The sequence below is a fragment of the Nuphar pumila genome, chromosome 4 (genome assembly GCF_984573655.1).
Source record: "Nuphar pumila chromosome 4, dmNupPumi1.hap1.1, whole genome shotgun sequence".
Taxonomy (NCBI): domain Eukaryota; kingdom Viridiplantae; phylum Streptophyta; class Magnoliopsida; order Nymphaeales; family Nymphaeaceae; genus Nuphar; species Nuphar pumila.
In genome coordinates, this window is record NC_143252.1 from 32,672,088 (window position 1) to 32,744,176 (window position 72,089).

A 72,089-nucleotide genomic window follows, 5' to 3' on the forward strand; every position below is an offset into this window, starting at 1 on the left:
TGAAGTCTATCATCACTTTGGAAGAAGAATATTTCAATATAATAGTGATTGTGACTGAAAAATAAATTTCCTCAGAGAATATTGAATGGGCCCTGAAATATTTACTGTTGTAAAATGATAATCTACATATCACTAAACTAGATGCTTAGTTGTAACTGAAAAAAAGATCTTTAACAAAAAATGGAATAAAGAAACACAAGGGACATTTTTACAGGGAAGAGTTGTTCTCAGAGAACAATCAACACTGAAGGGTCTATTACTTAGTGGAAGTGAAGGATGAAGAAAGAAAAACCACACAGAACTTGAGAAGCTCAAATAGTTAATAGGGCCTCGATAACAACTTTTGCAGCATCACCAATAGCAAGAGCAATAACAGCTTGTGCTTTTGTGACTGGTTTATCGGGTTGAAATAATCTTGTATAACCTATGTTTAGACAACAAAAAGAGAGTCAAAGTGTATTTTCTAGTGTTTGAATGAAGCATTTACTTACATATAAATATTGAATGAATATTTTCATACCAAAAGCAAGTGTTGTTATCCCTTGTTCTCCAGCAGATATATCAGCCATAAGAGCAAGCCAAGCATCTGGACTTATTCTATCTATGTCAATGAAACCAGAATGTTGATAAAGGGTCTGAAAGCAAGTAACGCAAAGCTTAAGTTTTCTACCTCCATAAAAATCTGAGCTACTAAAATAACTAGATATTGAATAAGAATAACCTTTTTATCAACTTCTGGGAGCTGACGTTTCTCAACCGCCATCTTCCAACTCACCAAGTCCTGATGTGAAAGAGGGTTGTAATGCATTTTTGGGTGGAAGGAAAAAGTTAGGAAGCAAAAGACACATCAGTTTATGCAATAAAGAAAAAAGAAGACTGTTATATCATCTAGCCTATTTTATGAACTTCAGGTGCATATTACAAGAAATGCACATTGACAAGGACCATATCTATGAGATACCAAGTAAGCTACCTGTTAGGGAAAAATAAAAAATTATCTTGCTCCCCTTCACACGAAAGTTTGCTTGAGATAAGTCCTGCTTCTGCCAAGCCTGTATTGTGCATTATCAGTTAGGTGACCATGTCATATACATAAAAATAAAAACTATGAAATTTCAACAAGCCCAGTGGAACTTCCTTGAAGCCTAGAAGCAAATCTTATTGATCACCTTGAAATGATGTAAAGTCAAGGTCCTAAGGAGCAATATCATCAAACACAAGGTCTGTAACATTTTCAATATACATAGCTGGATACACCTTTGATATTGAATTCCTGAATATGGAGAGCAGTTACTATGCAACTGAACAAAAAAGCATCAACAAGAAATGTTATTAATGTGATTTTCTGATGCTTTTGATGCCCCATTTTAAATTATTTTATACCAAAAAAGGCTTCAAAAACTAAACCAAATGTCCTCAAATAAAAACACAATTTATTTGTTCAAATTGTAATAAACAAATTTTTTCAATTTTAGCAACTTCATAGCTAAATAAGAGAAAATTTGTATATCTCAATGAATGGACAAAAAGAAAACATATGCACCCTTCACATAACCGTATCAAACACCACAAAAGGCCACCAACCACTCAAATTTGGGCATTTCATCATTCTTTCAGCTTCATCACATGCCATAAATTAAAAACCCCAACAAAAGATAAGTCAACACCATCTTCATTTTCCTACAGTAATACAAAAAAAAAAACAATACATTAATTCACAAGAAATCAATGCTACTTAATTCACCACAAAATCCACAGAGAAAAGCAATAGAAACAAATGGTCCAGCAAAATCAAAATGTGTGACGCATTACACCCATAATATTTAATAAAAAAACTAGGGGAACTTCCACAACATACCTTCGTTGAGAATGATGGTGAAAAGCTGATGGTAGACAGAGCCCCTTGAAATGTTCTGCTACAAAAATAAAAATCCACAAAAAAAAACCATCAAAATCAAAACAGGCGAACCATTATACCCACAATATTGAATGAAAAAAAAGAGGAAAAAAATAGAGGAACTTCGAAAGAAGATGGTGAGAAGCGTGTGACAGGCAGATCCCCCTGGAACATCTGGTGATGGAGCGACGTTGCAAAAAAAAATCCGCAAAGAAAAAACAGAAAAAAAAATCTACCAAAATGGAAAAGGGTGACTCATTATAATCATAGTATTGAATGAGAAAAGAAACCAAAGTTTTCGTAACACACCTTCATGAATCTCCCACACACCCAGATAATAATAATAATAAAAGAGGCTAAAAGGGAGAAGATAGAAACGAAGAAAGGAAGCCCTTGTTCTAAACAACTCACTCAATAAGAAAACATGAACTCTTTTCTTTCTTCAAGCTGAAGACCAAATGAAATGGTGCAAGCGCTAGCACCCGGCTCTGGCCAACTGCGGACAAGGGGAAGGGGAGGAGGCGTCACGGTGGCAGTGAAAGAACAAAATGAAATGGGGGGGAGAGAAGGCTCGATTAGGGCTTTTACGGGGGAAAGGGGGAGAGAGTTCTCATATTTTCTTCTATTATTCGTGATTAATGAAAATATCCTTGATTGGTAGCTTAGAAACTCCAACGAAAGCAATCAATACGACCATTCATTGTCTAGTAGATTCAGTCACTTCCTTTTGCACATGTATTTGTGAATGTAAGTAGTGTTTATAATTAAAATTATTTTGAAATTAAAGGTTATGATAATGTATTGTGCATATTTATTTGTAGTTATGCTTAATTCGTGATTCTATTATTTTTTATTATTGTTATGACAAAATTATACTTGTAAATGCTAGGTGTTTAATATGGGAGATGCTATAATCAGTGAAGTACAAAAAGTGCATGCTAACCAAGTAGATAAATACAATGGAGTACACCCCAAATAGACTATTTATTTGACTGCATGTTAGATCAGGCTAGAATAACTAAAATGAAATATTCTGGGAGTTTGAAAGACAAGGCAATGAGGATCGTGGGTAGGAAAATGAGGATAAAGTTTGGGTTTGAATTCATATTAGAAAAAATAAAAAACAAATTAAAGCATATGAAACCCGACTAATAATAATGTGACTAAATATTGAACATTTATGGGTCTGGATGAGACCCATAAAAGAAGATGCATATGGCTGATACAGAAATATAGATTGAATGTGTGAGAAAAAACCCATCATGCACTACAAGAAAAATGTTAATTAGCGACAGAAATTTGCAACAAATTATTTTCGTCGCAAATTTGCGACAAATTAGCTAGAGAAAACTAGTCGTCCCTAAAATTGGAATTAGCGACAGAAATATTTTGTCGCTAATTATCGACGAAAACATTATATCTCAAAATCCATCACAACTTAGTGATGGATGAGCGACAGATTTTTTCTGTAGCTACTTAGCGATCCAGCATCCATAACAAACGACCATAAGGACACTGTAGATCATTGCAGTGTATGGCACATAAACACATTGTGAAAGAATTACATTCAAAGAATTACATAAACACAATGTGAAACAAAACTAATCATTACATTCAAGGAAGAATTAGCAGCACTAGCTCTCAAGCCCAGTGAAGGCGATAGCTCTTAAGAAGGCATTTGGAATTGTCATCATTGACACATGTACACACGAACAAAATCACACTCGTAGTACAAATAATTCAAATGTAAACAAAGAATCTAACACCAAGCTTAAAACGAAACTAGAATCCAAAAACAAATGCACCTAATTGACAATTATCATAAAAAATTGCATAGAGTCAGAGAACACAAAGAAAGAGAGAGAGAGAGGGTCGGCCCTTCTCTGGCCGTAAGGGCGTCTCTGAGGTCCTTTTCCAGCTTGAGCCATAAAGAGAGAGAGACCTACAGCCTAGGTTAGGCCAGAGGGAAGCCCAGAGAGGATGCCAAAAGGAAGCTTGGAGAGAACAACGAAGGGATGCTCACAGAGGCACTGAAGAAAGGCTTGTCGGAGGAAGGCTCGTTGAGGAGTTGAGAGAGAGAGAGAGGAGGAGGAAAAGGGTTAGGGAAAAGGAATGATTGGAGGGTGTTGCAGGGGGGTATTACTCCCCGCCCATTTTTTTTAGAGCATTCCCCCCATCTTGTTCTCGGCATAACAGGGGGATGGAACGGCGAATCACTGTTCCATAGATGTTTGTTTGTGACGGCATTTCGTGCTTCCACGGTGTCCCACATGGCGCACGTTCAAACACCACCTATTGAACTTTTGGTTAGGGCTGGTAAACGAGCCCAACGAACCGAACAGGGCATGTTCAGGCTCGACTTGTTTACCAGTGGATTGAGCTTGTGGCTTGGCTCATGTTCGTTTTTAGCAGAGCCAAGCTTGAGCTCGACTCCACTCATCCCTGAATGAGACAAGACAAACATGAGTTGACTTGTGTAAAAACATTCCATGCTATTTATACATGGAATATATATATATATATAATGCATTATTCTTTTTATATATGTATTACACTTAAAATACATATTATACATAAAAATATATGTTTTTATCTATACTAGCTCTCCCAAGCTGAGCAGAACCGAACACCCAGTGTTCGTGCTCAAGTCATTTAAGCTAAATGAGCTGCTTGTGGCTCGGCTCGCCAGCTATACCAACCGATCACGAATGTGTTCATGACAAACTGAGCCGAGTGGAGCTGCTCAGTTCATTTACTAGCCCTACTTGGGTGTAGCCACAAACCAAAGAGTACAACATTGGGTTTAATACAACAAATTGAAATCTAGAATTTAGAAAGTTTATGGATCGTTTGGGTGTACTCACTAGCCTGGACAAATTGGATAAAATTGGGATATTTGTATACTGTATATTGTGTCTTAGCAATTTTCCAACTTATCTCATTTATGTCGATATCGGTCGCATCCAATCATTTCATTTAAACGCTAAGCTTCAAAATTCTACATTTTCAAATTTCAAATCACATGTTTGGATATGCCTTCGAATCTGAGAGGAAAAACAGCAAAAAAAAAAATTCCTGCCGGTTCAAATTTTTGTAAATTCCAACATAGGATATAAAGTTTAAAATGGAAAACAAAAACCTCAAAATTATAAAATTTATAGCAAATATTTAAAAAATATATGAAAGTGGATCTTTATATAATTTCTAGAGTCCATTTTTTCTTAGAACATGTTTCCTTTTTTTGAAATCCTTTTATCCTTTTTCTATTATGAACCATATATGGATAATCATAACCTATGTCAACGGACTTGGCAAAACGGCCCTTGCATGGGTGCCGCACCTAGTGTGGCAAACAGGAGAGAGAAAAAAGCAAAATGCCCCCCATTGAAACCCTCAACTTTTTCTCCCTAATCTCGCTCCCCAAACCCTCGTCTTCCCCTTTCGCTCTCGTACTCTCTTTCATCTTCCCTCTCTCTCTTATCTTCTCCCCTCTAAATTTCCCTCTCTCTAGGTTCCCCTCTTCAACATTTATCTGGTTTGAAAAACGAGAGGAAAAACCAGAGAGAGTGTGAAATAAGGATAGGGGGAAACCAGAGAGAGGGGAAGAAACGAAACGAGAGAGAAGAAAGAAGAAGGAGAAGAAGAAATGGAGGCAGTGGAGAGAGGAGGAGGAGGAGGGGGATGTGTACCTGGCTTCCTCTCTTCCTCTTCTTCAGTCTATGCTGGAGGGAGAAACAAGGCAGCATCACTACGATGGTCAGCAATGCCTCCACTGCCACCACATACGAGAGCACCTCTCTCTCTCACACACACTCTCTCTCTCTCTCATAACACCTGGCGCAAACCAGGTGTTATGATAAGGTCTGAATGGACCCAAGTCTTATTGGGGTCCATTTAGACCTGAGCTAGATTCGAATCCAGATCTGTTTCTCTCTTTCTCCAGATCCCGATTAGTTTCAACCATAGTCACCTGTACTGTTAAAGGTAATTTCTCATAGAGATTTTGAAAAATGGATAAATCTCGAGAATATCTCAGTAATATATAAATAATTAAATAAAAATTTAAAAAAAATAAGTAAAAATACTGAAAATAGAAAAATGAAAGAAAACTAAAATAAAAACCTTAAAATAGACAAGATAAATTGATAAATAAAGTAACTAAGTTAGCTTTTACACTACAAGAAAAATGTTAATTAGTGATGGACATTTACGATAGAAATAATCTGTCGCAAAGTTGCAACAGATTAGCTAGAGAAAACTAATCGTATGTAAAATTGAATTTAGTTATAGAATTCGCGACAAAAAATTTTCGTTGCACAATCCGTCGCTACTTAGCGACAGATTAACTATGGAAAAATCTTGTCTCAAAATATGTCCAAATTAAGCACATATTAGCGATAGAAATTTTTTTTTTACTAATCTGTCGCAAATTAGCGACCAATTTCGTGACAAAAATTTTCGTTGCTAAGTTGCGACGGATTGTGCGACGAAAATTTTTCATCGCTAATTTGCGATATGAAAAAGCCCATTTAGGGCACAATCTCTTTCTCCCGCCCCTGCTTCTCCCCCCACTCGGTGAATGTGAGGTGCCTTCATTGTCGTTGTCGTCATCGCGGAAGGTGGTCGATCAGATCGTGAAGATCTTCGCGATCGATCCGGAGTTGCATGACCACAAGGAGCTCGGCGCCTGCTCCGTTGAGTGTGAGGTGCATGTCGCCCAAGAGTGGTTCGTCTCTCTCTCTCTCTCTCTCTCTCTCTCTCTCTCTCTCTCCTCCTCCTCCTCCTCCTCCTGCGGCATGTGCAGGAAGCATCATCTCAGGTATGTTCTTATGTTCATCTATTGTTACATATAGTTAGACTATTTCTTGATTGTGTTCCATAGAAAATAGTTTTGTTGTAATTTTGAACCCTTTTTATGCAGAAATCAAGTGAATGATATCAGATGTGCTGCATTTTTGGAGAGCCCACACAAAACACCATTTGAGCGTATGTGGAGGCTTCAATGGGTGCAAAAGTATATACAGAAGTTTTTCCTCATGGTTGTTGATAATGAATAGGGTTTGATGTTTGTATCCCCATGTGCTAGGTTTTTTTTAATAGAAAGCTGGGGTTAAGCCGACCCTTACCAGTTATAGAATCTTATACAACATTTGTGAAGAATGGTTGTGTGTTGTTTCACCAAAATAAATTTTTTTTTGTATTTTCCTTTTTTCTTTGTTTCTTACTTTTTGGAATAGCCCTACATTGACTGATAATGTTGGCAACCGACTGAGCTTCATGGTAATTTCTCCACCTATATGCAGCATATATCTTCTCAAGGTTTTGTTCTTTTCTTTTTCATTGTGTGTGTGTGCATTTTTATAGTGGTTCACTATTTCATGGCTTTAGTAAACTCATATGGGTGTTTCACTACTAAGGGTGGGCCACTAGTCAAAACTCCTTTTAGATACTCAGGCTTGACTCAATAACAGCTCAACTGGAGTCTTCTTATTTAGTAATTGAGCAGAGTTTTAACCCCTTTAGTTTTGACTTCCAAGCTCATGCCTGGCCTAGGTTTGTTAAGGACCCAGTAATGTATACTTGTTGAGCAGCCATTAGAAAAAGTAAAATCTATGTAGGGTTGTCTTTTGGTTGGGTCTCACCCAATGATACCTGATAATTCCTCTAGAAAAAAAATTGACCCAATAGCATTGGCAACCCACCAAGTGGGCCTATTGGGTTGGACTCTTGGTAATTGGTATTTGAGTGTTAAGCAGACTCATATCTAGTTTGGGGTTTATAAACCAGTATGTGACCAAAGAACCCTCAAAGACCTGGAAATTTTACAAGTAAATTATTAAAAACCTACTGAGCTAGATCAAGCTCGAGCATGGTGCAACCTGTACCAAATGGAGCTCTATTGGTTCAACATCTTGCTATTTATTAATTTGAGCATGGTGCAACCTGTACCAAATGGAGTCTGTAAGTACTTCTAGACTTATTTCTTTTGTCTTGTCTTCTTTATGCATTGTGGAATATGTACTCATTTCCACATTCAAAGTGTAATAGGATAAATTTGTGCAAACACTTATTAGCAGAATGTAGTATGTATTTCTCCAGGCTGAGACATTTATTTAAAATCAATAATATGTCAGTTCACATGTTACCAAGAATTTTTTCTTTTGGTACTTCTTAATTGTTTATGGTATTTTACTTGTGACTAAATATTTTTGTCATTTGTGAATTTTCACACCATGTTTATGGTGATCCTTCTCTACTCTAAATAGATTGCTTTTATAAAGAGATTGTACAGGTGGACATATCCAAGGACCATGCATCAAAATAAGCTTTTGAATTGTGATAATCTTCTTCGGCTTTGCATATGCAAGTGTAATGAAGAAAATACAGGTAACCAATTTTCATAGTCTAGTTGTTTGAAGTAGTTTAAAACCCTTTTTTATTTTATTAAATGGTGAATTTAACACTCCAAGGTTAGCTTACTTAAGATTAAATGCAACTCATGTACTGGGCCCACTGCCAACTAAAAGTGCAAATCCATTTACATACAACAATGCTTTTTAGGTCCATGAAACCTGTCATATACTTTCCTTCTCAATTTTCTTGTGAGCAATTCCATAAAACATGGAAGATTTATATCTTTTTCAGGTGCTTTCATGTGCATTTTAGTTCATCAGTTGTTGATCATGTAAATGATTCTCTGCTAGATATGATTGAGACAATTATGTTTTCAGTCACAGCTTTTTCAGTGTTCATTTTTTTACTTTCAACTTATGTTTGGATTTTTCTAGTGACTCCTTATAGATTCACATGAATTCTTGAGAAGAAATTTTTAACTTTACATGAATTCTTCCATAATCATCTGTAGAGAGCTCCAAAAAGTGCAGAATTTCATAGTCATCTGTTATTTCGATGGTGTATAATGTTTTTTTTTTAGGTAGAAGGTTTAGATTTGGTGCAATTGGAGATAAGAAGGTCATTGTGGTCATGACAGGATTGAGCACGGTAATGTATTTTTTTGCAATTTGTATTTGACAGGAAATATAAAATTCTACTACTATGATACCATAGCTTTTCTTTTACAGCTTAATGCAGGCATAACTACCCAACTATTACTGAGTTTATTTAGAATTGAAGGGGTTGTGCATTTTGGGATAGCATGCAATGCAAATCCAAGCCCTCAAATAGGAGACGTAATCATTCCTGAGTCTTGGGCTCATACCGGTCTTTGGAATTGGCAGGTATGACTTTTTCCACTGAAAAATAATATATTCAGGGCAATATATATTTGTGTGAAATAAAAATTATCATAAAGCTAATATTTTAACAATTTCCCAAAAGAAAAGTTTGATTTTCGCATCTAGCACAAAGCGTCCCTGTTTTAATTTTGTGAATAGATGAAATTGCTCTTTTTTCTTTTTTTCAATTAAATTCAAAATATTTCAAACCTTAACGTGATTTATATCTGATTCAACAAGGCCTAAAGCAAGTTAAAAAAATTTAACCAACCAAATTTTCATTAACATGAATTCTTCCAATTACATGTTTATTATTATTTCAACAACATAAAGATTGAAATTATGTTACAGCTAAGCTTGTTACAAATAAAGCATTCTTTCCAGAAGACTCTGAACTTTAACAACTATTGCACATATTCAAGTTCTACTAGCTCACCACTACAAGAAATCTATGGATTAGTGACAACCTCAATCCGACGTCAATCCGTCGCTAAATAGTTTAGCGACGGATTAGCATCGACTTAGCAACGGATAATTTTCATCACAAAATTATAGTCGTTAATTAGCGACAAAAACTATTTGTCATAAATTTCGTCGCTAATTTGCGACAAATTAGCGAATGCCATGATTTGTTGCAAGGTCGTTGTTAATATACGAAGATTTTGGTTTGGTGACAGATTAAAATCTGTCGCTATTGTAGTGATGGACTTAGCGACGAATTAAAATCCGTCGCAAAAAACATTGGTTGATTCACTTTTGCGATGGATTAATATTCGTCCCTTATCCGTCGCTAATCCATCGCAAACAATAAAAAAAATTAAAAAAATTTGTTTAAAACATAAATATCGAGAAAAAATTCTCGTGATACAATTTATATTTTTTTTGTATAAAAAACAAAGTACACATAAAAAATACATATAAAAAACAACTAAAACAATTTATCGATCCACTATAATCCTCGCCAAGTTCTAATTATTTACAAGTGAACATTTACAAAGAGTTTCTTTTGAAACAACAAGAAGGTATAATAAATTCAACACATGAATCTAATCATTGTCAAGATTCTATGTGTCATCTTCTTCATTGTCTCGATATGCCCCTTCAGCTCCTCTATGCTGATTATCTCCAACATCCGACAAGAGAAAAGAAAGGTTAGTATTGATAAACAAAATATAATGAAATAAATTATATGCAATGCACCTAAGTTAAGGCAATCAAAGTAACATGAAATCTAACGACATGTAATACATCACATGAAACTCTCATACCTGAGAGGCACCTGCGGACGAAGTTCCCCTGTCTCAAAAAAAGTTGCACAACTCATTACGGACAACGTCAGAAATTGTTTCATGTAAATAGTCATGCATTGTGTCCTTAACAAGCTGGCGTACACCATCCCAAGAATTAGGCGGGTCTGTCGGATGCTTGGAGCTGACGCTGGCGAGAGAACTCTGTGAACCGTGACTGAAGGAGATAACGACTGGTGAGGTGTTCATATTACTCTCAAACCCGAACACACAACCCTTTTTGGGTTCACCTGTTGCAGTCACCCATGTTGCAGGATCAAAAGGTGGATGTTGAGTGGAGTCATCGCCATATTGCTCTACCATCTGTTGCTCATATGACTCCTACAAAGTAATGATTACAGTATGAATTAATAATTAAGAATTATAATTTTTATGATAACTTGTATATTACAATGTTTATTAATACAATAAATATATATCGTTATTGTTCTCACTTTCTTTGATACGAACTCTCCCGAGGTCTTACGTTTATGTGTTTCAACAAACACATCCTTTTATGGCACAATGCCTCCTTTTTCTGCTTCCTGTGAAGTTAAATGATAAAAGAATTATTTAATAGGTATACAACAATACTTATAAAATTGACAATATGTATATATATATATTGATGAGTTACCATTTTCTTCAGATGGCTCCCAAAAGTCCTAGATCCACCTGTGTGTAGATGGGCATCGAGCATCTTCACTCGGTTTTGTGTAGCCTTCGCTGAGCGGTTTCAAAATTCATGCTCCACCCACTTGTCGCATATTGCATCCCAAAAATCTGACCTGATAGTAGGAGGGTCATGGCACTTCCACTGCAGTGGATCATCTATCCTGTCAGATGCTTTTCTTGCTGCAGTCTTTATATTATGCAGCATGTCTGCAAATCGACTGACAGTCACCTTCTGCCACACCTTCCTCGTGTCTTGCTCCTCTATCATAGTCGTGAAGCGATTCAAAGCCTACAAATAATTTCAGAAAGTTAGTAGACATGACTATAACAAAAAATTAAATATGAAACACATTAACTATAAAAAAAGATTGTATACCATGAATGAGAACTACAATCTATCCAACACCTTCTTCAGGTACTCTTTCCATTGAGCGACCAGTTCTGGTAGATGTTGAACTAGTGAATTCTTAATCTCTCGTATTACTTCTTTTGTCTCAAACTTCGCACTGCACATGAATTGATATACATTAACTATCAATATACAATATTTATAAGATAAGTATAGGATAAGTGAAAATGAAATACTTGCGATCAATTGTCGATATACACTATTTGAATAAGTCTTCTTGTGTCAGACTAAGAAGACCCTACATTCAGTTGTCTCGTGACTTGTATAAACAACTGGTGTAGGTGGGTCATGTGCAGGCAAAACATCATCTGTAGAAAAATGAGTTAGAAATTCACACAACACGCATTTAAATTAATCAAGTATACAATTAGTTAAATGATATACCTATCGAAGCAGCCCGTGAAGATGAAGGTTGAGACTGGTTATCACTAGGTGATCAACCACTATAACCTTTATGGATCATATTCTAATAAATAAAAAATGTTATGCAATACATTCAAACATTGCAATACTTTAAATCATTCAAATCATTGCAATACATTTCAATACATTCAAATAATTCACATCAAATATTGCAATACATTCAAATCATTCAAACATATTACAATACATTCAAATCATAACTCTATACGTATTGAAGATACATAATCAAAGAATAAAAAATGTCATACAATACATTCAAACATTGCAATACCTTCAAATCATTCAAATCATTGCAATACATTTTAATACATTCAAATAATTCAAATCATTCACATCAAATATTGCAATGCATTCAAATCATTCAAACACGTTATAATACATTCAAATCATAACTCTATATGTATCAAAGATACATAATCAAAGAATAAAAAATGTCATGCAATACATTCAAACATTGCAATACCTTCAAATCATTCAAATCATTGCAATATATTTTAATACATTCAAATAATTCAAATCATTCACATCAAATATTGCAATATATTCAAATCATTCAAACATGTTACAATATATACAAATCATAACGCTATATGTATCGAAGATACATAATCAAAAAATAAAAAATATCATGCAATACATTCAAATCATTCAAGTCATTGCAATACATTTCAATGCATTTAAATCATTCACATCAAATAGAGGTTTGTATTACAAGATTTATTTCACTAGCTCGAGAATTCTTCCTCATCACTTGTTTGACTTTCATATTCTTCTTCTTCCTCCTCCTCCTCTTCTTCATCTTCTTCTTCTTCTTCATTGGTTGCCCATCCACTTGGTATATCATTTGGATCACATTCTTCCATGAATGTTGCATCGACCAATGAAGATATGACATGCATACCATGCACAACATCGTGACCATAAGAGAAGTCATACATATCATCTGATTGATAGTAATCACTCTCTTAAGTTAACTTGTTTTCCTGTAACTGATCATACTTGGGGTATAGTTTGGACTTCACCTTGCAAACTGCCCACCATTCATTTTTATCTAACTTCTTTGTACTCTGATATGAAGTATAGTAAACTTGTTGAGCTTACGAGGCTAATATGAATGATTCATATGTTCCAAACATTGATTTATGATTCACCTCCACAATGCTTGAGGCTTTGTCGATGCTTGTTGCAGTGGAATAAAACCAATGACACTTGAATAAAGTTACCCTATTATTTATGCCTAAGTAAGTCAACTCTATTATTTCAGTTGTGCCTTCTCAAAACACATTCATTTGTTATTGGAACAGATGGTCATTGGATAGAAATCGACAGTGATACTCAAACCAGCATGACTTCCTTCCATGCGTCAATCTAAAAGATTTTGTATCCTCCATGCAGTACGAACATGCCAACTTCTCATGTGTGCTTCAACCAGATAACATATCATATGCAGGAAAGTAACTGATTGTCAACCTTCATATTAAAATTTTGTTTTTTGTGGGCATCGTACGTGAGAACATTGTCATCCCACAATACTTTCAGTTCATCAATCAATGACCTTAAATATACATCAAGATTTTGGCCCAGAGAAGTCAGACTAGGAATCAATAGAGATAAGAAAAGATTTTGACGCTTCATACACAAGCTTGGAGGAAGGTTGTATGGAGTTACAAATACTGGCCAACACGAGTATGAAGTTAATCTACCCCCAAATGGATTAAATTCATCTGTACATAAACTGAGCCTAACATTTCTCGCTTTCATTGCGAAGGTGTGATGAGTACGATCAAAGTGCTTCCAATCTTCCGCGTCAACAGGATGCGTGATCTTATCTTCATCATGTCGATCTTTATTTGCATGTCATCTCATGTGTTTAACTGTCCTCGAAGACATATACAATCGTTGCAATCTAAGGGTGAGAGAGAAGTAGTAGAGCGACTTGTATGACACTTCTTTTGACCTTGTGTTATCATTGTCTCTTGTCCTTGGCTTGAACTGAGGATGCCCACATGACGGGCATGATCTGCTATTTTCCTGACTTTGAAATATAATATGCAGTGATTTGGACAAGCATCTATCTTTTGATACCCCATACCTAAAGCGTTGATCATAACCTTCACATGATAGAAATTTTATGGCAATGTCTCATCTTTGGGCAACATACTCTTCACAATAGAGCACAAATGGTCAAAACATGATTGACTCAAATTAAACTCGGACTTCAAATTGAGTAGTTGAAGAACTGCAGACAAGATAGTGTGACTCTCGCAACCATTTCAAAGTAGCTCATCAGTATCTCTAAGTAAATAATAAAATCTACTAGCTGCATCGTTTGGTGCTTCTTCCTCTACCCCAGTTGTTACATCACTAAGACTCATAGTAGAACCTAGTTTTGGTCCTGCGACATCAAATATCAAATTCATATATGAATTATCGTGTACCACATTCACCCGTGCCTCAAAATTGTTCTTAATCTCTTCACCATGAAACGTCAAATTCTGATAATCACTCACAAAATTCTTTTTGTATAGGTGATGTCTAACGCCATGAGGTTCTATAAATCAATTGTTCTTACAAATCTTGAAGAGACACCTAATCTGACCTGTGAGATCCACTGTACTGACATTTGTCGTTGCAAATTCAATAAAACTTTCAACACCATCCATATATTCAAGCGATACCTCATTGTCAACTATCCTACGGTACATTCATTCACAGTTTGCAGTCATTTTGTCGTATGATGTTACGAATATTATCCTAACCAGTTAAAAGAGAATCATCAAAATGCTATGATGAAGAAAATATCAAATTTATCATGCATTCGTGGTAGATGTAATGATTTGATATATACCACACACACACACACATTATATATATATATATATATATATATATATATATATATATATATAATCATACAATCACAAGAACTATGATGCATGCATTGATAACTTAATATTTTCATGTGCCAACTATTCATAACACGATACATTCATTTGAAGCATGTTTTCATGATACAATTTCACATGGAAGTCATAATCAAATTGAAAGTAACTTCATTCAAGCATGGATACAATCACATCAAACATTGCAATATATTCAAATCATTCATATCAAAATAATGTCAAACATATACATGCAGTAAACACGCTTCAATATCCCGCTAACTACTACCATGACTAGCATGGAATCTGAACTCCAAAAATAAGAACACTTCTATTTTCATACATTAAAATCATGCTCAACATGATCTACAAACTCCATCAAAGCAGTCCTAGATATCCACAACTAAGTGAGTGTGTGAACAGAAAAGTGTTGCATCCAAGAAATTAAATAACATGTGATGCACATGCATCACTTACTTACCACGAGTATTTACCCGATTTGCATTGCTTTTGTCACTTACTTACCATGGGTGGCGGGGCATAAGCAGGATTCGTTGAGAAATTTGCAAGCGACACTATGTTAAAATGAAGTTTATTACTCGATAACAAGGAGGGTGATGCCCTCTGTCAGAAACGAGCCCAGATAGTAAGATACAACCCTCTGGTGAAAGCGAGACAGACAGAGGCGCTGCCCCTACTGACAGTAAGGTCAAGGCAGGGAGATCTCACCCCCTCCGGTATCAATCATGAGACAGGGGGTCTCGCCCCCTGCCGAGGCAAAATTTCTCGGTAGGGAGATCCGCCCCTTGCCGGGCAAAATTTTCTAGCATAAGGATTCGCCCTCTGGTGAGAAAAAAAGACAAGGAGCAGGGGGCTTTGCCCTTTGTCAAAATTATTGAGGAGAGGAGGGTGAATCCACTTCTGCCAAGGAAAACAAAAGGGCAAGGGGATTCTCCCCCTGTCGATTATTCTCTTACAACAGACAGGGGGGGCCCTGTCGGCAAAGTCAAGAGGACAGGAGGTCCCTGTCGGCATAAAAAAGGACAGGGGCAAAGCCCTTTGTCTTGCCAGAGAAAAAGATGATAGGGACGGAGCCCCATGTCCTGTCAAAGAGATCAAGGGCAAGGGGAGGGTCTGGCAGAGGCGATCGGGGCCTTTGCCAACCCCCGTCGACTACACAGGGGTGGGGAGGGCCCAACAGAGGTTGTCGGGCCTCTGCTGGCACTTTGGAAACCGTAGAGGGAAGAGGGAGGCTACACCATAGGGGAAAGAGGAATGGTTACCTGCGGACGGGGCTCATCGAAAAATCCAGAGGGGGAGCAACGAGAGAGAGAACAGGACGGGGAAAGAGAGGTCGATGGGCGTCGATTGGATGGGCCAATGGAGGTCGACGAGCACTGGTCGGGCAGGCGACGGGAGGTTGCCTGGCGGCGGGCGGGCGATGGTCGGACAACGGGAGGTCATCTTGCGACAGGCGGGCGAGAGCAGGACGACGGGCAGCGGTCGGGTGATTAACAAAACAGAAAGGGAAAGGGGGCTTGCATTAGGGATTTACGAGAAATTTAGCGACGGATTAGTGACAAAAACATTTCAGCGCAAACGTCATCGCAAATGTGCGACAGAGTAACGATAGAAAATTTCTGATGTTGAGCTATCAGGAAGTTGCGACAAAATTTTGCCATCGCTAATTCGCAACGGATTCCCGCTGGAATTTTTTTGTTGCTAAGTCCGCAAATAACTCAAATGTTAGCGATGGATAGTTTTCTCTAGCTAATCCATCGTAAATTGGCAAAGAAAAAAATCCATCGCAAATTTCCGTCGCTAATTAGAGTTTTTCTTGTAGTGACCCTTAACTTTATTAGTTTTTCCTTCTATATGAACTACTGCATTGCTTCAAATGGTCAACTGGAAATTATTTTTTTTGGTTGTAGGTTGCTGGGAACTCCAAATGAAGAGGTGTGGCCTGGTGTAAGTGCACTAAAAAACTGGCATGAATACTCATAATGGAAGCCAAAGAGTTTATTAATAGTAGTTCTTGATCTTGACCCTGTTGGCTTGGATCTCTCTAGGTATTATATGCCCCATTCCATTTTTTTTCTTTTAGATCAATAAGTTCATGTTAACTTTTTGACTTACATGTGTGCTCTAACATCTACAGAACATGTTGCAATATGATCCCTAAAAAAGAATCTCTGCAAAGAAGGCAATGGAGCACACTTACTTTGATGATTTGAACAAAACTCAACTTTAAGAAATGGTTTTCTCATTGGCAGTGTGCAATCTCACCCTCTTAAATGAGATCATTTACTTTTCTTAAGCACTTGTTTTGACATTTGTGAACAGCAAACAAATCATGTTGGATGCAGTTATATAATTAACATGTTTGTCGGTTCTCTTTTCTAGTTATGTAATTAACATGTTTGTCAGATCATTTTTAAATTTTAAACAATTTTTTTTTAAATTTTTTGCGATGGATTAGCGATGGATAATATCCATCGCTAATATTTGGTTTTGCGACAAAATATAATTCGTCGCTAAAATAACGATGGATTAGCAATGGATATGTATCTTTCGCAAAACCAAATCCGTGCTTATTTAGCGATGGACTCGCGATAGATCATGGTTGTCGCAAAGAGTGATGGATCAGTTCTGTCGCTATTTAGCGACCAACAAATTGCGATGGACGATATCAGTCGCTAAACAGTTCAGCGACAAATTTGCAATGGCTTTGCGACGGATATCTTCGGCATTTTTCTTGTAGTGTTAAAACCTTAAAACACAACGCTTTGAATCATTCTAAGTATACATAGCCAGGTGTGTCCAAGATTATATATATATACCCTCTCGCACCCTGCACCCTAGTTTTTTTAAAGTGTCGTATCGCCACAGCCACACCCGCGCACCTATGTGACAGATTATAACCATCCAAAATTATAAAAGCATTCCAGATTTTCCCACAGAATCAGAACATATTATGGAAAACCAAACATCAAACACCACAACAAAGCACTGGATTAGCGACGACCTCATTCCGTCGCTAAGCGGGTTAGCGGCGGATTAGCGACGAAGAGGCGACGGATAGCTTATGTCGTGAATTTTTTGACGCTAACTGGAGATGAAATAAATCTGTCGCCCGTTTCGTCGCTAATTGCGACAGAATAATGAACGACGGATTCCGTCGCAAATCCGCCGATACTAAACGGTGACCTCAGCTTGGCGACGGATTTACGTCCGTCGCTAAGCCGTCACTAGATTTATCTGTATAGCGACGGAAAAATCCGTCGCTAATCCTTCACAAACACGAAAAAAGTAAAAAAAATTATTTGAAAATTAAATATCGAGAATGCTATAATTTATATTTCTTGTACAATTTATATTTCTTGTAAATAAAAAACAAAGTACACTTAAAATTTTATATAAAAGGAATCTACAAAAATTAATCATTTCACTTTAAAATTAACAAGTTTAATTATTTACAATTCAACAATTATAATTTTGAAACAAAAAAAATAGAACTTCTTCAACACATTAATCTAATCATCGCCAAGATTTTGTATGTCTTCTTGTTCATTGCCTTGATCTGTTCCTTCAGCTCTGCTACGCTGATTATCGCTAGCAACCTACACAAGAAAAGAACAGTCAGTATTGATAAACAAAATATATTGAAATAAATTATACACTACATGTGATTCTATCATGTGCTCATATGTGTTCTAAGGCAGTAAAAAAACTTTATATGTGATTCTATCATGCTCATATATGCTCTAAGGCAGGCAAAAAACTCTATATGTGATTCTATCATGAATGATATGTGTTCTAAGGCAGTAAAAAAACTCTATATGTGATTATATCATGCTCATATGTGTTCTAAGGCAGCTAGAAAAACTCTATATGTGATTCTAGCATGCTCATATGTGCTCTAAGACAAACAAAAAGCTATATATATGATTCGATCAAGCTCATATGTGTGTTAAGGCAGTCAAAAAATTGAATATGTGATTATATCATGCTCATATGTGCTCTAGGGCAGGCAAAGCAAAAAACTTTATATATGATTCTATCATGAATGATATATGTTCTAAGGCAGTAAAAAAACTCTATATGTGATTTTGGCATGCTCATATGTGTTTTAAGGTAGTCAAAAACTGAATATGTGATTATAGCATGCTCATATGTGTTCTAAGGCAGTCAAAAAACTGAATATGTGATTATAGCATGCTCATATGTGTTCTAAGGCAGTCAAAAAAACTTTATATGTGATTCTATCATGCTCATATGTGCTCTAAGGCAGGCAAAAAACTTTATATATGATTATAGCATGCTCATATGTGCTCTAAGATAGGCAAAAAACTTTATATGTGATTTTATCATGCTCATATGTGCTCTAAGGCAGGCAAAAATTTATATATGTGATTCAATTATGCTCATATGTGTTCTAAGGCACTCAAAAAACTGAATATGTGATTATACTTGAGAGGGACCTATAATAGAAGATCCCCTGTTTAGCAAAAAACTGTTGAAATCATCTTGGAGAACGTCGGCGACGGTTTCATGGAAGTAGTCACGCAGTGTGTCCTTAACGATCTGGCGTACATCTTCACTGGAAAGAATAGGCTGTTGCTTGGAGCTTATGTCAGTGGAAGAAGTCTGTGAGCCGTAACTGAAAGAAGCAATAATAGGTGAAGTGTTCATATTACTCCCAAACCCGAACATACGACCTTTTTTGGGTTCACTTGCTGTAGTCACCCATGCTGCAGGATCAAATGATGGATGCTGTGTAGCGTCATCGCCATATCGCTCTACCATCTGTTGCTCATATGCCTCCTACAAAATAATGTTTAAAGTATTCATTAATAATTAATGATAACATTATGATAACTTGTATATATATTGCAATGATTATTAATAGAATTAATACATACCGTTGTCGTTCTCGCTTTCTCTGATACGAAGTCTCCCGTGGCCTTCCGTTTATGTGTTTCAACAAACATATCCTTATATGATACAATGCCTCCTTTTTCTGCTTCCTGCGAAGTTAAATGATAAAAGATTTAGTTAACAAGTTTGCAACAATACTTATAAAATTAATATTATATATTGATGAGTTACCATTTTCTTCAGGTGACTCTCAAATGTCTTAGATCCACCTGTGTGTAGATGGGCTTCAGGCATTTTCGCTCGATTTTGTGCAGCCTTCGCAGAGCGATTTCGAAATGCATCTCCCGCCCACTTATCGCACATTCCATCCCAATAATCCCTCTTGATAGTAATAGGGTAATGGCCCTTCCACTGTAGTGGATCATCTATTCTGCCAGATGTTTTTTTTGCTGCAGTCTTCATATTGTGCAACATGTCTGCAAATCGATTGGCAGTCACCTTCTGCCACACCTTCCTTGCATCATTTTCTTCCACCGTAGTTGCGAAGCGATTTGAAGCCTACAAATATTTTCAGAAAGTTAGTAGACATGACTAAAAAAATTAAATATAAAACACATTAACTATGAGAAACAACTGTATACAGTGAATGAGGATCACAATATGTCTAACACCTCCTTTGGATACTCTTTTCATTGAGCAACCGGTCTTGGTAGATGTTGAAGAAGTGAATTTCTAATCTCGCGTACTACTTCTTGTGGCACAAACCTCGTGCTGCATATGAATTGGTACATAGTAAATATCAATATAAAATATTTATAAGATATGCAATAATTGAAAACGAAATACTTACGATCGATTATCGATATACACTATTTGAATGAGTCTTCTTATGCCAGACTGAGAAGATCCTGCTTCCTGTGATGGCTCCTAACTTGTGTGATCAACCGGTGTAAGTGGGTCGTGTACAGGCGAAACATCATCTGTAAAAAAATATATTAGAAATTCTCAGAATGCGCATTTGAACTAATCAAGCATCCAATTAGTTAAATGATATACCTATCACAGGAGTCCATGAAGATGAAGGATGGGTCTGGCTACTACTGAATGAGCGACCATTGTAACCTCCACGAACCATATTCTAACAAATAACATATGTCATATAATACATTCAAATAATTCGCATCAAGTATTACAATATATTCAAGTCATTCGCATCAAGTATTATAAAAATTCAAATCATTCGCATCAAGTATTGCAATACATTCAATTGATTCGCAACAAGAATTATAATACATTCAAATCATTCATATCAGGTACTGCAATGCATTCAAATCATTCACATCAAGCATTGCAATGCATTCAAATCATTTGCATCAAGTATTACAATGCATTCAAATAATTCAAATCATTCACATCAAGTATTGCAATGCATTAAAATAATTCAAATCATTCACATTAAGTATTGCAATGCATTCAAATAATTCAAATCATTCACATCATTCATTGCAATGCATTCAAATCATTTGTATCAAGTATTACAATATATTCAAATAATTCAAATCATTCACATCAAGTATTGCAATACAACTCATTCATTCGTATCAAGTATTACAATACATTCAAATAATTCAAATCATTCACATCAAGTATTACAATGCATTCAAATCATTTGTATCAAGTATTACAATACATTCAAATAATTCAAATCATTAACATCAAGTATTGTAATAGAACGCATTCATTCGCATCAAGTATTACAATACATTTTAATTCAAATCATTCACATCATTCATTACAATGCATTCAAATCATTTGTATCAAGTATTACAATACATTCAAATAATTCAAATCATTCACATCAAGTATTGTAATAGAACTCATTCATTCGCATCAAGTATTACAATACATTCAAATAATTCAAATCATTCACATCATTCATTGCAATGCATTAAAATCATTCGTATCAAGTATTACAATACATTCAAATAATTCAAATCATTCACATCAAGTACTGCAATACAACTCATTCATTCGCATCAAGTATTACAATACATTCAAATAATTCAAATCATTCACATTAAGTACTGCAATGCATTTAAATAGAGGTTTGTATTACAAGATTTTGCTCACTAGCTTGAGAATTCTTCCTCGTCACTTGTTTGACTTTCTTCTTCTTCTTCATTGTTTACCCATCCACTTGGTATGTCATTTGGATCACATTCTTTTATGAATGTTTCATCGTCCAATGGAGATATGACATGCATTTCATGCGCAACATCGTGACCATAAGCGAAGTCATAGATATCATCTGATTGATAGTAATCGCTGTCTTTAGTTAACTTATCTTCCTGTAACTGATCATACTTAGGGTATAGTTTGGACTTCACCTTGCAAACTGCCCACCATTCATTTCTATCTGACTTTTTTATACTCGAATATAAAGTATAATAAACTTGTTTAGCTTGCGAGGCTAATATGAATGGTTCATATGTTCCAAACCTGGATTTATGATTCACCTCCACAATGCCTGAAGCTTTGTCGAGTCTTGTTGCAGTTGGATCAAACCAATGACACTTGAATTAAGTTACCCTGTTATTTATGCCTAAGTAAGTCAACTCCATTATTTCCTCTATAACACCGTAGTAATCATGTTCATTTTTACCGTAGTTGTTACCCTTGACACACACGCCACGATTCATCGTTGATTTGTTTATACCGTAATCTTTTGTATGAAATCGATAGCCATTTACGATGTACCCGTTGTAGCATTGCACAACTTTGGTCGGACCATTTTCTAAATCACATATTTCTTGATCTTTAACATCACCATGGCGGACCTACGCATAGACATAAACAATGATTGCGATCACGACCAATTAAGTAACTTAGTGTTGTTTACAAGTATAAAAATTTATGTTAGCTTCTTTACCAACTGTTTCAACCACTCCACAAACTTAGTTTCACATTCTTTTTGTACTTCTGCATCAGTGAGATGTGAAACTTCTCTTTGCAACTCCAGATCAAATTGTCTGCAAACCACAAATACTTATATTACCGAGCCATGTATTCACGTATAGAACATAAAAGAAATTATAATTGTGTTGCGTCTACATATACTCACTCGATGTATGGGTCGATCGCTGAGCAATTAAAAAGAATATAGATGTGTGTTGTGTCTTGCTCTCGATCTGTCAAGAGCCTTGATCGACAACTACCAAATGCATGCTCAAGTGGTTGAAATATCAACAGCTTGTCAGCTACAGTTACTTGTTCTCCATCATCGTTACGGGGCGAGCATGTGTAGCGTGTTGAAATATGAGGTTCAAAGTACATAGATGAGAAATTTGAAATCTCTTCTAAAGTGTACGCCTTACAAATAGAGCCTTCTACTCTTGCTTTATTACGAACCTTTTTTTAAGGTCGAACATGCATCTGGCAAAAATATACATTTCAAATTTTAAATATCTGTCATTAAAGAGACAAATATAAAAAAACATATACCTTTCAAATGGGTACATCCATCGATATTGCACAGGGCCACCAACCCTTAGTTCATATGGCAAATATATGATCAAATGTTTCATAACATTAAAAAATGTTGGCGGAAATATCTTTTCTAGCAGACAAACTGTGGTGATGACAGAGTCCTCGAGAATCTATACATCTGATACTTCGACCTCCGATGCACACAATGTTCTGAAAAATCCACTCAACTCAGACAATACCCCTCATATAGGTTTGTCTAACACATCATAGAATGCTAGGGGTATCAATCGTTGCATAAAGATATGACAATCATGGCTCTTCAACCCATATAACTGTCCATCGTCAATCTTCACAGCCCGAGGAATGTTAGAGACATATCCATCTGGAAATCTCAATTGTCTCAACCATTGACATACATGTTTTATTTGATCAGGTCCAAGCACGTACTTTGCATTTGGTTTCAGTACTTTGCCATTATACTCTTTGAGTTCCAATTCTGGTCTTTTATATATTACTTTTAAATTCATACGGGCCTTCGGATTATCCTTCGTTTTCTCTTTAACATTCATTACTGTATTGAACACATTATCAAACACATTTTTCTCCACATGCATCACATCCAAATTATGTCGTATCAATAGGGTCGGCCAATACGGTAGTTCCCAAAAAATAGATTTCTTCGTCCAATTGTGATCCTTCCCAAATCCACGGAAGGGTGTAGGACTGCGGGCATCTGTTAATACATCTGAAATATATCGCAATCTTCTTAGAATCTCTATGCTAGACAATCTTGTGGATGGACCTTTCAGTTCAGTTGTGTCTGCTTTAAACACATTCTTTTGTCGTCAGAACGGATGGTCGTTGGGTGAAAATCGACGATGACACTCAAACTAGAAGGCTTTCTTCCATGCGTCAATCTAAAAGCTTTAGAATCCTCCATGCAGTACGAACATGCCAACCTCCCATGTGTGCTCCAACCAGATAGCATACCATATGCAGGGAAGTCACTGATTGTCCATAGAACAACGACCTTCATGTTAAAATTTTGTTTTTTGTGAGCATCATACGTGGTAACACCGCCATCCCACAATACTTTTAGTTCATCAATCAATGACCTTAAATATACATCAAGATTTTGGCCAAGTGAGGTCGGACCAAGGATCAACAGAGAGAAGAAAAGATTTGGACGTTTCATACATAAGCTTGGTGGAAGGTTGTATGGAGTTACAAATACTGGCCAGCATGAGTATGGAGTTGATCTACCCCCAAATGGATTAAATCCATTTGTACATAGACCGAGTCAAACATTTCGCACTTCCATTGCAAAGTTCTGATGAGTACGATCAAAGTGTTTCCAAGCTTCAGCGTCAACAGAATGTGTGATCTTGTTTTCATCGTGTCGAACTTTATTTACATGTCATCTCATTTGTTTAGCTGTTCTTGAAGACATATACAATCGTTGCAATCTAGGAGTGATAGGAAAGTAGCGGAGCGACTTGTATGAAACTTCCTTTGATCTCGTGCTACTATTGCCTCTTGTCTTTGGCTTGAACTGAGGATGCCCACATGACGGGCATGATATGTTGTTTTTCTGCTCCTTGAAATACAACATGCAGTGATTTGGACAAGTATCAATCCTTTTGTACCCCATACCTAGAGCATTGACCATAACTTTCGCACGATAGAAATTTTGTGACAATTTCTCATCTTTGGGCAACATACTCTTCACAATCATGCACAAACGGTCAAAACATGATTGACTCAAATTATGCTCGGACTTCAAATTCATTAGTTGAAGAACTGCAAACAAGATAGTGTGACTCTCGCAACCATTCCAAAGTGGCTCATCAGCATCTCTAAGTAAATCATAAAATCTACTAGCTGCATCGTTTGGTGATTCTTCATCTACGACAGTTCTTACATCACTAGAACTCATAGCAGAACCCAGTTCTAATCCTGCAGCATCAAATATCAAATTCATATATGGATTATCGTACACCATATTCACCTGTGCATCAAAATTGTTTCTAAATTCTTCTCCATGAAACGTTCAGTTTTGATAATCACTCACAAAACCCTTCATCTATAGGTGATGTTTAACTCCATGAGGTTCTACAAATCAATTATTCTTACAAATCTTGCAGGGACACCTAATCCGACTTGTGGGATCCACTATACTGACACTTCCCGTTGCAAATTCAATAAAACTTTCAACACCATCCATATATTCATGTGATAACTCATTGTCCACTATCCTACAATACATCCATTCACGGTTTGCAGTCATTTTCTTATGATGTTACGAATAATAACCTAACCAATTAAAAGAGAACCATCAGAATGTTATGATAAAGAAAATATCAAATTTATCATGCAATATATGATGTTATACAATAACAAGAATTATGATGCATGCATTGATAACTTAATATTTTCATGTGCATACTATTAATTACATGATACAATCATTTGAAGCATGCTTTTATTATACAATTTCACATGGAAACAATAATCAAATTGAAAGTAACTACATGCAAGCATGAATACAATTACATCAAACATTGCAATACATCGTAATCATTCATATCAAACAAATGGCAAATATGTACCTGCAGCAAATACACTTCAATATTCCACTAACTACTACCATGCCTAGCATGGACTCCGTACTCCAAAAATAAGAACACTTCCATATTCATACATAAAAATCATGCTCAGCATGATCTCCGAACTTCAACAAAGCAACCCTAAATATCAACAACTAAGTGAGTGTGTGAAAAATAAAGTGTTACATCTAATAAATTAAATAACATGTGATACGCTTGCATCACTTACTCACCACGGGTATTTACCCGATTTGCATTATTTTTTTCACTTACTTACCACGAGTGGCTGAGCACAATCGGGTTTCATTGAGAAATCTGCAAAAAACAATGTTTTAAAATGAAGTCACCATAAAAAAAAATGAGGCAAAATAAAACATTTTGCATAGGCCTTGAGAAGCCCAGTACCCAATGACCTACCGAAACTGCAGGGGATCGACCCCCTATAGGAACACAGAGGGTCGACCCCTTGACGAAATCCGCAGGGGGTTGACCCCCTGCGTTTCGGCATCCCACAGGAACAGCAGGGGGTCGACCCCCTGCCTGTTCCGGTAGGGGGTCAGGGTTGATCCCCTGCCTGTTCCGGCAAGGGGCTAACCCCCTGCCAGAAAGGCAGGGGGTCGACCCCCTGCATGTTCCGGCAGGGGGTTAACCCCCTGCCTTTCTGACAAGGGGTTAACACCCTGCCTTTCCAACCCCTTGCCAGAACGGGGGTCGACCCCCTACCTGTTTCGGCAGAGGGTTAACACTTTGCCTTTCCGGCAAGGGGTTAACCCTCTGCCAGAAAAGTAGGGGGTTAACCCCCTGCCGGAACGGGGGTCGACTCCCTGCCTTTCCGGCAGGGGGTCGACCCCCTACCTGTTCCGGCAGGGGGTTAACCCCCGTGCCGGAAATAGGGGGTTAACCCTCTGCCGGTGTTCGCGATCCCCGTAATACTTGAGCAGCGGGACGACGAACGGCGGGAGCGGGAGCAGCGAAAGAAGAAAAGGACAAGAAGGCTGGGATTAGGTATATCGACGATTAGCGACGGATTAATTTCGTCGCTAAGCCGTCGTAAATCGAATTTACGAACATTGCGACGAAATACATTCCGTCGCGAAATAGCGAGTGAAAATTGTCTGTCACAAAATTTATCCTGAAATAATGCGCCCATTACGACAAAATGATCCATCGTGAAATCCGTCGCTAATTAGTGATGGATTTTGTGACGGGATATATTCCATCGCTATTTTCGTAAATTTTATTGTTTATAGCGACGAATGTGTTTCTGTCGTTAATCCGTCGCTAGTTAGCGACAAAATAATTCTGTCGCTAAATGTCGTCGCTAAGCACCTATTTTCTTGTAGTGAAACTGATTGTCATATTCTAACATGCTGAACTGTTTAGCTCCCAAATTGTCCTAAATGACGGTTTACTATAGGCAAATTTTCATTAATTTAGTGGCCAACCCTTTGCCCTAATTCGAAAAATGGGCCTCACGTTTCTGAATTTCTTGATATGGGCCACTGTTTCCTGAAAACTGTCCAATAGGGAACTCAACTCAACATCTATCATCTTGAAAAAAAATGATTCTTTTTTTGCGTCCTGTATTGTCCTTTGAAATTGAAAAATCTTTGTTTGTCCTCATGAAAAAGAAGTTGATTATGAACATTAGTATTGTAATTTGACATGTGATTTAGCCTGAGTTTATTTTTTTTAAGGAAAAATGATTTAGTCTGAGTTAATAAACAATAACAAAGATAGGCTCTTGTTTGGCAGTTTTCAAGAAAAACAGAGGCCTATATCAAAAAATTTCTGAGCCTTGAGTCCTATTTTTTAATTAGGAGCAAAATGTTGGCCCTAAATGAAATTTTCCTTTACAATATCTAAAAGGATCTGTTTAGCTCGTTGCTGACCCCAATTGGCCTCTCAGATTGTCACAGAAAGAGGAACAGTGTTTGTGTATTGGACTTAACCATGCTACAGTGTTTGTGTATTGGACTTAACCATGCTACAGTACTTGACATGGATAAATCAGATACTTAAGTTATGTACTGTTGATGCCAATGCCAGTCATGATCGTCAAAAGATTAAAAAATCAAAAGGCCATCACTGTGAGAGTATCGTATCTTTGGTATGAGATTGGCTGGTAATGATACACGTGATGTATGGAAGAGAGATGAAAAATACCCCCCAAGTACCATAATTTGAGGATTCCACCATCACACTTGTTCCAACAGGTCCTTAGTTTTATATTTATTTTCCCTTATGTGCTTCTTAGTTTTATATTTATTTTCCCTTATATGCTTCTTATTTGTCCCACTGTGCTAGTATAATTTTCTTTTCTCTACCAATAGGCGTCACCATGATTTTCCAACATTACAAGCTTGCAACTACTACCAACAACTCTCTCTCTCTCTCTCTCTCTGCACTGTGCTAGGATAATTTTCTTTTCTATACCAATAGGCCTCAACATGATATTCCAACATATATTACAAGCTTGCACCTACTACCAACAACTACAACTCTCTCTCTCTCTCTCTCTCTCTCTCTCTCTCTCTCTCTCTCGCTCGCTACAATCATACCTGTCCAACAAGCCCTTAGTTTTAGACTACCCTTATTTCATATTTCATTATGCTAAAATAATTTTAATTTTCTCTGTTAATATTCATTAAAACAAAGTTTGCTTGGTTAATAGGCCTCACTGTAATATTCTAAAATTACAAGCTTGCAATAGCCCCAAGAGGTTTGGCGTTGTGTGAAGGGGGCTTGGCTTGCTAGAAAGGTAGTCAGGATTCCATTCTCACGGACGTCAACCCCTTGCATACAAGAATGGGCAAGGGTATATATTATGCCACTTGCTTGTGCCTAAGCACGGGAGGCAAGGGGTGTGCCACGGTTTACACCATCGGAAAAACGTCCATAAGTACTGCAGGAATAGCCAGCATGACTGGGTCTCTGATCCTGGGGGTGGTTTGCAAAAAAAAAACTTGCAACTGCTCTCTCTCTCTCTCTCTCTCTCTATATATATATATATATATATATATATATATATATATATATATATATATATATATATATATATAATTGCTCAGCTCGTAGGGATAGTAAACATGATGAACGAACCAAACAAAAGCTGTTCAAGCTCAGCTCGTTCTTGTGGCAAGCTGAGTTGAGCTTGAGCTCATGGCAAGCCCAAATTAAACGAACCAACTTCAATCTGGCTCATTTACAAAAAAAAACTTTTTCAAAGTTAAAATTAATAGAAATTAGACTCTAAATCTACTGAGTAAAGCTCAAAGTGGTTCATTATATAGCAATACATTGTTTCAAAGCTGTAAACAACAAGATCTGAACTCTAAACTTATTGCTTGCAGGCAAAACAATTCAAAAATCTACATTATATGATATAATATATATGAAATACGTTTATTACTAGAAAATGAACCTATATGAGCTGAGCTGAGCCAAACATTCGTTATTGTGTTCGGCTTACCGAGCCTACTTCACGAGTTTGATCGAATGAGCAATTACAATCCGATCGATCCACAAGCGGCTTGTCTCATTTCCTTACCAGCAGGGCTTTAATGTTATACTATATGCTTCTATTGAGTTTCGTTGTTCTAGCATCACGTTTGTTTAACAACCGAACATTACAAGCTTTTAACAACACCTCTCTCTCTCTCTCTCTCTCTCTCTCTCTCTCTCTGAGTAATTTAAAGAAGTTGAGTTTTCAGTTTCCAAGTTGGTGCGTGCTTTGTCAAGCTGCTGAAGAAACAACGTTTCATTTATTCTGGTCATGCCCAATCTTTGTGAAACTTTTTAATAGGACGTGGAGACATCCGGAAGTGATTGTTAAGGAGGAGTCTTTTGCGCTAGATCTGATCCTGGGCCCAGTACGTATTAGATGAAGCAAAAGGTGGAGGATGATCTGGAGGACGTGGTTGCTTAATTACAACATGGTGGTTTGTATGGATGGCCCGCAATGATGCAACTTTCCGTCAAATTCTGGTTGTCCTTAATAAACTAGTGCATAAAATCTTGGTTGATGTATATGTGATTCTGCGTATGCATCATAGAGATCTCCCCTTCCCACCTATAGATGTTCACTCATCTATGGTGCCTTCTTATCCAGCGGATCCTGGTTGAGCTTGGATATGATGTCTGTATCAGTCTGTCTGTAGTTATTTACTTCAGCTTTCCTATTTTTTATTTTTTTTCGTGCTTGTTTCAGTTCATGGGTTCAACATTTTGTTGATCTTCATGAGTGGTAATGTTGAATATCTTTTGTCTCTCTCTCTCTCTCTCTCTCTCTCTCTCTCTCTACAAACAGTATCCAGGAGGCCCTTAAATTACTTTATGCTTTCTATGAGTTTCACTGTGCTAGCCTCACTTTTCCTTCACATCCGAAAGTTACAATCTTTCTGCAACTACTCTCTCTCTCTCTCTCTCTCTCTCTGAGTGTGCATAAATACACGCATGTGGGTGCTTGTTTGTGTGTTAGTATTTTATGTTGTGGAGGCTACAAGCACCAAGACAATGTTGTCTTTTCCAATATTGAAACCGCAAAGCATAGGAGTTGTGGATAGTTCAGAAGTGCCATCTTTGTTCCTATTAAGGGTAACAAAGATGGCATGAGCGAATCTACTCAGGGGATTGACCCACAGGCCTGCACCAAGAACTCTAGCCCTAGATAGATAGCACCTAGTGCAAGGAATAACCTCACCTAAAGCATGCTTCTTTTTGGAAAGATGTAGATGGGACCATACTGATCAGCTTCCCCCGTTTCTTTAGGGGGTCCCAAAAAAAATAAAACTTGGGAATAGATAATAGTGCACAAGCTATGTGTTGGTGGGCCCACCCTTACAAAAAATTCCATGAGCAAATCCACTAAAATGTCTTGAAAACGTTCCAAGTGACCCACAGTCCATTCACAAATCCCAAATGTGTGCAGATCCACAGGGCTGTGGGCCCCTTGACATTCACATGTAGAAGGTGCTCTAGTCAGATCTATCTGTCGTCAAGTCACATCTATGATGAAGTGCACATTGATTGACAAATTTAGGTTTTTGTTTTTGTTTTCTTTTTAAATCATAAAATATCGTATGCATGGATTGATTGTTTTAACAAGAAGATAATGGCAAATAGATTGATACAATGATTGGATTTTGCTTAAATCCATGTCTTATGTGATCGCCGTGATTTCTTCAATCTTTTATTAGTAAAAAAAAAATGATTGGTTTTTCTGAAACCAATATGCTTGTGTTCTCCTTGGTTTCTTCAATCATCTAGTATAAAAAATGATTGGTTTTGCTTAAACTAATGTTATTATGTCCCCCCTTGATTTATTCAATCTTTTAATGAGAAAAAAATGATTGGTTTTGCTTAAAATAATGTGATTATGTTCCCCTTGGTTTCTTCAATCTTTTTAGTATAAAAAAATGGTCACTTGGAGATTGCATTTGGTTGATGTTAGTTTTTCCTTACTGAGAAAAAGCAGGGTGGCACTTGAGTGATCCCTCTTAAAAAAGAAAAAGAGACTCAAAGTTTGAGAAGCAGTCTTTGGGTGATCATGCGTTTTGTGTCTTTTGGTGTGGAATCTTTAACAAAGGCACCCCTAAAGCATCTGATAGGGGTAGATATGTCCGTACAACTTGAACATGTAGGCCATCAAGGTGACCAGTCTAGCGCAAACTAAAGTAAACCCAATTACACGAGTCATAATATGCACATGAGAGGCTAATCATCTTATTGGTTGCGGGTATATATATGTATATTCCATGCATGAGGGTTGGTAGGTGTGATAACACATTGGCATCTGAGTTACGTAGTGAAAGTGATCAGAATGACAGGGCTTGGATCTTCATGTGGGGCATGCAAGTTCTTGAGGAGGAAATGCATCAATGGGTGCATATTTGCACCATATTTCTCTTATGACCAAGGTGCAACTCATTTTGCTGCAATTCATAAGGTGTTTGGTGCAAGCAATGTTTCTAAGCTGCTTCTGCACATCCCTCTCTATGACCGTGGTGATGCTGCTATGACACTCTCATATGAGGCACAGGCTCGGCTTAGAGACCCTGTGTATGGTTGTGTAGGGCACATATTTGCACTTCAACAACAGGTTTAGAACATTAATTATGTGCCTATGATCTTCCTTTTCCTATCTTTTAATTGGACTCATTGGAGGAGGAGGATGTAAGAAATAGTTTTTCTGATTTACTTCATGCCTCTTCATTTGAACATTTAGATTCTTTTTTTTTTTATTTATAACCCCAAGAAACCATACCCGGCATGAACACCTGGTTATGCTGGCTCAGCCTGCCAGACCTACGGTAGTCATGCCGGCAGTGTAAAACTCTGACGCTAGGATCCCCACCCCCGGGGCCGAACATTTAGATTCTACACAAAGCTTTTTTTTTTCTTCCATTTTATTATTTTGGATAAAGTTTTATTGTATGAGAAAGTGATCTTGATGTATTACTAGAGACATCATGTTTTACGTTTTGGATGCAATGTTTCATTTGCCTTTCACCATGGATGAGACTTCTTTCTTTCATTCAGAAAAGGAAAAAGATCATGGACGAGACTTGCATCCTTACGTTAGAATGTTAGCTGGCTGGCTTATTATTTTGTGATAATTGATTTCTGTCAAAAAAATTTGTTCTATTAGTAGCCATGATTGGAACAAAACGGCATACAATTTTGGAGCATGCTTATTCTCAAAAGGTTTTGGAGCACGAAAACATGGGAGCATCACCTGACATGAAACGCCAAACGTTTTCTCAAAAATCAATAACCAGAGAGAGAGAGAGAGAGAGAGAGAGAGAGAGAGAGAGAGTTTCATGGGTGCAAATCACATTAATTTTTTTTTGAAATCTTATCTCTTTTTTTTTTTTGAAAGGCAAGCTGGGGTTAGGCGGACCCATACCAGAACAACAGCCGCCACATGTGGCAGAGGGATTCGATCTTGGGCCTTCAGATTGACACAGGACCCCACTTACCACATGGGAAATCTTATATCTTACCATTACAGAACGTCATTTTTTCATCATGCAAGCTATCCTTTTAATTAAGAGTATCTGTTTGATATTTAAAACAGCAGTTTGTTTAAGAGCTAAGCAAATTGGCTTAGATATCTTCCAAATATCTCATTTTTTACTTAAAAAGTTTTTTTTCTAGATAAATAAATTCCCATTTACTTAAACAGTTCTGGAGCTTTTCTTTTTTCAATTTCATTGGTGAAACTATAACTCTCTTATTAGAACTATAGTTTTCTTTCCTTCTTTCATATTATCCATTTTTTTCTGACTCAGCCAACACTTCACTTCATGTCCTCAGGTTGTAAACTTACAAGTAGAGATACAATCTCTTGCCACAAAGATCATGCAAGGCAACAGCGATTCAGGGTATCAAGAACTCAATGCTATGAACCAGTACACTCACCAACATGATTATATGAACACATGCTACTCTGGAATTGCACCTACATCTCAATCTTGTGAGAACAACTCCTATTACATGCCCTACCAACAAGATGATATGAATCCCCAGCTTCTTGGTGCATGTGAAGGCATCAAAGAGAGTTGGGACAGTGGCTTGCTCATCAACCAAGCAGAGGAACAGCACTCTGTTGGCACATTAACCAATCATGTTAGTGAATGTTTTTATGCTCCAAAAAATATTGACGAATGGTTTTCATCTTCTGAATTGGGGTATGCAAAATGAGTTCTTCAATTCCATCCACCGGGTTGGAGTGGCTCAGATTGTACTGTATAACTTTTCTATTTGAATAAAGAAATGTTGTGTCATCTATATATCAATTCTTCTCTTATCCATCAATTCTTACTGATATGTTGTGTATTTTTCTGTTTGCTACACCATGGTTCCACTTAAGGTGGAGCAAAATAGACTTCTAGGCCACTGCCTAATATTTATCATCCAAACACTTTTAGGGGTTTTCCATTTGAAAAGTATTGATAAACCCTAAAAGGAAACTTTTAGGGTTTCTTTTCCATTGAACAAATTCTTTCAAGCAGTCACTGATCCAAAACAAAATATAGAAGCTTCATGGTTTAAACCAAAGTCTTGAAGAGTTCCTGTTTTTTTTTACTATATGCATAATTGTATATGACCCCTAGCAGGGAATATCATTCTCTTCACCTTTTTCTGTTGGCAAACTTCTTTTTTCCTTTTTTTTCGAAAAAATCTGTTTGGTTGACATGAGGATCCTTTGCTTTTTCCCAGAATTTGAGTAGAAGCCAGCAGTAGCAGTGGAGATGAATGAAATAATGTACAATTGCAATGTCCAAAGATCACTCATTTCATATTTCTATATATCCATTACATTAGATAATTATGCAATCTTTTATGGTATTTATCATGAAACAGTTGGAGATTTTTTTATTTTTGATAGCTCAAAGGGCTACTACATGATCCTTCTACACAAGGAAAACATTTGTCTGCATGCATGTGCATGTGTGTGTGGATTTTTGTCCAAAAACACTATACTGCACTCACAGATAAACCACGCAAAGCAGCAAAGATGAACCCTTAATTAACCTCTCCAGATCTGAGAGGCTATAGCAGTAGTACTCTTATTTATTTTTACTTTATACCAGTCGTAGCAAAGCCAAAAGTAAGCAGATCTTAAGCATCCTAATGAAGAACCCATATGTGTGTAGAATTAACGAACATCCTTGAATATATATATATATATATATATATATATATATATATATATATATATATATATATATATATATATATATAGAGAGAGAGAGAGAGAGAGAGAGAGAGAGAGAGAGAGATGCTAACCACTGTGCTAACCGGGGTTTTTCCTATGTATTACTTAAATCTGACTGTACAGATGTTCTCGGAATGGTCAATTTACTTGGAAACGACACTTGGATTGTATTTTTTTTTATGAAAAAACATGATTTTTTTAAGCCTTGAATATTTAGAAAAATCTTAAACCGTCCATTTTTTAACCTGATAAAAACCTACCTGCATATGAGAATTGGATGATCCAAGAGTTGATCCCTATAAAATCAAGATGTATGATCAGATTTAAGAAAAATATAAGAAAATTCTTTGAAAGCTCAGTTAGCACGACGGCTAACTAGAAAAGTGGTTAGCAGCTACCACCTTCTATATATATATATATATATATATATATATATATATATATATATATATATATATATATATAGGGGACTGTCCAGCGACTCCAGCCAAAAGAACAATGAAAGAAATGGCTCTCTTTCTATCTATGATTGTTATGAGTGTTACCTCAACCAGACCTTAGAAATTTGATCTGTATAGTTATTTTGTAAAGAACATGTTTTAGATTATGAATTTTTTATGTTTTGATATGGCCTTTAATATGAAATTTCAATGCCTGACAATGTCAAAATTCTACAATAAAAAATTTAGGTTTCACGTTGAAACAAACTCGATTCTACAATAAAAAATTTAGGTTTTACGTTGAAACAAACTAGATTCTACAATAAAAAATTTAGGTTCTCGAAAAAAAAATGAAAAGAAAAACATAATAAGCACATTGAGAAAGTCCCAATAAGTAGATAACATTTACAACAATCATCATTAATGATCATATATTGTGGATCTTCCTTGATTCTGCGGTTCTTCTCTTTCCAACTATTAAGTTATGTGATGGTAAGTGTCACAGGCTTGCTTTTTCAATAAGCCAATGCAGTGCGACGGTACTTCCTTACCACCGCACGCCTACTTAACACTCTGTCATGGGCATAGAATCATTCGCAAACTCGCGATGCACCAAGCTTCCCAAGCTGGCCAGCCTAACGCCCAAAGGCCGCATACCAACATGTTTCCATGTGTTGAATCATTTTCATTGGCCCTACGCACCACCCCGCGCACTACCCCGTGCATAGTTGTAGAGTTTAGTGATGGCTAACTTTCATCGCAAATTTCTAGTCGCTAATTAGCGACGGAACATATCGGTTGCTACTTCCATAGCTAAATTGCGATGAATTAGCGAATGCTATGATTCATCGCAAGGTTGTCGTTAATCTGGAGAGATTTGGGTTTGCAACAGATATGAATTCGTCGCTAATTCTGTCGCTATTGTAGCGGCGAAATTGCGACGAATTAAAATCCGTCGCACAACATCAGCCGATTTAGTTTTGCGATGGTTAAATATACGTCCCTGATCCATCGCTAAATTGGAGGCTGATACTAATTAGCGACAGATAAAATCTGTCGCTAATCCATCATAAAAAAAATTTAAAAAAAAATAAAAATTGTTTAAAATATAAATAACAAGAAAAAAATTTGTGATACAATTTATATATCCTGTGTATAAAAAACAAAGTGCACATAAAAAATACATATATAAAGAAACTAAAACAATTTATTGATCCATTATAATCCTCGTAAAGTTCTAATTATTTACAAGTGAACATTTACAAAGAGTTTCTTTTGAAACAATACGAAGGTACAACAAATTCAACACATGAATCTAATTATCGCCAAGATTTTATGCATCATCTTCTTCATTGTCTTGATCTGCCCTTTCAGCTCCTCTACGCTGATTATCTCCAGCATCCTATAAGAGAAAAAAAAGGTTAGTATTGATAAACTGTAAACACCCCAAATTTTTTTCATCCATTCTCGGGCACCCCCCCTCTTGCAGATGCCAACCCTGGTAGATCAATGTAGGAGGATCCAACTTCATGTATGTCTCAGTTTAGGTGTCATTTTACCCTTCTCACCAAAAAATTACCATTTTATCCCTAGGTCATCCTAAATCTCTGTCAGTTAGAGTCGATCAGGCTCATTCTTAAGCTTAGAACAGTTAGAATGACAGTCATTTCTAGCTCACCTGAGCTCACGATTATTATTCCTGCCAAAACAGGTTCATTTCCTCATAAATGAGCTCATTTCTAGTTTAAATCCAAACCAATTATCTTCGAGCCAATTATTTCAAGTCAATCATATCCCTCTGAGTCTAGCTTGAGCTCATCAGGAGTTCAAGTGCTCCAGATTCAGTTTAAATTCATTTCCTAGTGTCTAGGATCCCATTTTAGCCCATTTCAGCTGAAATTGAGCTAAGTCCAATTAGTTGAGCTAGTGTTTGAGTTTCAGCTTTAGTTTATCTCAGTATTACTAATCTTTGTTCTAGCCCAAACATAGTTTTTGTTCATAACAACTTCACTCCAGTGACCATTTCTCTGAAAATGACATCATTTCTTGACAATTCAGTCTAGGAGTTCAGTTGAGTCAGTGTTTCGTCAGTCCATTTGAGTTCTTAATCCCTAAAACTTAGTTCATTCAAGTTCATTCTCCATATTTCAGTGTCACTCTTGGTCCGGCAGAGACAAAAACCATTTCTCGAACCATTTCGCACTTTTTATCAAATTTATCACTTTTTAAACTGGTACAATTGTCAATCGGGGTCCAATATCCAAATTTCTTCATCCAGGGTTTGCATTTCGCATGACATTCCATATCATTTCTTATCATTTTCCATCATTTCATATCATTTCATTACATTTCATCTCATTTACGAGATCCAGAACTCCAGTTTTAAAAATTCCAATCCAGATTCAAATTTTAAAGTTTTTCAAAGTTCAATTTCAAACCCTGGGTTTTCAAAATGGACATTTTTACCCCCAAAACTCTAAATTTGGAAATATTTTTCTGAGAAAACAATTTGGATTCTTTTCAAACTTGATTTTCAAATTTTCAAGCTGGATTTGCTCTGCAAAGGGGTATAGAATTTCAAATTCTGAGTTTTATTTCAAAGTTGCCAAAAATATCTCATTTAACCTGAAAATTCTTCTTAGAAATCATTCCACCCCTTTGATTTTTAAAATGAACTTCAAAATAATATGTGGGCCCACCTCCAAGGTGGCACCCCACTCAAAAAAAATTCAAAAATTTTTCTCTTAAAAAGAAATTCTCTTTTTCTTTTTATTCTTTTTTTTATTTTCACCTAGGAGAAGTGGGGCCCAGCACGGTGGTCGACCCCCTTTCCCTTCTTTTCTTTTCTTCGCCTTTTTTCTTTCCTTTCTTTTTCTTTTCCCTCTCTTTTTCCTTTCTTTTTCTCTTCTTTTCCTTCATTGTTCCTTCCCTTTCTTTCCTTTTCTCTTTCCTTTCTTCCCTCTCCCTTTCCTCCTTCCTCCTTGATGCCAGCCCCTTCTCCCTTCTTTTCTTCCTTTTCTTTTTCCTCCTCTTCTTTCTCTCTTCTTTCTTTCTTCTTCTTTCCCTTCTTTCCCCTTTCTTCTTTCCCATCTACTAAAACCCAACAAGGCCATACGGCTGGCCCCATATCGCTCTCTCATTCTCTCCTTCTAACTCTCTCACACATCCTCTTAAACCTAACACATCTATTTCCCTCTCATTCATTCAAGTACCCCATGGTTGGAGCTTTTGAGCTCTCTCTCTCTCTCTCTCTCTCTCTCTCTCCCCTTGTTCCTCTTTGTTGCAGCCACCAGCCACAGCACACCCTCCTCTTTGTTGCAGCCTCTCCAACCTCTTGGTAGCAGCTCAAATAACTCCACGACACGCCCTCCACCTCTTCCAGACATTTGCAAGTGAAGCCACAACCACCTTGCTTCAGCTTCACCACAACAACAGCCTCCATTGTCACCATCCTCCAAAGCTTCCTTCTCTTCAGCCGGTTCAAGTGGAGCTTCCCTCTTTCCAAGGTAAAATCGATCTTTCTTTTTATTTATTGTTATTCTCATTAGTTTAAATATAACATATGAATCCATTTTGAAGCTGGATTCATATGGCTACCATGTTGTTTCATGAGTTATCATGAGATGGAACGATTGAGAAAAGAGGATTCGTCTGATCCATGGACCGGATCCTCCCTTCCACAACCATAAAAAAAATGATTTGCATCTCCCTGATATTTTTCTTTTCTTATCATCATTTTAAGCTTGATTTCACATTTTCTAGGCATGACATTTAGATTATTTTTACTGTTTTAAAAATGTTTCATTGATTTCATTAATATATAGTTAGTTTATAAGTTTCCATCTAGGTGTATGGTACAATCGTCATTTTATGAAAAAACTTTCATCAATAAATCCTGAGAATTTTATGCTAAGTGCCATTATGTGTTTCTGATTTCCTGCAAAAAACTCAGATTAATTCAAGGTCTGCAGATCCCTTTTAAAAATCCAATACCGGACTCAATTGTCAACTCTGTGAAAACGATGAATCCCCTTGTAGCAGAGTTGTTGTTTTAAGATGTCCCTCATGGAAGATCCGAATCAAGATCTGTAAAATATAGTGAATTCATGAAAATATTTATTATTTTACTAGATTTTATGGGTTTTTTCTGATAAGGTTTGCTATCTTTCAAAATTTGGGTTTTGAAGACCACTGTGTTATGCTTGTTACAGGTTCGTCAGGGTCTAGATTGACTTAAATCGATCGTGGCACTCCGACCTGTAAGTCAGATGCTCTGACTGTCAAAAGTGCACTTGTTACTCATAGTATCCTCTACCATTTTTCAAAATTTTAAGATTTTAAGACTTAGATTTCTATTTTTTATAGATTTTAGAAGTTCACCTATCAATTTTTTATTAGTTCAATTTCATTAGAATTAGGGGTCTGTTAATTCAATATGTCCGCTGTAACCATAAGTCGGATGCCAAAACTATAAAAAAAGAATCTAATTCTCTGTTTGTCTAAAACATCCTCCTAAAATTTCAAAGGTTTTGGTTGTTGTTTGCTATTTTTCTTTAATTTTTTATAAAAACCTATCAGTTTGCCTTCAATCTTAAACTCACCAGATTCTGATCCATCTTGCCAGAGTTGTAATTCTCTGACCATAGGTTAAATCTTAAATCTGTAAAATGCAAAAATTATTGTCTAACTGTCCTCCGTCACCCTGTAAAATTTAGTAAATTTCTATGTTAAGTTAGTACTCAAAATTAGGTCATCATTAGGCTAGGCCTAGGCATTAGGCAAAAATCATGCAATTTTTAGATTTTTTATTAATTTTTAAATTAGAAAATTACCAAAAAAATAGTTTTCATATTTCATTATTAGGATTAATATAGGTGTCCATGCCAAATTTGGTGTAATTTCAAGTTCATTTGCCATGTGAGTTAGTTAAATTGTTAAAAGAAAGGCAAAATTCAAGTGAAATTCAATGTTTTTGTGATATTTTTGCAATTTTAAAGTTTTAGCATGCTTATAATCATATCATATCATATCATTTTATGTTTAATTCTATCTTCATTTGCATTCATTTGGATTTCAAAAATCTCATTTTTACAAAAATTATTTCTGAAAACCCTTATTTCAAGGCCATAGTCTTGTTATCAGGGGCATTTTAGTCATTTTTTACATCAATTTTGAATTTCCAAACTTTCATTTTTTATATTTTCATGCATACAATCATGTCATATCATTTCGTTTTTAATTTTATTTTCATTTGCATTCATTTTGATTTCAAAGTTCATATTTTTACAAAATATCTTTTGAAAACCCTAATTTCAAGGCCATAGTCTTGTTATTAGGGGCATTTTGGTTATTTTCATTTCAATTTCAAATTTTCATGCATTAGCATTATTTATTTTTCATGTTTATATCAAGAAGGTATGAATTGGGTTTATATCTAGATAAAGTCTGATAATTTCTTGATATTTTTGGATAAATCTAGATAAACCTACATATCTGTGCTAACCCATTTTCTAGTTTTGTAGAAATATTCAAGTGGAAGACTTTATTCATTTATTCCTTTTTCTTATTCACTTCAATGTAAATATTAGATGTAATATTGGAATAAGAGTTACATTTCTACATAGAATAAGGTGCATTGCATATAGTTTGCTTTCGTAAATTCTGATATCTGATGTATGGCAATTCATTGTACATTTTCCAAATTCACTATGGTTGACACAAATGAAACGTACACGAGCTTTTAGAGAGTTGACAAACTTGATGAAATTTATATTCATGGCCATAGTCAGAATACGAACGAGACTCAAATTTGTTATCTTCGTATTAGCCACATTCAGCCGACACACTTAAGCTATTTTAAAATCCACTGCATTTCTCAAATGATTTTCTCAAATTTTTCAGAAAATATTCTTTGAAGTTACATTCATTCATTCATATTTGCATCATGAAAATCTTACACAGAGCCACACGCCCCTTTTTTTAACTTACTTTCCAATTCCATTTAAGAGAAATCGATTTTCTCAAAATTTTCTAAGTCTTTCTTAAAAATTGATTTTCTAAAAACTCTGAGTTTTTAATGATGTTTCAAGTATTTACCCAATTCAAATCATAATTTTTCAATGTTCTAACATCCTCAATTTCAAGGTTCAAAGCTCTAAGAAATCGATTTTCTCAAAGTCATTGAGATTTTATCAAAAATCAATCTTTCAAAATTTCATGATTTCTTAAGAAATTGACCTTTCTTTTCTTCAGAAATGCTTTCTCAATGCAATCCATGATTTCCAAGAATCTCATTTCCAAGTATTTTCAGAATATCAGAAGCAAACATCATCTTTTCAAAATGTGCATTTTTCAACACTTTATATCACATGCATAATTCTCTATGCATATAGGAAATAAAGCATAATTTAGATAGTTGAGCCTAGCTAAGCACACTTTTGATCCTTGGTTCAATTACCCCTGGTAAAGGCATTAGGAACGGTTGAACCTCATACCGATAGGCGAGTCCCATTCTACAGAATTTTCCCGCAAATTTTCAAAAACGGAGGCGAGTAATTTTCAAAACCAATTTTCAAAACCAAATTTCAAAACTTTGGTCAAGTTTGATTCGATGAATCGTTTCTCTCTCTCATAAAGGGAGGGAAAAATTTTGCGATGATAACATAAATAAAATATAATGAAATAAATTATATGCAATGCACCTAAGCTAAGGCAATCAAAGTAACATGAGTGAATTACACATAGTCCAGCTAGCAATAAAGTGAAGGATATTAACAGAATTCAGATGTGTTCTAAGGCTGACATAAAAAAAATCATAATGATTCAATCATGCAAATATATGTTCTAAGGTTGTCAAAAAACTCTCATAGTAATTCAATCATGCATATATGTGGTCTAAGGTAGTGAAAAAACTTTCACAGTAATGGAATCATACTTATATGTGTTCTAATATAGTCAAAAAACTTTAATAGTGATGAAATCATGCATATATGTGTTATAAGGCAGTCAAAAACTTTCGTAGTGATGAAATCATGCACATATGTGTTATAAGGCAGTCAAAAACTTTCATAGTGATGAAGTCATGCATATACTAGCTTGAAATCTAATGACATGAAACAAATGACATAAAACTTTCATACCTGAGAGACACTTGCAGACGAAGTTCCTTTGTTCCAAAAAAAGCTGCACAACTCATTACAAACAACATTGGAAATTGCTTCATGTAAATAGTCATGCATTGTGTCCTTAACAAGTTGGCGGACACCATCCCAATAATTAGGTGGGTCAGTCGGATGCTTGGAGCTGATGCTGGTGAGAGAACTCTGAGAGTCGTGACTGGAGGAGGCAACAACTGGTAAGGTGTTCATATTACTCCCAAACCCAAACATACGACCATTTTTGGGTTCACCTGTTGCAGTCACACATGCTGTAGAATCAAAAGGCGGATGCTGAGTGGAGTCATCGTCATGTCACTCTACCATCTGTTGCTTGTATGACTTCTACAAAGTAATGATTACAGTGTGGATTAATAATTAAGAATTATAATATTTATGATAACTTGTATATTATAATATTTATTAATACAATAAATACATACCATTGTCATTCTCACCTTCTCTGATACGAACTCTCTCGTGGTCTTACATTTATGTGTTTCAACAAACACATCCTTGTATGGTACAATGTCTCATTTTTCTACTTCCTGCGAAGTTAAATAATAAAAAATTTATTTAACAAGTATGCAATAGTACTTATAAATTTGACAATATATATTAATGAGTTACCATTTTCTTCAGGTGGCTCCCAAAAGTCCTAGATCCACCTGTGTGTAGATGGGCATCAGGCATCTTCGCTCGATTTTGTGCAGCCTTCATTGAGCGGTTTCAAAATTCATGCTCCGCCCACTTGTCGCATATTGCATCCCAAAAATCTGACCTGATAGTAGGAGGGTCATGGCACTTCCACTGTAGGGGATTATCTATTCTGCCATATGCTTTTCTTGCTGCAGTCTTCATATTATGCAGTATGTCTGCAAATCGACTGATAGTCACCTTTTGCCACACCTTCCCCGTGTCTTGCTCATCTATCGTAGTCACAAAGCAATTCAAAGCCTATAAACAATTTCAGAAAGTTAGTAGACATGACTATAACAAAAAATTAAATATGAAATACATTAACTATGATAAATTATTATATACCATGAATGATGACTACAATCTGTCCAACACCTCTTTCAGGTACTGTTTTCATTGAGCGGTCAATCCTGGTAGATGTTGAATTAGTGACTGCCTAATCTCTTGTATTACTTCTTATGGCTCAAATTTTGCGTTGCATATGAATTGGTACATATTAATTATCAATATACAATAATTATAAAATAAGTATATGATAAGTGAAAATGAAATACTTACGGTCGATTAGCGATATACACTATTTGAATGAGTTATCGTGTGTCAAACTGAGAAGACCCTACATCTGGCGTTGTCTCGAGATGTGTATGAATAGCTGGTGTAGGTGGGTCATATGCAGGCGAAACATCATCTATAGAAAAATGAGTTAGAAATTCATACAATGTGCATTTAAACTAATCAAGTATACAATTAGTTAAATGATATACCTATCGAAGCAACCCATGAATATGAAGGTTGAGACTGGCTACCACTGGGTGCTCGACCACTGTGACCTCCACGAACCATATTCTAACAAATAAAAAATGTCATGCAATACATTCAAACATTGCAATACCTTCAAATCACTCAAATCATTGAAATACATTTCAATATATTTCAATACATTCAAATCATTCATATCAAATATTGCAATACATTAAAACAAAAGATATGACATCACTTGCTAATCATGGATAACTTATTCTTAACTTGCAATACAATTGGATCAGTTACACAACTCAATATCTTCATGGATACACAATCAAATCGAAAATAACTTCAGGCAAGACATTCAAATATTGCAAAACATTCAAATCATTGCAATACTTTCAAATCATAACTGTACACCTATCGAAGATACATAGTCAAATCGAAAATAACTTCATGCAATACATTCAAACATTGCAATACATTTCAATACATTCAAATCATTCATATCAAATATTACAATACATTAAAACATAAGATATGGCATCGCTTTATAATCATGGATAACTTATCCTTAACTTGGAATACAATTGGATCAATCACATAACTCTATATCTTCATGGATACATAATCAAATCGAAAATAACTTCATACAAGACATTCAAATATTGCAATATATTCAATTCATTCAAACATGTTACAATATATTCAAATCATAATTTTATACCTATTGAAGATACATAATCAAATCAAAAATAACTTCATGCAATACATTCAAACATTGCAATACCTTCAAATCATTGCAATACATTTCAATATATTCAAATCATTCACGTCAAATATTGCAATATATTAAAACATAAGTTATGACATCACTTGTTAATCATGGATAACTTATCCTTAACTTGCAATGAAATTGGATCAGTTATACAACTTTATATCTTCATGGATACATAATCAAATCGAAAATAACTTCATGCCAGACATTCAAATATTGCAATACATTCAAATCATAACTCTATAACTATCAAAAATACATAATCAAATCGAAAATAACTTTATGTAATACATTCAAACATTGTAATACCTTCAAATCATTCAAATCATTGTAATACATTTTAATGCATTCAAATCATTCATATCAAATATTACAATACATTAAAACGTAAGATATGACATCACTTGCTAATCATGGATAACTTATCCTTAACTTGCAATATAATTAGATCAGTTACACAACTCTATATCTTCATGGATACATAATCAAATCGAAAATAACTTCATGCAAGACATTCGAATATTGTAATACATTCAATTCATTCAAACATGTTACAATAGATTCAAATCATAACTCTATACCTATCGTAGATACATAATCAAATCGAAAATAACTTCATGCAATACATTCAAACATTGCAATACCTTCAAATCATTGCAATATATTTCAATACATTCAAATCATTCACATCAAATATTGCAATACATTAAAACATAAGATATGACATCACTTGCTAATCATGGATAACTTATCCTTAACTTGCAATACAATTGGATCAGTTACACAACTCTATATCTTCATAGATACATAATCAAATAAAAAATAACTTCTTGCAAGACATTCAAATATTCCAATAGATTCAAATCATAACTCTATACCTATCGAAGATACATAATCAAATCGAAAATAACTTCATGCAATACATTCAAACATTGCAATACCTTCAAATCATTCAAATCATTGCAATACATTTTAATACATTCAAATCATTCACAACAAATATTGCAATATATTAAAATATAAGATATGACATCACTTGCTAATCATAGATAACTTATCCTTAACTTGCAATATAATTAGATCAGTAACACAACTTTATATCTCTATAGATACATAATCAAATCAAATATAACTTCATACAAGACATTCAAATATTGTAATATATTTAATTCATTCAAACACATTACAATATATTCAAATCATAATGTTATACCTATCAAAGATACATAATCAAAACGAAAATAACTTCATGCAATACCTTCAATTCATTGCAATACATTTCAATACAATCAAATCATTCACATCAAATATTGCAATACATTAAAACATAAGATATGACATCACTTGCTAATCATGGATAACTTATCATTAACTTGCAATACAATTGGATCAACTATACAACTCTATATCTTCATGGATACATAATCAAATCGAAAATAACTTCATGCAAGACATTTGAATATTTTAATACATTTAAATCATTCAAATCACTGCAATACATTCAAATCATAACTTTAAACCTATTGAAGATACATAATCAAATAAAAAATAACTTCATGCAATACATCCAAACATTGCAATACCTTCAAATCATTCAAGTCATTGCAATACATTTCAATACATTCAAATCATTCACATCAAATAGAGGTATGTATTACAAGATGTATTTCACTAGCTAGAGAATGCTTCCTCATTAGTTGTTTGACTTTCATATTCTTCTTTTTCCTCCTCCTCATCTTCGTTATGTTCTTCTTATTCATTGGGTGCTCATCCACTTGGTATATCATTTGGATCATATTCTTCCATGCATGTGTCATCGGACAATGAAGATATGACATGCATACCATATGCAACATCATGACCATAAGAGAAGTCATACATATCATCTGATTGATAGTAATCACTCTCTTTAGTTAACTTGTCTTCCTATAACTGATCATACTCGGGGTATAGTTTAGACTTCACCTTGCAAACTGTCTACCATTCATTTCTATCTGACTTTCTTGTACTCGAATATGAAGTATAGTTAACTTATTGAGCTTGTGAGGCTAATATAAATGGTTTATCTGTTCCAAACCCTGATTTATGATTCACCTCCACAATGTCTGAGATTGGGGCAAGGGGAGGGTCTGACAGAGGCGATCGGGGCCTCTGATAGCCCACGCCGACTACAGAAGGGTGGGGAGGGCCTGACAGAGGCTATCAGGCCTCTGTTGGCCCTCCGGCAACCATAGGGGGAAGGGGAAGGCTCCAACAGAGGTTGGTGGCCCTCTATCGAACCGTCGATGACCCTTATTTCAAGGGAAAAAGGCAAGGGGAAAAGGGGAAGGGTTACCTGCGGGAGGCGCCGACAAGAGGTCACTGGCAGAATCGTCAGCTCACCGAAAAATGCAGAGTGGGAGCAACAAGACAGAGAACGGGAGGGGGAATGAGAGGAGAACGAGAGAGGTCACTGGACGGGGCTCGCCGAAAAACACAGAGGGGGAGCAACGAGGGAGAGAACGGGAGAAGGAACGAGAGAGGAATGAGAAAGGAGGTCATCGGGCGGTGGGCAGGTGACGAGAGATTGACGGGCGGCGGGCAGGCGACGGGAGTTCGACGGGCGACGGGCGACGGGCGAGCGACAAATGAAACAGAAATGGAAAAGGGGCTCACATTAGGGTTTTACGGGAAAAATTAGCGACAGATTAGCGATGAAACAATTTCATCTCTACTCTGTCGCTACTTGGCGACGGAGTAGCGATGGAAAATTTTTGTCGATGATTCGTCGCTAAAGTGTGAACAAAGTTGAGACAGAATTTTTCCATCGCTAATCTGTCGCCAAGTAGCGACGGAAGTTTTTCATCACTAATTACGCAAATGTTAGCGATGGATAGTTTTCTCTAGCTAATCCATCGCAAATTGGTGATGGATTATTTCTGTCGCAAACGTCTGTCGCTAATTAAAGTTTTTCTTTTAGTGAAAATACTAAAAATTATTTTTTAATATTATTTTAATATTATTTTAATAATTTTAACAGGTGTCATGTTATGATTGACATATAATAATTTTTTATTATTTTTGGCTATTATAGAATGATTCACTTGAATGTGAGACCTACTCCCTCTCTCACGTTGCTGCTGGAGCGCACACCCGACCATCGAAGGAAGATCTCTCTCTATTCGTGCCCTTGTTGATGATCCCTTCCTATCCCTCTCATCTTTGTCCATGTCGAAGTTCCCACCGAGTGGAGATCCAACCCACTAGCACCTCTTGTTCATCTCTCCCCTACCAGATGAGCGAAACCCTTGTGGGGCACACAGTACCCCTAGCAAAGATGCATGAATTTGTTTTCAATTTATTCCTCTTCCGAGTTTGACAAAAGGTGAGAAAAAAAACTATAACAAGTGGAGAGAGGGTGTTGTGTGTTCTCCCCAAAACACAAATTGTATGTTCCAGTGTGTACGGAGGAATATTTTGGGACCCATGATAATTCATATGCCAATGTTGCCCACGATGAGTTTATAATAAAATAACATATAAAAAATATATATATGCTTTTGACGAAAATGTCCTCTCGTAAGATAGACATGTGTTAGACGAAAATGTCATCCCACTCCCCGTAAATAGATTTGCACGTTCCGCCTATGTTTTTAGCTTTTGTTACAACACATGACCGCCTTCTCATTCTTGCCTTGTGTTAGATAGAAAACTTTTTCGGGTTCGTTCCTACCTTATGGAGATAACTATAAATTGAACAACTGGTTTGATCATTGGTGGGCGTCATAGGGGGATTTGTCGGCCATCTTTTTTTATAGTCTTCTCTTCTTCTTCGTTTTTGTTAGGCGGTATGGAAAAAAGCAATGACGCACAAACATTCCAACAAGTGCCATTAAGGTCACATTGTGAGTATCTTTCCATGTCATCATGCTATTGTTGAAGAGTGTATGTCATCGTGAGTGTCATTAAGGCATTGTTTTGTTATTGCAGGTAGATTTTATCGTTTCAACAGTTGAAAACTTGAAGACATTTGTAAGATGTTGAGGCCTATTGACAAGAATGCTTGGTTACAGATGCCAGCAAGGGCCTCTACTTCAATGGGTATCGTCCATTCACTCAGTATATTCAATATAACACAAATCATGGTTGTAGTAACACGTATATCGATTTGTGAGTTTTTTTTATTAATATCCATTTGTAATATATTATGCTAAAATGTCATATATCAATTTGTAATATATTATGTATTTTCTAGTATCGATTTGTGAGATATTTTTTTGCTTGATAATATCAATTTGTAATATATTATGTTGAATTGTCGTATATAGAATTGTAAGATATTATGTATTTTCTAGATTCATTTATGAGATATTATTTCGGCTGAAAATCTCGATTTATAATATATTTTGTTGAATTTTCATATATCAATTTGTAAGATGTTATGTGTTTTTCAGTGTCGATTTGTGAGATATTGTTTTGTTTGTTAATATCGATTTGTAATATATTATGTTGAATTGTCGTATATCGATTTGTAAGATATTATGTATTTTCTAGTGCCAATTTATGAGATATTGTTTTTTTTGTTAATCTTGATTTGTAATATATTATGTTGAATTTCTGTAAATCTATTTGTAAGATGTTATTTGTTTTTCAGTGTCGATTTTTGAGATATTGTTTTGATTATTATTATCGATTTGTAATATATTTTGCTGATTTGTTGTAAACATATGCGCTAGCTAACGCAAATTGATGTTTTGCTCATGATAGTGTTGAGCATATCAACTGATTGCAATAAGGATGATGTGTCTCAATCACTGAAAAGTCATGGAGCAATGAACATCCATACTATCGATGCACTTGAAGAAGTGAATATATGCACTATTGATGCACATGATAATAAGGGTGCACGCATTGGATTCACTCTAGACTTGAATATTTCAGCAGACGAAATGCAATTCGATAATGAGGTAGACAATCATGATAGTGCACTTGACAAAGGTGCAAGCACCTCAAGTCTACATCATATTACACTTGACTCAGTTCCCGTAGAGGGAATGCAGTTTAATAATGAGGAAGCTGCATACAAATTTTACAATGATTATGCCTTAAAACTTGGATTCAGTGTTAGAAGGTATTCTTGAGCAAAAAATGCACAGGATGTCATGGTGAGAAAGGGATATGTTTGTTCTAAGCAAGGTTGGAAGAAATCAAGTGGAAATCCAACAAGGAGCAAGCCAGATTCAAGATGTGGTTGTCTAGCGAGAATGGTGTTAAGAAGACTTCTGAATGAGAAATATATAGTTTGTACTTTAATCAATGATCATGATCATGAATTAGCCCCTTCTTTTATGACTCCTATGTTAAGGTCACATCGTAAAGTAACTGAAGTGCATGTTGCAGTTGCTGAAATAGCTGATAGCGTCGGCATTGCACCAAGGAAGACATACAATTTATGCGCGCACATAGATGGTGGTCGCGAGAATGTATCATTCACACCTATGGATCTAAGAAACCATTTGAGAAGAAAGAGGTCAGACAACATGAAGAATGGAGAAATATGTTCTTTGTTTGATTACCTACATAAGCATTCAAGCAATGACCCTGGTTTCTTTAGTGCAATGCAACTGGATGAAGATGGGTATGTCGTGAATATGTTTTGGGCAGATTCAAAGTCAATAGTAAATTATGAATGGTTCAATGATGTGCTTGTTTTTTATATGACAGTGAAGATCAATAAGGAACAATGGCCATTTGCACAGTTTTTTGGAGTGAACCATCACTCACGGAGTTGCATATTAGACGACGTTTTTTTTTATGACCAGACCAAGGAAACCTTTGAGTGGTTGTTCAGAGTATTTACACAGGCAATGAATGGGAAGCACCCTGGAGTTGTACTTACAGATGGTGTTCATGCAATTGCGATTGTAGTGTCTCATGTATGACCATATGCACATCATCGCCTATGTTTGTGGCATATCTTTCAAAATACAGCAAAGAACATAAGACACATTTTTAATCAGAAGACAGGGTTTGATAAAAAAGTTTAGAAAGTGTGTACTTGAGAGCATAGACAAGATCATCTTTATGTCTGATTGGGAGCAAATGATTCAGATGTATGACCTTGAAGACTATGTGTGGTTACAACATTTATATGCAAACAAAGAGAAGTGGGCATTGGCATATGGATGACAATACTTTTGTGCAGGTATGATAAGCACACAAAGAGCTGAATCTATGCATGCCACACTAAAAAAAACCTTGTATTCATGTTCAACAATGTTTCGCTTCATGGAACAATATGAATTATTTATAGATGGTCTTAGACAGAATGAGCTTGAACAAGATGTGAAATGCTTCAACACCCACTCTGTAACTTTGGGCATGAAAATATTGACGTTACCTGCAGATCTGTATACACTAACTGTACTTGAATGGACTAAGAAGGAGGTTATGCAGGTCATGAATTGCAACATAGAAGGACGTGTGCAATATGAAAATATGCACAAATACCATGTATGGGAGGGCGAAGAGCATCCAAAAAGGCAAGAAGCTCATGTTACGTACAATGTTGACAACGAAACAGTTGAATGTACGTGCAAAATATTTGAATTCAAAGGTATTTTATATCGTCATGCATTAAAAGCACTTAATCAAAAGAAAATACAAAAAATACCTAAGTCATATATAATGCGAAGATGGACGAGACAAGCAAAGATTGAACTGCTAGATAGAAATAATGTCAGTCCATCTAGTGTTGATGAGAAGTGTTCCATAGCCTCCCATTACCAACAACTATGTAGGTCACCTATGCATGTTGCAGATTTGGCATCGAAAAGCAAAAAAGTCTATGTGTGTATGAGAAAAGTGTCAATAAAATTACTTGAAAAAGTACAGTTAATTCACCATGAGTTCGTTACAGCTCGTGAAGACCAATCTAAGATAACGGGATCGAACAACGTAGGTAAAAATCATGCTTCTCCTAACCCTTGTGAGAAGTTGCGTTAAAGCGTAAACATCATCTTCGACATGTTAGGAGTAAACCTTATAGATTATGATGGAAATATTCATTTAATGAAGGGTATTAAAAGGAAGCCTACCTCTGATCGCAGTCGTTGGAGGACAAAGGGTTCATTGGAGTTGGTTTGCAAGAAAATGTCTATGAAACAACTAACCCTTAAGCAACCAAGCCCTTTATATGAACATGTATGTAATACAATATATTGCTTTCCATGTAAATTATATTACGTGCAACCTATCAATATCTAACTTGTGTAATTTTTAACATGCAGCAATACCCTATAGACGTGCATTACAACGTTGGAACTTGCAATCCACTTGACCTGTTTGAGTGGAACGATGGCATGAGTTTGACAAGTCTTTTGATATGTAACAATTTTGGAATGATGTTTGCATTTCTTATTGAACTTATTGTAGTGCCTGATATTGTGTTGTTTAATGACAGGCTCAGTTCAATTCAAAAGTGAGCAACACAACTCAGAAATCGTCTGTGGATTCTTCTGCTACAAAATAGTTGTAGCATTTAACTTTCATTAGTGTAAATCATTCTAATGTTTAGCATTCTGTAATTCTTTGTTGTAATTCTATAATTTTTTGTTGTAAATCGATAATTCTTTCTTGTAATTCTATAATTCCTTGTAAATCTATAATTCTTTGTTGTAATGTTATAATTCTTTGTTGTAATTCTACAATAGAAATCATACTACAAATATCATAAAACTTGTCCCTAGAAAACACATAATATCTCACAAATCAATATACAACAATTGTGCATAATAGCTTACAAATTGATATACGACAATTTACCATAATAGCCTACTAATCGATATTAACAAACAAAACAATATCTCACAAATCGATACTAGAAAACACTTAACATCTTACAAATCGATGTACCATAATTCAGCATAATATTACAAATCGATATTAAAAACAGAACAATATCAACAAATTGACACTACATTAGGAAGCTTCACTCTAAAAAAGGCGTGTTGCGGATGCGGTTTTGCCTCATTAATTTCCTCGAGAGAAGAGAGGGTGTGCTAACAAAAACAGTATTCAAACAGACATTAAGAAGCCAAATATTGAACTTGCTGATGAACATTTCCCTATTTCATCAATTAATGACCTAAAAGTGACCATTTCTAAGAAAGCTCGTAATTCGCTTTGGCTTGATATCTTACAAATCGATTTATGGTAATTCAACATAATATCTTCCAAATCGATATACAGCTAATTGGCATAATATATTACAAATCGATATTCACAAACAAAACAATATCACCAAATCGACATTCGAAAACACATAATATCTTACAAATCGATATACCGCAATTCAGTGTAATAGCTTACAAATCGATATTAATAAACAAAACAATATCTCATAAATCGACACTAGAAAATATATAATAGCTTACAAATCGATATACGATAATTCACCATAATAGCCTATTAATCGATATTAACAAATAAAACAATATCTCACAAATCAATACTAGAAAACACATAACATCTTACAAATCGACACTAGAAAACACATAACATCTTATAAATCGATATATGACAATTCAACATAATATTACAAATCGATATTAACAAACAAAACAATAACAAAAAATTGACACTATATCGGAAAGCGGCATTCTAAAAAAAGGCATGTTGTGGATGCGGTTTCGTCTCATTAATTTCCTCGAGAGAAGAGAGGGTGTGCTGACAAAAACAGTAATCAGACTGACATTAAAAAGCCAAAGATTGAACCTGTTGATGAACCTTTCCCTATTTCATCAATTAATGACCTAAAAGTGACCATTTCTAAGAAAGCTCATAATTCTCTTTGCCTTGATATCTTACAAATTGATATACTGCAATTCAGTGTAATAGCTTACAAATTGATATTAACAAAAAAATAATATCTCACAAATTGACATTAGAAAACACATAATATCTTACAAATCGATATACGACAATTCACCATAATAGCTTACTAATTGATATTAACAAACAAAACAATATCTCACAAATCGACACTATATCAGCATAATAGCTTACTAATTGATATTAACAAGTGTCAGTTGCATAATTTTTTAAGATGTTTCGATTTTTAAGATATTTGTATTATGATTTTTAAACATGTGCCTGTGCAATTAACATTATTGCAATTTGCGCTCTTGAAGTGGCGATTTACGTATTCAACACACATATGCCAGTGCGTAATATTCGTTTATGAATCAATGTGAATTTTGAAGTCTTACAAAATTTAAATACACAGTCTACAAAATCTGTTGCAAATGTCTGTACACAAAAAATTTCTTTTGTTTGAGAAATTGAATGTTGAACCAAAAATTGCTATCTCTCTCTCTCAGCAGTAGAACGTAACCCTCTTCACGTTATCCTTGAGAACAAGTAGACATTTAAAACGACTTTCTCTTACTTATGGGTGCCTCGTGTCCTTTATTGCTTTCTAGGTATTTCTGTAGTCTGGGGTTTTGTATCCATGGCAATTAGAAAATCCATCATTTTTTCACATTGTTCTGTGCAGAATCCAGAAATATCATCCTAAAAAAAAAAAATCGATAGTCAGACCAATATAGAAATGCAGTCAGCAATAATATAGGATAATAAAAATGCTTTAAGTGTACAACATACAATGCTGAATTATGGTACTCGTCCATAGTATATTGCTTCAATATACTTCATTACAAAGACACCGCAATCGATGTCATTATTTTGTAAAGGAGCATCCTGAGCGACGTGAATCCTCCATGGGCCAATGTCGACACCCAACATGTCTCTGAAAAATCCAACCTTTGGTTTATGCAAAAACAAGTAAATTTTGGGCCACGGTAGAAGATACAATAATCTTATAGATAGAAAATTACCAAATGCACAATGTCACGGTCTACACCAATGTTATAGTCTAAGGAGTTATATAACCATATTTTTGTTTTCGTACATTCAACACGTATAAGACCCAATGCTTTTCCGATTGCTACAATGTAGGAATCAATATATGAAAATCGATGTTAAGAATCAACATAGAAATTGATATTAAGAATCAAAACAATATCTTAAATCGATATTAGGATTCAACATATAAATTGATATTAAGAATAAAAAAAATATCTTAAATCGATATGTAAATTTCTATTGATAGCTTAAAATATATTTTAAGAATCAACATATAAATCCATATTAATAATCAAAACAATATCTTAAATCGATATTAGGATCCAATATATAAATCAATATTAAGAATCAGAACAATATCTTAAATGGATATGTAAATTTTTATTGATAGCTTATTGATTGCAAATCAATATGGTCATAAACCTTTTCACTCGACGAGAAGTCTATCATTTGGTCATCGTCACTCCATTATTGTACTCCATCTAGAAATCCAGTCGCGTATGGCATTCGATGGATGATACTCTGTCGAACAAAATAGTAATAATAGTAAGTTTAAAACACGTAGGTACATTAGTAAATCAAAAAAGAAAATGACCATATAAGATAACCAATATACCATAAAATAAGGAGTGATGACGCGTACTGGCATGGATAATCCCTTGCTTTGAATATACATGATGAAATCGTGTATAGTCTGTTTACAACAAATATGCACTTGTTAATATACATGACACGACATACGTAATTGTATAACGGATAGTGCTTTCATACGTACAAAATTATTGATAGTGTGTTCTGCAAATTCATCTCGCATCCGGTCTATATTCTCTTCGAGCCTTTGTTGAGTTTTTGGGCACCTTGTTTTGTAGATGTTGCACTGAAATTAGCTGAATATTCAGTAAAGAAACTGTTGCATTATATTCAGTAAGCAAAATGTAAACTACATAAAAAAGATAAGGCGGGTTAAAGCAATTGAAGGTACCCTTTTTTATGGATGGTCGACTGAATCGCAGCTTCCTTCTTCGACATCAATACGGTTTTTGTGATGATGGTGGTTAACTAAAACGTCGAGTTTTCTGTTCGTTGTTCATGAAGCAGGAAAATGAAATATCGCTTGTTCCTTGCTCTTAAAGGAAACATTGTGTATTCCTTGCAGAGCACACTACCGAAGTTAATCATTTCACGTCGTTTCACTTTCCACCCATTTTCAAAAATACCACCTTCAAAGATTATATTAAATAAATTAATTAAATTGTGCATTAAATAAAAGATGTCATTTCATTTGCTAGTATCATCACAACGACGTTAGTATGTATAAATGAATGACACGTCACTTAACATCAGTAGTGTGTCAGATGGCGTTTACCTAAACTCTACACCCTAAACTCAAAACTAATCTTATGTGATGTTCCTTGCACTTAAAGAAAATGCTACAAATAATAAACCCTAAACCATAAATCACTTAACAGTTGAACAAACCTACGTACAAATCATGGTAACTTCATAATCGCTCTACCTAGTAATCGCTATTATAGGAACCGTTATACATAATAAACTCAAAACTAGTAATCGCTATATAATTTAGCAAACATAAGTACAATTCGTGATAACTTCATAATCTTTATACTTATTAATCGCTATACTAAGTAATCACTATCACAAAAAATGCTATAAATAATAAACCGTAAACCAATAATCGCTATACGATTTAGCAAATGTAAGAACAACTCATGCTAACTTCAGAATCGTTATACTGACTTATCGCTATTACAAAAATCACTATAAATAATAAATCCTAAATCAGTGATCGCTATACGAATTAGCTTCTTGTAAGTAATAATCGCTAACTTCATAATCGCTATACTGAGTAATCACTATTACAAGATTCGCTATACATAATAAACTCAAAACTAGTAATCATTATATGATTGACCAAACGTAAGTACAAATCATGGTAACTTCATAATCGCTATACATAGTAATCGCTATACAGAGTAATCGCTATCACATGAATCGTTATAGAGTAATCGTTATCACAACAAACGTAAGGAAAGAATTAAATAATTATACTTATTAATCGCTATCTATGTCACACTTATTAAGGAAATAACTATATAATTACAATCAATAATGAATGAATTATAACATAGAATTATCAGGATACACAAATCATATAATATGTTTATTCATTGGCACTTGACGACTCAAATGGACCTACAAATCGTCTCTTTTTTTCCCTTGGTGGAGTCTCTTTATTCGGTGGCCTCTTCGTTCCCTTGATCTCATTAAACCCACTGGTAATCATCTCAACCAGTGACCCAATTTGTCTCCCCAAATTCTGCACGTTCTTTCGTAACTTCTTATTCTCCCTCTCTAGCATCGCAAACCTTCTGTCGGATGATACATTCTCTTTTCGAAGCAGTGTTTGCTCCCTTTCGTGTACTGCAACAGAGGAAATCGCTGGAAGTGCCAAAGGGACACGAGGAACGTTACGTCTATGCTGGAAGATGACATGATCGGGGACAAGAGTGTCCTTACTTTTAGGTTGCTTCTTTTTAATCTGTCGATTTGAACGCATGGGGTGCCAATATTGTTTGAAATAGTTGGGGTCATATTGTCGTTCTTTATAATCATATGGTATGGCATGAACACCTCCTTTGTTTCAGTTATCTAATTGTTTCCTGAAGCGTTTGTGCCAATTCACGTTCCTGCCCCCACCACTATTCATTTTTCTTCTAAATAGCATAAGCTCTTTTGGTACCGACTATCCCAAGCCAGCTTGTAGGAGTACTCGACTGCTATGCTGCAACTCGGCTTCACATTTGCTACAGAGCCAAATATCGCAGACAGACAGACTCGCAGCCACAACAACAACGTCTTTGTCCTCGTCCTCCATGTCTACATAGGGTCTTCAAACAACATGTGCATTTGAGATTGTGGTTTAGATATAGACATAATTATTCATGCAAAATGTTGAATGTGATAACAATTTGTACTAAGAAAGACAAAATCCTAAAGCGATTATTACTAAAGAATACTAAACAATATAACAATTTACGCTAATGAAAGTAGATGTTAAGGATATAACAATTTGTACTAAATAAGACAAAATTCTAAGGCGATTATTACTTAAGAATATTAAACATTATATTGATTTACGCTGATGAAAGTTAGATGCTAAGGAGATAACGATTTGTACAAAGAAAGACAAAATCCTAAAGTGATTATTACTTAAGAATACTAAACATTATAATGATTTATGCTAATGAAAGTTAGATGCTAAAAAGATAACGATTTATACGAAGGAAGACAAAATCATAAAGCGATTATTACTTAAGAATGCTAAACATTATAACGATTTGCACTAATGAAAGTTAGATGCTAAGGAGATAATGATTTGTACAAAGAAAGACAAAATCCTAAAGAAATTATTACTTAAGAATACTAAACATTATAGCGATTTACGATGATGAAAGTTAGATGCTAAGGAGATAACGATTTGTACAAAGGAAGACAAAATCCTAAAGCGATTATTACTTAAGAATGCTAAACATTATAACGATTTGTGCTGATGAAAGTTAAATGCTAAGGAGATAATGATTTGTACTAAGGAATACAAAATCCTAAAGCAATTGTTAATTAAGAATGCTAAACATTACAAAGATTTTAAACTATTTATCTCATTTAATTGCAATCTATCTAAAATGAACTGAGCATTTTCCTCCTTGACATTTATTGAAGCCCACTGGCTGATCCTGGGAAAACCACAAACCGCAGAGCCACACAAAGGACGCAAGGCGACAATATGCTCCCATGTCCAGGCCTACAAAATCAATATATTAGTAAGACTACAACTTTCAATGAGCTTAGTCGACAAGTACTAAATATTTAATAAACAAATACTTGAACAAATGGCCAAAACCCATCGACGGTTTTTGTACCATTACTCACACGGTAAAGTTGATTGTACAAGTGTGTGAGCATAGCAACACCTCATGCCCAGTTGTCAACTTCATCTAATTCTTCCAAGAACTGCAGCCACAAGTAATTTATTCTCGAACCAAAACAATCAGAAAATAAAGTAAGTCCAAAAAAATAAAGAAGGAAGCCGCGCAACTCTTGATCAGTTGCTTCAGATGCACATGCAGCAGACTAGCCTTACCATTTATTACGGAAAAAATGAACTTTCATCAGTGAAGAATTGCCTTCACCAGAAATACACTCACGCCTTTCCTCCATTGACATTCCTAGAAGGGTTGTGCAATTGTTCCTTGGGTTATAGTTTGAATCCCTTGTTAGAACAACACTTTTATGGCACTTGAGACTCGTAATTCGTGACACATCTTCTAGGGTCATGGTCATCTCAAAAACCCCAAACTGGAACGTGTTTGTCTTATGGTTCCACTTATTGACAAGGTGGGTCATGGTGTTCCAGTAATTTTCAAAATAATGTTGGTCCAGAAGGCCGCCAAAGTGCATCATTCATAATCGATCATTCTGATATTCACTCAGTTTTTTGTACCATGACAGAACTACAGGCCACTGACATCGCCCTTTCAGATTTTTACCTGCTGCTCTGTTTCTCTTCTGACCAACCTATAACACAAAATATCAAATCACAATTAATCGCTATACATAGTAATTGCTATCACAGTAATCGCTATAGCAGTAATTGCTATACATAGTAATCGATATACAGAGTAATCGCTATTTATAGTAATCGCTATACAAAGTCATCGCTATACATAATAATACCTACAACAGTACATCGCTACATCCAGTAGTGATTAACATACGTTGGTCACACTTGTCTCCTCTTTATTCCCTCCTTTCAATAGCTTTTGTACTTCTTCCTTCCTTCTCTCTTTTGCGTCCATCCTTTTTTTTTTCCTTTCCCTTTCCCTTTCCTTCCCTTCCTCCTCCTGCTTTTTTCTTTCTCTTTCTCGTCCTCCTTATCCTTCCTTTGTCTTTCCTTCTCTCCTTCGTCCTCCTTCTTCTTCCTTTCTCTTTTCTTCTCTTCTTCTTCCTTTATCTCCTTCCTTCATCTTTCCTTTTATTCCTCGTCCTCCTTCTCCTTCCTTTGTCTTTCATTCTCTTCCTCGTCCTCCTTCTCCTTCCTTTATCTTTTCTTGGCTTCCTCGTCCTCCTTTTCCTTCCTTTATCTTTCCTTCTCTTTCTCGTCCTCCTTCTCCTTCCTTTGTCTTTCATTTTCTTCCTCATTCTGAATCTGCTTCCTTTGCCTTTCCTCTTCCTTCTTCTTCAATCGTCTTTGCTTCTTTTCCTACTCCTCCTTCTTTTTAAACTGTCTTTGCTTATCTTCCTTCTCCTTCATCTTCTTCAAATTCCTTCGCTTTTCTTCATCCCCCTTATTCTTCCTTTGTTTTTCCCTCTCCTCCTCCTCCTTCTTCTGCCTTCCCTTTTCTTCTTCCCCCTTATTCTTCTGTTGCTTTTCCCTCTCCTCCTTCTCCTTCTTCTGCCTTTGCTTCTCTTCCTCCTCTTTATTCTTCCTTTGTCTTTCCCTCTCCTCCTCCTCCTCCTTTTGCCTTTGCTTCTCTTCCTCATTATTCTTCCTTTGCTTTTTCCTATCGTCCACCTTCTCCTTCTTTCGCCTTGATTTCCTTTGCTTTTTTGCTTTATCGTCCTCCTTCATTTCCTTTTGCTTCTCTTTGTTATCATTCTTCTTCTTTTCCATTTGTACTTCTTCCTCGGTATTCTTTGTTGGATCATCATCTTCAATATCCAACGGATTAGGCTCCGCTCTATACTTTAGCAACAATTGCTTCCTTTCTTTGTCATTCTCAATCATCAATATTTTATAGTGCACTTCTAATTGCTCATACAAAGTATACTATTCGACAATTTTGGTTGCAGCTTTTCCCTCGAACGATGAAGTGTTTCTTCTCTTATGAATGTAAGCCATTAGTAACCTGCACAACACAAAAACTCACCAAGATGGCAAAGGGAGCTCCGGGGAAGAAGACAAAGTATTAGATTTTTTATGGATTGTTTATGGGGTAATATTGCGAGGATCTCCTTTTATAGCAGAGGAGTTCAATGCTTATGGGACCTGCCAAAGATTTTATAATAAAATAATATAAACCTTTTCATGGTTCTCATTTTAGGCGGTTTACGCAATGGCGACTTTGTCGGCCACAAAGCGATATAGAAATTCTTGTTGATAGCTTATAAATCAATATACAGAATCATGCTAGACATCAATATTACGAATCAAAACAATATCTTAAATTGATATTAAGAATATTATGCTGAATTGTTGTATCAATGATTAATATATTATATGATATGTATATCGACGTGTAAGATATTAGGTATTTTTTAGTATCGAGTTGTAAGATGGTATACCATGTATTGTCCTATCGCGATCTACATAATGGCATCTATGTCGGCCACAACTGGATTAAAATCGTAAATTGCATAAGTACAAATCGCGATACAAGTGCATGGACAAATCGTTGTCTCATCTAGCCTTTAAATTTACACATCGTTATACACATCGTTTAGGGTTTAGGTATAATGTTTAGGATTTAGGTTTAGGGTTTAGTATTAGGGTTTAGTAAAATATGATACAATTTGTAATATATTTTGCCATATGTACATCGATGTGTAAGATTTTATGTATTTTGTAGTGTCGATTTGTAAGCTATTAGGCTGAACTTCAGTATCGATTTGTAATATTTTATGTGATATGTATATCAATGTATAAAATATTATATGTTGTCTATTATCAATTTCGTTCACAAAGAAAGAGTTTTGGGATGAATCCATTTTCATGAATCGTGAGCCACAAAAATAGAATTGTTAATATATTTTTTTATCACCATTCATGAAAATTGATTCATCAAAAAAGCACATGAATTTTGTTTAATAATGTATCATTCACATGTACAAATTGTTATAATAGGTATCAGTCACATGTATAAATCAGTGTCTCATCTAGCATACAGAGTTACAATTTTGAAAGTCTTGTGGATAGCATCATACAAATTGATATAGAATGTCCTGTTGATAGCTTATAAATCGATATACAGAATTAGCATATAACTCGATATTTAGAATCATAATAATAACATATAAATCAATATTAAGAATCAAAACAATAACTTAAATCGATATCAAGAATCTGCACAGAAATCAATATTAAGATTCAAAACAATATCTTAAATTGATTTGAAAATTTGTTTTGATATCTTAAAAATTGATATTTAGAATCAAAACAATATCTTAAATTGATATTAAGAATCAAAATATTTTCTTAAATTGATATGGAAAATCCTATTGATATCTTAAAAATCGTTGTAATGTTTAGTCGATTTGCCTTTGTTACGAAAATATTATCATAGTATAATGCAAATCGATGATTAAATATCATACAACTCAATATGAAAATTTTTGTTTATAGCTTATAAATCGATATACCAAATCATCTTCATAATCAAGGGTTTAGTTTATAGGTTTTAGGGTTAGGTTTTAGGGTTTAGGGTTAGTGTTTAGTAAGATATTAAGGATTTAGGTTAAGAGTTTAGGGTTAGGGTTTAGGGTTTAGGGTTTAGGGTTTAGGGTTAGGGTTTAGTGAGATATTAAGGGTTCAGGGTCTGAGGTTATGGTTTAGTAAGATACTAAGGGATTAGGGTTTAGGTTAAGGGTTTAGGGTTTGGTAATATATTAAGGGTTTATGGTTTAGCATTACAGTTTATTAAGATATTAAGGGTTAGGGTTTAGGGTTAGGGTTTAGTAATTTATTAAGGGTTTAGGATTTAGGTTAAGGGTTTAGGGTTAGGGTTTAGGGTTTAGTAAGATATTAAGGGTTTAGGGTTAGGGTTTAGTAAGATATTAAGGATTTAGGGTTTAGGTTAAGGGTTTAGGGTTAGGGTTATGGTTTAGTAAGATATTAAGGGTTTAGGGTTTAGGGTTTAGTAATATATTAAGGGTTTATGGTTTAGCATTACGGTTTAGTAAGATATTAAGGGTTTAGGGTTTAGGGTTAGGGTTTAGTAAGATATTAAGGGTTTAGGGTTTAAGGTTTAGGGTTAGTTAATATATTAATGGTTTATGGTTTAGCATTACGGTTTAGTAAGATATTAAGGGTTTAGGGTTTAGGTTAAGGGTTTAGGGTTTAGGTTAAGGGTCTAGGGTTAGAGTTTAGTAAGATATTAAGGGTTTAGGTTAAGGGTTAGGGTTTAGTGTTTAAGGTTAGGGTTTAGTAAGATATTAAGGGTTTAGGGTTTAAGTTTAGGGTTTAGGGTTAGGGTTTAGGTTTAGGGTTTAGGGTTTAGGTTTAGGTTTTAGGGTTTAGGGTTTAGGGTATAAGCATTAAGGGTTTTAGGGTTCCTGCTTTAAACATACAAATCGATGTAGATATCACAACGTTCATAAGTACATATAGTTGTAACGTTTGGACTTCAACATTAAACATCATTGCACGATTTAGCAAACTTGATTACAAATCTTGGTAACTTTATAAATCATAAATCTCTATTGCATTAAATGTGTAAATCTTAAATCATAAATCGCCACAATGATTTGCCTTTATTACAAAAATACATGTCATTCATTTATTAAAGAAATGTCGTTTCACACCTAGCTCATTGTCAAAAATCGATATGCCTTGTGAGACCTGGATTCTGATTGTGATGTTTGCGATTTAAGAAATGACGTCTATGTAAGCAACAACGATTTGCATTTGTATAGAAAATATTGAAATAGTATAATGCAAATCGTGGTTGTAGTAACATACTATCGATTTGTGAGATATTGTTTTGTTTGTTAATATCAATTTGTAAGCTATTATGTTGAATTTTGGTATTGATTTGTAATATATTATGTGATATGTATATCGGTTTGTAACATACTATATGTTTGATAGTGTCAATTTGTATAATATTTGTACTTAACATACTATTTACATTGTTGCATGATTGCAGTGGCGATGTATGTATTCAAATCATTGTTCATTTAGCGATTAAAATTAAAATCGCTTTGTAACGTCGTAGATGTCATTAAATCACTATCTCTTGAATCGCTATTGTCAACACACATATACGATAAATTGTTTCTTTTATTGACATGGTAAATAACAACTTGATGCATAGTATAGTGCGATGCAACTGACGATCATGATAGATAACATGAAGAATGATGTGCATCTAGATTTAATTTTGCATGGTCGGAAAGAAGAAATCCTTTTGCCTCACAAGTGTGTGTAGTTTCATTCTCTTCCTCCTTTTTCCTTTGCTTTTCTTTCTCTTCGTCATCCTTCTTTTTCTTCTTCATCTTTAGTTCTTTCTCATCTTTCTCATCTCCAATATCCGAAGGATCAGGCTCTGCATAATAAATATCCAATAATTTGTTCCTGTCTTTTTTATTCTCAATGTTTTTACATAACCCTCACATATATCGGATTGGCGGATGATTTCTTCAAGAGTCATCCCCTCAAACGGCGAAGGCTTTCTTGTCTTACAAATCGCAGTCATTGTTAACCTGCACAACACATAAATTTAACCGCATCATTGTATGTTACAACCGCTTTCCCAAGTATATATTATTACAAATTATCACATTCGTTAAACAATCACCAACATTACAAGCCATCATAATATTTGCCTTCATAAATAAACATCATAGTATGATTTAGCAAAATTAAGTACAAATCGAGGTAACTTCATAATTACATATCGCTACTGCATTAAACGTATAAATCGTTGTTGCTTCAAATGTATAAATCGTTGTACAAATCGCATCCTTTACAAGTACATATCGGTGTAACGTTTTGGCTTCCTAAGTAAATATCATAGTACGATTTCGAAAACTTAAGTACAAATCATGGTAACTTCATAAATCATAAATACACATGACTACTGCTTTAAACGTATAAATCATTGTTACATCGAACATACAAATCGCTCCTTCAAATATACAAATCATTGGTAGAAATTGAACCCTTCATAAGTACATATCATTGTAAATCATAAATTGCTATTGCATTAAATGTATAAATCGTTGTTGCTTTAAATGTATAAATCATGAATCATAAATCATAAATCGCTACTACTTCAAACGTATAAATCGTTGCTGCATAGAACAAATCGTTACTGTATTAAATGTATAACTCTTTGTTAATTTCAAACTTACAAATTGTTGTAGAAATTTAGCCTTCATAAGTATATATTATTGCCTTTCATGACTTTTGTTTTAGTATAAAAATAGGTGTTATTTAGCATGTATAGTACAACCACTTGTAAGATTTAACATTTGGATTTACAAATTGATTTGTTTATATAACGAAAACTTACATAAAACTCACCTTCTAGGACACAAGTTTTGCTAATCCGACAGTGGAGGAGAAACACTTAGAAGGTAGATGCAGCCGATGGTAGCAACGGTGCTTCGACTACGCTCCGGCGGCAGCAGACGACGGAAAATGGTGCTCCGGCGACTGCAGACGACGCCAAAGGTTGTGTCATCAAAGAGAGCTTCTGTTATAGCAGATGGTGCATCGTCAAAGGGTGATCTGAAATGTTTAGGGTGCCATATTGCGAGGAGCTCCTGTTAAAGCAGAGGAGTTTACTCCTTAGGGCAAAAATGATGATGATTTTAACCCTTTCTGGCAGGAGGACATTTTTGTCTTTTACTCGAAACATCGTTTCACAATGCTGATGGCGGGAAAGGGTACTTAAGTATTTGCAAACTATGGCAGGAGGATATTTTTGTTCTTTACTCGAAACATTGTTTCATGGCGCTAATGGCGAGAAAGGGTACTTAAGTCTTTGCAAACACACCAGACTTCGATGCTAAGTGATGCAGACACACACGAGGATATGAGCGCCACGTGCTTACATACATGGCGCTCATTCAGACCCAAGAACATGCACCTGCGTGTTCCGGGGGGCATATAACCTGCTTTGACAGGTGGACATTGCAAGAGTTGAACGCTATCCAATTGCCCCCCGCATCCCTTATCAACTGAGAGAATTCAAATATCGTCAATTAAGAACTCCTTTACGTTTGTTTTGACTAATTTGTACAAAGTCTTGCTTCATAGCTCTCTTGGAATATTTCTCCAATTGAGGACTAAAGGCCAAAATCTTATAAGATATAAATTCTTCTTTCTCCTCCTTGCTAACAACAGAAACAATGGCTACCCACATCACCATTGTGCCAATTCTCCTCTTCTTTCTCCTCTGATCTTCATTATACCAAGCTCTTTCCATGGTGCTTCAGACATTCAACAATCTCACAGACTATGCCTCTCTTCTCTCTTTCAAATCTTACATAACCAATGATCCATATTTAGTCGTCTACATGCATGGAATACAAGTTCTTCCTTCTGCACTTGGAAAGTAGTGGTTTGCAACTCCAAAGAACAAAGGGTTGTAGCCATTGATCTATCTAATCTCAACCTTGAGGGCTCCATCACTCCCCAGGTTGGTAATTTTCCCTTACTTCAAGTTCTAGACATTCAAAACAACAACTTTCATGGACACATTCCTCGAGAGCTCAGCAACTTGGTTGAATTGCACATGCTTAATCTGAGTACTAATCTCATCCAAAGAAGCATTCCTTAATCACTTGGTCTCTGTTCTAGTCTCTTAGATCTTGATCTCTCTCCAGTAATAGACTTGAAGGACTAATTCTGAGCCAATTGGGAGGCCTTTCTGAAATCTGAAATTCCTTATCTTTTTCCTCTCCTTTCTTGATAGGCAAACTTAGAAAATGATCCGTCGGTAAGCAAATTGTGTCCAAGAGGTTTTGGAAAGAAAAGCATCCAAAGTTCATTGGATCAAGCTTCTCTGATAACGGGTAATAGCTATGTCACATGAACACGCCCCAAAGGACACGAGATATCATTTTCGTGCAGTTTCACAAGTAGAGTAAGGGAGAGATACATGAGTAAGTTGGACCATCCCTGTGACGTATCCATCTGCCTACTTTCTAGATGAACGACATTTATGACTGCTAAATGTATGGTTGTGAGCTGTTTAGAGCTTGAGGGATTTGATGGATCATTGGGTGTCGTTCATCTCGGCGATGCCTTTCAAGGTTCCCGATCACCATGCATGCATACCAAATATGTTTGGTGGGTTCTCGGGTGCCGTTCATCTTAGTGATGAATGAGATCTAAGCAACCTTTGACTCTTTTCCATCCAAGATAGAATGGTTTCAAACTTTCATATATTCTATCTTGCCATTTTCTTGTACAAGTTACCAATGTCGTATTTGGTCACTATGGCCTGAACAAAAAAGACTCCCATGTAGGATTGAATCATAGCCATTTAATCGATGCATCTAGACAGCTAGAATCAGTCCACATAAAGGTAAAAATGTTTATCAATCCTAACAGCTGATTGAATGTAGAATGAAACCCATCCTATTTAAAATGATGGTTGGCCTGAACTCATGGAATCACTCCTAGTTTCGTTGTTCGATTGGAGAGTTAAGGGCAAGTATCGGGTCGAGAAAATCCTTAATATTATTTTAATGGTTTTAACAAGTGTCACGTTCTGATTGACACCAAATATTTTTAATTAACCGATTCAAAACGATTCACTTGAGAATCGGTATGGCCGATTCACCTGAATCGTTGGCCAAACGATTCAGGGCCCATACCCGATACTGACAACACTGGTTAAGGGGCGACACCAAAAAAAAAAGATCATGCAATAAAGTAAGAACGTTATTGGTGAGCTAGAAATCCTTTCAACATATATAAATGATTGAATCATATATGAAATTTTTTTTACAGCCTTAGAACACATATATAAATGATTGAATCAGTATGAAATCTTTTTGACAAACTTAGAACACATATATGCATGATTGAATCACTTAAAAAAAATTTTACTGCCTTATAATACATATATGCATGATTGAATCACTATGAAAGTTTTTTGAAAACCTTAGAACACATATAAGCATGATTTCATCACTATAACATTTTTTTGACAACCTTAGAACACATATATGCATGATTGAATCACTACAAATTTTTTTTTACAGCATTAGAACATATATATGCAAGATTAAATCACTATAAAAGTTTTTTGATAACCTTAGAACACATATATGCATGATTGAATCACTATGAATTTTTTTTTACAACCTTAGACCACATATATGTATGATTGAATCACTATAAATTTTATTTTACAACCTTAGAACACATATATGCATGATTGAATCACTATAAATTTTTTAGACACCTTTATAACACATATATCCATGATTGAATCACTATAAAAAATTTATGACAGCCTTAGAACACATATATGCATGATTGAATCACTATGAATTTTTTTTGACAACCTTAGAATACATATATGCATGATTGAATCACTATGACATTTTTTTGACAACCTTAGAACACATATATGCATGATCGAATCACTATGAAATTTTATTGACAGCCTTAGAACACATATATGCATGATTGAGTCACTATGAAATTTATTTGACAGCCTTAAAAAACATATATGCATGCTTGAATCACTACGACATTTTTTTGACAACCTTAGAATACATATTTGCATGATTGAATCACTATGAATTTTTTTTGTCAACCTTAGAATAGATATATAAATGATTGAATCAGTATGAATTTTTTTTACTGCCTTAGAACACATATATGCATGATTGAATCACTATAAAAAATTTTTGACAACCTTAGAACACATATATGCATTATTGAATCACTATGAAATTTTTTTAACTGCCTTATAACACATATATGCATGATTGAATCAATATTAAAGTTTTTTTACTACCTTAGAATACATATATGCATATTGAATCACTATGATTTTTTTTTACTACCTTATAACACATATATGCATGATTGAATCACTATGAAAGTTTTTTTACAACCTTAGAACACATATAAGCATGATTTCATCACTATAAAAAAATTTTGACAAGCTTTGAATTCTGTTAATGTCCTTCACTTTATTGCTAGTTTATGTGTCATTCAGCCATGTTACTTTGATTGCCTTAGATTAGGTGCATTGCATATAATTTATTTCAGTATATTTTGTTTATCAATACTAACATTTTGGTTCTCTTGTAGGATCCTGGAGATGATCAGTGTAGAGGAGCAGATGGGGGCATGGATGAAGGGGCAGATCAAGACAATGAAGAGGATGATGCTCTAAATCTTGGCGAGGAGTAGCTTTATGTGTTGAATTTGTTTTACATACTTGTTATTTCAAACAAAACTCTTTGTATATGTTCACTTGTAACTAATTAGAACTTGGTGAGGATTATGCTGGGTTGTTAAATTTGTTTCACTTATAACTTGTGTTAAATTTGTTTCACCTACTTTGTATATGTATTTTTTATGTGTACTTTATTTTTTATACACAACTTATATAAATTATATAACAAGAATTTTTTTTATATATTTATATTTCAAACAAAATTATTTTATTTTTTAAAAATTTTATGATAGATTAGCAATGGATATTATCCGTCGCTAATATTCAGCGATGGTTTTTTTGAAGAAATACAATCGCAAAATGGCGACGATATTTGGCGATGAATAATATCCATCACAAATTTTGTGACAGATTAGAGATGAATATTTATATGTCTCAAAAACTGAATTAGCCGATGTTTTGTGACAGAATGTAATCCATCACTAATTTGTCGCTAAATTGGCGACAAAATTTAGAGATAGATATGTATTCGTTGTTAAATTTTTGTGACGGATTAGCGACAGATATATATCTATTGCAAAATCAAATCAGTGCTTATTTAACGATGAACTCACGATGGATCATGGCATTCACTAATCTATCGCAAATTAGCGATGAAAGTAGCGACAGATCAGTTCTGTCGCTAATTAGCGATTAAGGAATTATGACAGATGTTATCCATCGCTAAGTCATCAACGTCACTCCATTGCTAAACATTTCAGTGATGGATTAGCGTCGGATAGCGTACGTCGCTATTTCACAGAATTCTTGTAGTGGAAAGACTGTCGAGATGCATCTTTGAGGGTCCACTCTTACCTTGCGATCTTGGTAGACATGATCTTTTCATTTTAAGTAATTGATCATGTAGATATTGAACTATTGTTTTTATACTCTTGATTTGAAATAAAATTACGAGTCTTCATATTTCAGTCTTATATTGTACATGGTTTGAAATGTGTATATTTCATACATTTTGATTTTATTGCTATCTTTAGTGTAACTTCACCCAAAGTCTTAACCATTTTTTAAAATTGTTTTCGCATTATAAGATCTAATTTACTTATACTCATAAAAAATTTGGTCTCAAAATTTTAATATTTGAATAATAATTAAGGTTAAAATTTTAAGGGCGTTGCAAATAGCAAATTGCAATACCCATAATAGCATCCCTCTGCAGTTGAGTTAAAAAATTAGAAAGACCTAAAGGCTTGCACTAAAACAACAAAAGATGCCCAACAAAGAGTTAGATTTTCAAGTGGCATTTTGATACTGCAATTGTTTATTGTGGTATTCACATGACAAGCAACAAGCCTATATATATATATATATATATATATATATATATATATATATAGAGAGAGAGAGAGAGAGAGAGAGAGAGAGAGAGTATATATATAGAGAGAGAGAGAAAGAGAGAGAGAATGTTTGACAAGTATTCTACTATCATATTTCTTTGTTCTGAAAATGGTAGCTATTCCCAATCAAACCATATTAGAATGGCAAATTTGCTTCACCTATTCAAAGATCTAACGGACCAGAGTTGCAATAATCTTTTACAATGAAAATGTCGGCAATCAGTGGCAAGTATACTTCCATCGATTCCCTTAATTCCATTCAGCTATTCAGTATTTTTTTAAAACATCCCTTGGTTCCAAGATGCAGCTAGTCTGTTAATAGAAATATATGCCCTTTTGGGGTGCTTTATCTTTTGTGTTGAACATTTGATGCTGGCAACCATATATGTCCTTATAACAACCAAGACCCGAGGTAACCTGTAATGGACAGTCTAATAGCCGATAAGATCCAAAGCTTACCATCCAAACCTAGGCCATCAAGAAGAGTACATAAAGAAACTTTATCACAGAAACACTTTGGAAAATGACCATTCAAAAAGTGGTGCATGTAGAATGTATGTTAATATAGAATTAGCAATTTTACTATCAACAACTTGTCGTTAAACTATAATAAGATAATGAGACTAATGGTCCTATTTGTTTGTTTGTTTGTTTTCAAAAAAAAAAAAAGTTGGCGCTTAAAGATACCATCTTTTAGAAGTCTCTTTTTGGATTACAAGATAAAAGGTGGATCCCTGTAAGAAACTTTTCCAATTTTTTCTAATTGTTGGCAAAACACTTGCTAGAATTTTTATTCAATCTTCTTCATGAGTTCCACAAGAGAGAGAAAACGGAGAGGGATGCTGACTACTATTGCCTATATGTCATAAGAGTTGGTGATCAGATCCAGATTATGTTGAAGGTTTGTGGTCTCAAATGGAGGAAAGTTATTCCTCTTCATTAGACATCCTTGAGAAAATGAGATTCTTGATGAATGTGCAAAACCTAGCTTGAGAACATAGCCAACATAAAGTCCTCACCACTACAACAAAGGGGGTGTATGGTGTTTGTCCAACAAGGATGTACTGGACAAAGATATAATTGCCACCAAAAGTAGGCCAGGCTCTTGTGTTTAGAAGCAGTATTGCATTTTTTAGATAGTAACAACTAAAGGAAAAGATTCTACAGAAAAAACAGTTCAATTTTTTTTTTATGACAGGGAGTAACAACCGACATTTTGGGTCGCTAGTGGTACCATATTTACCATACTCTGTTCTGGCACCCTCAGTGTAAAACTCCAAGGGTACTCCCTGAAAGGGTAACAGACTTGTTGTAACGTACACCAAACACACACGAGATGAATCGCAATATTTTTAATGTGGTTCGATCTTGAAGACCAAGATCTACGTCCATGGCTGGCTTTCTCTCTCACTCACTGTTTTCAGTAAATCTCAACGTGCAGCGTTTTATTATATGCAAACGCTACATGATTTGGAGGGAACCCTCCTAATTTTGGATATACATCAGAGTCAAGAGTAATCTGGATATCATTAGGAAGTTCATATAATAATTCTCACCGGTGTGATTCCTCGTTCATTTTGGCAACCTTTCCTTGCTTGAGAATTTTATCCTTTTTAAGAACAACATACAAGGACCTTTCCCAGATGAATTAGGCTGTCTAAAGAACCTGTTGAAGTTACAGGTCAGTTTAAATAACATAACAGGAGAGATTCAATCTTCAATATTTAATCTTTCTGCTTTGATGGAATTGGAGTTTGGGGAAAACTCGATCTGTGGGAAACTCCCTACCAATCTGTTCTCGGCTTTGCCAAATTTGAACTCTTTTCGTGGGCACCAACTTGCTCGAAGGATCTATACCAACTTCTCTATCAAATGCTTCCATGCTCAAACATCTCGATTTGTCCACAAACAGTTTCAGTGGGCAAATTTCCTTGCTGGGTAAATGGTCTAGGCTTCAGATTTTAAACTTGGAGATTCATCAGTTTGTTAGTGATGGCATTTTCCGCATCAGACCAAAATCAAGACGACAGCATAAGATTAAACAGATGCATAGAACATAAAGAAAACAACAGGAACATGTTTAGTTTATGTAATAGGCTAAGGCGTACGAAAGTACTCCCCTTAGAGAAGATTCGCCCCCACATACTGTGCAAATCAGGGTCCGGCGTCCTTCCCCCAGGATACAATAGCCACGACGAACCGAACGGTGCACTCCGGCGGATCGTCCTTCGAAAACAGCCTCTTCGAACCAAAGTTGCAGAACCACCCTTTCGGGAAAACTCACAGGAAAGAGAGAGAGAGAGTAACAGGGGA

General features: G+C 35.3%; 1 protein-coding gene and 1 long non-coding RNA gene across 7 annotated transcripts in view; one reads left to right on the plus strand and one right to left on the minus strand.

Annotated features, from left to right (window-relative positions):
- Positions 1 to 5,722, minus strand: part of LOC149839881 (uncharacterized) — an 8,251-nt gene extending 2,529 nt beyond the window's left edge. The window contains exons 1-8 of one of the 6 annotated variants that reach the window (XR_016431369.1): positions 5,587 to 5,722; positions 1,859 to 1,913; positions 1,585 to 1,680; positions 1,170 to 1,273; positions 974 to 1,052; positions 722 to 781; positions 521 to 601; positions 1 to 424 (exon numbers count right to left, since the gene is read on the minus strand). The exon at positions 1 to 424 is cut by the window's left edge and continues 2,529 nt beyond it. This is a non-coding gene — a long non-coding RNA (uncharacterized LOC149839881). The other 5 variants (XR_016431364.1, XR_016431365.1, XR_016431366.1 and 2 more) reach the window with 5 other exon arrangements.
- Positions 5,723 to 31,598: 25,876 nt separating this feature from the next.
- Positions 31,599 to 33,481, plus strand: LOC149839882 (LOB domain-containing protein CRL1-like). Its single transcript, XM_090004945.1, has 2 exons — positions 31,599 to 31,877; positions 33,095 to 33,481. Exons 1-2 carry the CDS (start codon positions 31,599 to 31,601, stop codon positions 33,479 to 33,481), a joined length of 666 nt encoding a protein of 221 aa, XP_089861071.1.
- The last annotated feature ends 38,608 nt before the right edge of the window (positions 33,482 to 72,089 follow it).

Bases quoted from the DNA above. Each gene is read 5' to 3' on its own strand.
- LOC149839882 (XM_090004945.1), top strand. From the start codon at position 31,599: ATGACAGGGCTTGGATCTTCATGTGGGGCATGCAAGTTCTTGAGGAGG. The intron at 31,878-33,094 runs GTTTAGAACATT...TCATGTCCTCAG, and splicing joins TATTTGCACTTCAACAACAG to GTTGTAAACTTACAAGTAGA.